The sequence below is a fragment of the Lathyrus oleraceus genome, chromosome 5 (assembly GCF_024323335.1).
Source record: "Lathyrus oleraceus cultivar Zhongwan6 chromosome 5, CAAS_Psat_ZW6_1.0, whole genome shotgun sequence".
In the NCBI taxonomy this organism is placed as follows: Eukaryota; Viridiplantae; Streptophyta; class Magnoliopsida; order Fabales; family Fabaceae; genus Lathyrus; species Lathyrus oleraceus.
This window is the reverse complement of record NC_066583.1, coordinates 210,350,607-210,422,695: the sequence shown is the minus strand read 5'-3', so window position 1 is coordinate 210,422,695 and position 72,089 is coordinate 210,350,607. Positions and strand designations below refer to the sequence as shown.

Here is a 72,089-nt window from a genome sequence, read left to right as displayed (position 1 = left end):
TATCTAGCAATCTCTGGTCGTAAGACCTTTTCCTTTCCAAGTTTACTTCGAGCGTTTCCTTTCCCTCCTTTGGGATAAATAACGCACGGTGGAGGCTCTGTGTCTTTTCCCGCCGGTTGTTTTTCGCGTATGCGACACCAAGTATGTTGAAACCTTCTCGGATGATCCTCGTTACCGGACAAAGGATAGTTTTCTAAATGAATTTGATATGGACCCCATTTTAGATAAGCTCTTCGTATTGCATCCACTTGATTTTTTGGATATTGCCAAATCGGAGGATGCTTTTCAGGATCGCGTTCCAAAGAATTTTCAAAACCATGATGCTCTTCAATTGTTGGATTCTCAAGAACTGTTTCAGATTCGGATGTCAGGATTATAATTTCTTCATCTCTCTCTTCTCTTTCAATTTCACATGCTTTCCTTTTGAAAAAAGAATCAATTTTCCTATTATTCATCTTTACTCTTCCTATAATATCATATCAGATCCAAAAATCAATTTAGAGAACATAAAAATTAAAAGAGAAAAAAATTAGTAAACTTAATTAATCAACTTTAATCTGTTTTCAAATACTGGTAACTTCACTATTAGAAATTAGCAGCAACAATGATTAAATAAACCTTATTACAGTGTATAACTATATTTGTAAATTACAGTGTTATGAATTGGCTTAATAAACCTCATATAGATTATTTTAACACATCAAGAAAGAAGAACCCTAAAAATCTCAAAAACACAAATCAAGCAATCACTTTAATTTGTTACTTTTTATAAAAGAAGAATGAATAAAGTTTTTTATCTGTTAGATGTCGATCACTTTAATTTGTTCCGATTCCGGTGTCGGTAGCAAACCTATATGAGAAAGAAAGGAAAGGTATGAGTTTTTTACCTTATCTGTATTTTAACCTAACTTTGAATGAAAAAGAAAAAATAAAAATTAATTTTAATTTAAAATAAGGATGTTTTAGTAATTTAATATATATGAATTAAAAAAAAGAGTTGAGGGGTGGTCGTGGCCTTCCCACGTCCCCCCTCAGTTCTGCCACTGGTTGTAGTTCATCCCTTTAACTGACCACGTAGATCGAAAAGATATGAAAAATATTATTTACAGTTAGTTGTAATATAAAGTCTAATAAATTATATGGTAAAATTTTAAACTTACTTTGTTGCAAAGGGGAATATGAATGACTTCTCGTTTACTGGGGCGAGTGACGGAATTCTTGACCAATCTCATGCTTGTAGCAAATAGGCGCATGAATAAAATGTACAAGTATTTTATTTTTCCATTTTTACACGACGAACTATATAGATGGGACAAAACAGTTGAACCACAACTATATATGCTTACCTTATTTATGTTTCGTAAGAACGACAAATACATAATATTTACTGTATTATCAGTACTTTCAGAAAAATAAAAAACTACCAAATAGAATCATAATATGACACCTAACTTTAATTATCTTTTCATACTCGGTAGATTCTTAGGTTAATGTTATACTTGGATAATATTGTTTAAGACATTTTAAATTAATACTTTGACCCCTAGCTTGACCAGAAGTGTCTCCCGTAGTTGTTTCTCCACACAAAGGGGCACCCAACAATTCATCGCATATAGAGTTATCTTGGTTAACTCTACCATTTACGGCCTTACCATCGATACGTAGACCTAACAACATGTAGACTTCCTAAAGTGTGACAGTACACTCACCGAAAGAAAGGTGAAATGTGTGGGTCCCATGTCTTCATCTCTCTAACAAAGTAAGAATAAATTTATAGTCAAACAAGTATGAGACTATGTTGAGTAGATTACCAAAACCGCATCATCGAATATATGGTTCTATCAAACACTATGTTGTAGATGTTGAGTGTTGTGACTTGTTGCAATATTTATAGATGAGATAGGTTGGCAAGTTGTAGCATGTGAAGCATGGGAGTATCCGCCAAAGCTAAGGGCGCATGCATGTGAAGCATGGGAGTAAGCGCCAAAGCTAAGGGTGCATGCATGTGTTTAAGCATGCATGGTAGCAGGCTCCAAAGTTAAGGGTGTGTGGCTTACTTTTAAGCATGCAAGGGAGTAGACGCCAAAGCTAAGGGCACATGGATTGCTTTATGCGTCATTGGTAAGGGCACTTGCTTTGGATTATTAGGGCAGAAGCACCTTTGTAGGCGCATGTCTTGTCTTATTAGGGCATAGAATCATGCAGACACATGATTTTCCTTGTCTTGTCTCTGCATGGAATCCTGCAGATTCTTTGTGTGATCAATACACTTGCCTTTGATGCCTTCACCGTCTACCCTATTTAACTGCATGCTAATATGTGATCAACGCATTCATAGTCAAACACTAAACTTACATTTAAAAAATATCTCCATCACCACATTACATGATCAGTGCTCATACCGGTGATGAAATATTTGAGCATCACTTATTCGGTTTTTGTTTTCGCAACACAAAAGTAACTCGGTTTACCATAAACCAACGATCAAATTTTTCACATTTAAAACAAAGAATAGAAAAGAAATTTCAGTGTAGTCATGTAGGACAAATCATCTATAAAAATCCGGTGTGGTTTGTAGACAACCAAGTAAAGTTTTATCAGTTGAACATTCGAGATGATAACGATGTTCATCATATGTTTGTCAGTCATGAACAATTTGGTACAGTGATATAGAGTTATATATATTAACACAACAACGTCAAGTATCTCAGTTCATTGATCCATCACAAGTGTTTTATGAAACTGATGACGACGAACAAGCTGAAGTCAATGTTGTTGACGAGGAAGAAGAAAAAGCCGAGTTATTGGTTGATTCAATGGTGAATGATGAAGAAGAAGAGGACCCATTACCAGCTAGTCATGTATATTATCCACCTCAACACATGACAAGCTTGAATTTGGATGCAGATGAACCTTCGTCAGATATATTTTACAATACTTATATGCAAATTCAAGGATAATTGAAAGAAGAAGACATATTTCGCATAAAAGAAGATTGTGTCAGAACCATTAAAAAGTATCACATGGAATTATCAGTTGATTATAGGGTTGATTCAACTAATGCGACGAGGTATAAGATTTATTATCGAAATTAGCTTTGCCTGTTCCAGTTGTCAGCTTCTTACCGGAAGAGGAGTGATTCTTGGAAGATTGGTTTCATGGGTCTAGTTCACACATGCTTAATCACGAACCCAATGCAAGACCATCGTAAACTCAACTCTCAGTTAATATGCGATGAAAATTTATCTGTCATTAGCAATAATCCGTCGTTAAAGGTGAGTACACTAATCTCGCATATTATAACACAATACAGCTATACTCCATCATAAATGAAAGCTTGGATAACTAGGACAAAGGAGGTTGAAAAAGTGTATGGCAATTGGGAGGAGTCTTACAAACAACTTCCAAAATACTTGGTGGCTCTTAAACATTATGCTCCAGGGAATATTGTCAATTTGGAAATGTTGTCGGCGTATACCCCAGACGGGACTTGTGCTATTGGTAATGAAATATTCAACCGACTCTTTTAGGCGTATCAACCATGCATCAAAGATTTTACTTTATGTAAACCTATTATACAAATTGATGGTACATGGTTGTACATGAAATATAAAGGCACGCTATTGATGGCAGTGCACAAGATGGCAACAATAACATTTTTCCAATCGCCTTTGCCATAATTGAAGGGGAGACTGCTGAGGGATGAAGTTTTTTCCTAAAAAATCTCTGATTGCACGTTGCTTCTCAACCTAACTTATGTTTGGTCTCAAACCGACACCCTTCAATAGTGAGTGTCTATAAAAACATTGATAATGGATGGCAGGATCCTCCGTTGATGCATGTCTACTACATTAGAAATATCGCTCAAAATTTTATGCGGGAGATCAACGACAAAACATTGCGGAAGAAGGTTGTCAATGCAGGGTATGCATTAACAAAACCTTCTTTCAAACACTACCGCAAAGACATCCGATTGTCAAACGCATATGTAGTACGGTGGATTGACAATATTCTATTGGAGAAATGGACTATGGCATACGACAACGGTCAACGTTGGGGCCACATGACAACAAATCTTGTGGAATAAATGAACTTTGTCTTCAAAGGCATCTGAAACCTACCTATAACCGCTTTAGTGCAAGCAGCCTATTTCAAGCTAGGGGTGCTGTTTGAGACCAGACATTCCAAATGGAGTTCAGTGTTACAATTTGGGCAGTTGTTCAGTGACGCTTCAATGAAATTCATTAGAGAGGAAGTTGTCAAAGCTAACACGCATGTGGTCACGGTGCTTGACCGTACTAAAGGTTGGTACAATGTTGAGGAGTTCATGGATCATAATAAAGGCATACCGAGGGGACACTATAGAGTGGAACTAGATAGAGGTTGGTGTGACCACGAAAAGTTCTAAGCCTTTCGTATGCCTTGCTCCCATGTCATAACGGCATCTTCAAAGGTTCGACGGGATTTATCCTACTTACTATCCGATGTTTACAAAGTTATAAGTGTCATACCCCGATTTTGTCCAAAGTTGTTTTGAAACTCTTGTTATTTGTTTACAACCATAAAGCATGATACACACACTTAAAGGCTTGAGAATTTCACTAAAAAGAAGAGAGTAGTCCTTCTTGATCATCATCTTAATAGCAAGGTTTCACTAGACGCCAAGACACAATTCTCATGTCTCTTTATATTGTGGATTTTGGCCATGTTACATTAAGGAGTCCATAGTGCCCCAAGGAGTGACACCAACGGTCTAGTTATGACTGTGTTTTCGTTTGTTTATTGGTGAGTTGTCGGTAATCCATTAGCAGGGATGCACGTCATCAAAATCCATGCTTTTGTTCATCTTGTAAAATACCTGGAAGGCTTATATATCACTTAGTGGCATATTAAACACCATGCAGTTTGAAAGAAGGGTTTGCGTATGTACTATTTAAAGTCTTTTGTCAAAATTCTAAGAATGATGTATAAAAAAACAATTGTATTGAATGTATATCCTTCACAATCACATTCGGCCAATGCTCCAAAGAACTAGCAGTAGATGACTTAGGTCATGTGTGTTTTGGTCCTGATGTAAAGATGTTCATAGGCACTGGTGTTTAAATGCTAACCCCTGAAAGAAGGAAAGTGCAGTCCTTTCCTATTTGGATTTCGTGACAAAATAATTACAATCCATTGGTTCGACAATACGAATCAATTTTCTTTCGTGTGAAAATTGTTGGATTCCATTGTTAAGGGGCATAAACTAAAAGTTACACTGACAAGATTCATGAATGACAGAGCCATGGCCTAAGATATAAACATTACAAACCGACAAAAATTCATGATTAAAACAACTTGGTTGATCGACCACGAGAGCCTCATGCTTTCTCTTGGTTCAGGACATTCCAAGGAATCACCTAAGGTCGAAACAGGATTGTACTAGTTGATGCAGAGTAGCAGGACACTCATTCTTGAGAAATTCCAAAAGATGCAGTTCTAGGCACAGACTGGCACGAACTGGAGCTCGGTCTCCTGGTATTAAAACAGGGATGACAACATTAGCATATCTAGGACAGTTCTGGCTACAAGAAATTGTATAGCACAATGCAGTTTTGATACTCAAAACAAGACAGTAGTTTAAGTCATTACAGGATGCCGCATCAAGATGAGTTTTTACACTTACCGTCATATGAACCGCCGTTTCATTGAAACAGAAGCCAAGACTTGAATATCATGTATCAATGTTTCATGTACCTGCATTCACTATCAAATGGTCACAAGATTACCAAGTACATCATGGGAAAGCAATCATGATAAGATCCATTAGACAAAGCAAAGTCGTTAAGTTGGAATCAAACTCATCATTCATAGCAGCTCAAACGGTCGCGGAACCAAATGTCATCATCACATCAGTTAAGTAAGACTTGCAGAAACACTAAATATGCAAGGTTTGGATCCACAACCAAAAGAGTTCAAACTTAAAATAGGTACATACATGTTGCAGCATCATGATGCGTAAAGAAAAGACTTTGGTCCACAATTATTCATGCCGCCATAAGTCAGTTTGTCTTGATAACCATGAACCTGCAATACATTTTTAATACCATAAGAGCCACACGGTGACGTAAAACAAATTCAGTATAACTACACCATGGTACGAAGATACACGACGCATAACATACCTGGCCTAACCTGTCCTGCATTATCAGGTAAACCTGCAATAGGCATAACAGACCAGCAATAAGGACTTAATTATTCAGTGAAAATTCGACACGGAGCACAAACCTACAACCATTGGCCAAACCGCATCGATACGTGAATATTGTAACAAAGACCTGCAGATTATCCCACCTATTCAAATTGCAAAATATCCATAAAACAGGTTATGCCAGATCAAGGAAAGCTAAATGTTGGTGAAGAATTGAAATCGCTTCAGGAGGAATAAAACCTGCCAAGACAGGAATTACCAGTTATCAGACTTTGGATGAAAATAGAAAGTTCCAGTTATATACAAGGATTAAAAATATAAAGATCAAGTTAAAGTTCTTACAGCAGTAAGGAAGAGTTTCACCGCACCCCGTCGCTTTCTCGTTCACTACAGACAAAACCTTCAAGCACCTGCATTTTAGGACCACGTCATCAGGAAGGACCACACCAAATCTGAAGGAAAATTCCCTCTAACGGATTGATCCTATCCAAGATTTGCCAGCTCATGAAGGATAAGGACGTATGAACATCGTACCACCTCTCTATAAGAAGGGAGTGAAATCCACTGAAAAAGGGACCTAATTTTTACACCGTTACTCTGCTGAAATCTCACTCGCACCCATCACCAAAGCTCAAAATATTCCCGTAGTTTACTCATAGTTCATCACTAGAACTTTGAGATACCTGAGCTAAGCCCCTGTCAAAATCGAGACAAACCAAATCGTTAAAGAAGAACGGAGGGGGAGAGGAAGCGTAGAAGAGGAGGATCCAAAGTTCATAAGGAAGAAAAGGAGAAGAAAGCAACATACCTCAAGGTTGGGTTACATCGCCGGTACCTTCGCCGGAAACTCCATTTTCCGGCGAGCTTTACATTGCTTCACTTTTCATTGATATTCATATTGTTTCTTCGTATAAGTGATGCATCATACCATTGGAAATCATTTATTATTTTGATAGATTATGAATCATTAGATTTCATTTGCATATGTTTGGATTTGAAGCGTGTGACTGTTAGCTCCGATTTAGAGTTTAGATTATAAAGCAATTTTTGATTAGCATGGTACAATGAGATTTTGTGGGTTTGCGGTTATGGGTTCAAGAGGGAGAAGGGTTACACAATTGAAATCAATAGGAGAGAAAGGTTAATGTTTAAAATTTTATTCCTCAAGAACATTAAAGACTTAATGACATTTTATTTCTCTTTGATTGTTAATAAAAATAGTTAAAGCTTTGTCGATTCATAATCACGAGATATCCACTTACATCCATAATGAATATCGGCTGTATTTATTTTTGGCATTTCCCTATAAAATGCAATTAGGCCACAAACTTTAAAGGGTCAGCGGCTGTACAACTGCTTTGATTGGGCCTCTTCATCTTCAAAAACCCGTTTGGTCAAAATGGATGGCAGATGTGCATATGGGCTTAAGGCCTGTTTCATTTTTTTTTGGTTGTATTATTGGGCGATTTGGCACAGAATGTCATGGGCCTTAGGGCCCATTTCGAGTCCCTCACAATCCAGGACCTCTGTTGGGCCATTGCAGTATGTTTTTTTAAGGGTTCACCCCTGTTTTTCGTTCATATACCCAGCCTGCATTTTTATTCATTTCCATTTTATCCAAAAATTTATTTAAGTATTTGAATAGCATAATGATTATGATTAATAACTGTAAAAATATTTTATCAACATAAATTCGATTATTATCGTTAATTCTTATTTTAGTTACTTATGGCGTTAGATTATTATAGTCAATCAAATGGATGACAATTGTTGCTAAAATAAATGATTTTGGTTCAATACCAAATAGTCTTTTTTTAAAGTATATTAATTCTAAATAAATTCAAATTCACCGTATTTAAATAATATTCTCTTAAAACTATTTAAATTAATTTTGAATGAAAAGGAGAATAGTAAGCCTCCGCTTCACTATCTCTCGACTATTCGGATAATTGGCGTATGCCATATTGCTCGGATTTTCGTCATTCATTTAAAACCCTAAAACTCCATAAAATTAAAATCACTCTCCAAATTATTTATAAATTCTAAAAACATTATTTTAAATTAATTTTGAATGAAAAGGAGATTAATAAGCTTCCGCTTTATTATCTCTCGATTATTCGAATAATTGGCGTACGCCATATTGCTCGAATTTTCGTCATTTAATTAAAACCCTAAAAAACTCTATAAAATTAATATTATTTTCTAAAATTAATTACAAATCCTAAAAGCGTTATTTAAATTAATGAAAAGGAGAATAGTAAGCTTCCGCTTTATTATCTCTCGATTATTCGAATAATTGGCGTACACCATATTGCTCGAATTTTCGTCATTTAATTAAAAACCCTAAAAAAAACTCTATAAAATTAAAATTATTTTCTAAAATTAATTACAAATCCTAAAAGCATTATTTAAATTAATTTTGAATGAAAAGGAGAATAGTAAGCTTCCGCTTTATTATCTCTCGATTATTCGAATAATTGGCGTACGCCATATTGCTCGAATTTTCGTCATTTAATTAAAAACCTTAAAAAAACTTTTAAAATTAAAGTCATTTCCCCAATTTAATTATTCTAAAAGTCCTTATTTTAAATAATTAATCTTTAAATGAAAAGAAGATTAATGAGCATCCGCTCCATTATCTCTCGATTATTCGAATAATTGGCGTACGCCACATTGCTCGAATCTTCGTCATCAAATTAAAATGTAATCGAATAAACTCGAATCACTTCTTATATCAAATCCAATTTTACAAAATAAACTATATAACTTAAACCTCAATTAGAGAATGGGAGGCATACGCCTCACCATTCCTTGATTATTTGAATAATTGGCGTACGCCACATTGCTCAAATCATCGACTCTTCAAAACATCTCAAAACAAATCAAACTAATTTCTCGCCCCCGCGCGGTCGAAACCAAACCAAAAACACTCAAACCCATCAATTCAACTTGTTACCCCCGCGTGACCAAAACCCTTTCAAAGAACACTGTCAATCCTTTCTAATGCGCATAACAAGCTAATGCTTAAGCCTCCGCCGAGAGTAGACAAGCCAGCGTTTAGCCTTTAGAACGCCGACCTACACAGTCGTTCGTCAAAACAAAACACACCCAAATATTCGTAGTAGCCCGAACTACGAATGCTCTGACTTCCTTATTGCACCATAAGGATACGTAGGCACGAGATTGCGAGATCTTGACGAGCACACTAATAAAAAACCTCTCTCTTCCCATTCTGAGGTCTTCATCCATATCTATCATCCATTCTAATCACTCGAAGCAAGCAAATAACATTTAACTAATATTCAAATAGCAAATTAGACTAAAAGGTTCCCGTTGAGTACAACGGACGTGAGGGGTACTAATACCTTCCCCTTACGTAATCGACTCCCGAACCCAAATATGGTTGCGACGACCATTATTCTATTTTTTCAAAGGTTTTATCGATATTTTCCTATTCCTTCATTGGGATAAATAAAGTTCGGTGGCGACTCTGTTCGAACATAAATTTTTCCGCGACCATCGCGAGAAATCGTATTTTTCGAGATGCGACAGATGGCGACTCTGCTGGGGATAAGCTCAAAGCAAGAGAGAGTCAAGCCTAACTTAGTCAATTTGCTATGAATGTTAAAATACCGCTTTTTATTTGCTTATGTATATCTTGATGTATTATTTATGCTATGTAATTTGTTATGCTTTGTGTTGGGTGATCTATGGTGTTTGACACATGTTGTGAGATAAGCTCTGTACCCGAGCTTTGAGAAGAACTTAGAACCCGGAGTTGTGTAGTATTGAACCGGGGGTGTACACCTCATTGGGACAATACGAGAACTCCACCTAGAGTAGATCTGTTCAGAATTTCCATCATAATATGGCTAGCCCATTATTGCGAGGAAACGTTGAACATGGTCCATGACTCTGGGGACTTCATCTTAAACTGAAGTCCGTCTTCATGATTGGCGATCGTGTAGTATTGAACCGAAGGGTGTACACCCTGTTCGAACAATACGAGGATCCCACTTAGAGTAGACTGATTCAGAACTTCCATTTCAATGTGGCTAGCCCATTATTGCGATGGCGGACTGAACTTGGTCCATGACTCTAAGCTCTTATCATGAAAATGGATAACCTTAGGAGCAATCCTTGATGTGTGGGGTAAAAAGACATAGAACCGCCGTTAAGTTGAACCCTATGATATATGTGAAACCTGGATCCCTGTCATTGCATCAACATCATGTTGCATTCATTTTGAGCATAGCAAAATCATTTACACATTTTTTATTTTCAGGGAATTTCAAAATTTTCAGTTAATTAAGCATTCAAGAACAAATGGAGTCAGGAAAGAAAAAAACATTCCAAATCAAAGCTAAGGTACCGTGTGTGAAGAAGTTCATTGCATTCAGAGATGGGTTGACTAATATTCGTCGAGACACATTCACACTCAAATATGGGAAGATTCTACACTTGTTGTCTGTACCAGTACAAAAGGATGCTATTACCGCGCTAGCCCAGTTTTATGATCCACCACTCAGAAGTTTCCTCTTTAGAGATTTCTAGTTGGCCCCGACTTTGGAAGAATTCGGAAGAATACTGGACTCTCCTAAGCAGAAGAAGGGACCATACAGGGGGCTAGGTCAAATCCCTAAACCCGAAGAGTTGGCAGAAGTACTAGACATCCCAGTCAAAGATCTAACCCCTAACATCAAAATTTGGGGGAAGGTGCAAGGAATTCCACAAGAGTACCTAGAGAAAACTGCTCAAAGCTTTGCTAAAGCCCAGAAGTGGGAAGCCCATGATACTATTATGGCTTTACTTATTTTTGGATTGGTGTTATTTCCTAACATGGAGAAGTTAATTGATGTAGCAGTTATTAGCGTGTTTTGGGCCGTCAAGGTTAAGAATGAAGATCCAGTACCCTCACTCCTAGCAGATGTTTATCACACCTTGCACTTACGCTTCGAGAAGGAGGGAGGACTGATGTTATGTTGCATACCACTCCTTTACCAATGGCTTGTCTCTCATGTGTTCAAAGAGGTTGATACAATTGAAAGTATGGATGGATATGAGTGGTCTCAAAAGCTAGCAGGACTCACTGAAAATACCATTATTTGGTATCCTCATGGTTTGAATGTGGGAGATACAATTACTAGTTGTGGAGAATTTCCGAATGTACCATTAATAGGGTCAAAAGGGTGCATTAACTACAGCCCTATTTTAGCAATGAGGCAGTTGGGTTATCCTATCACATATAAGCTGGACGACCAGTTGTTAGAAGGTTTTGTGTTCCATGATATGGAGGATACCGTTATGCTGAGAAGGGTTATCCGAGCCTGGGAAAAAGTTCGCTTCAGAGGACAAGACAAAGGAAAGGGTGTCATAGGGGATAGAGAACCCTATCATCAATGGGTCACCAGAAGAAGTCAAGAGATCAAGTTGCCATTCATCCTCGATCCTCCAACTCAACCTCCACCACCAGAACCCATCCCTGTCTCCATGGAAGAAGTGGAAGCATTGAGGGATACTATAGCAAGACTTGGACGAGAAAATGAAGAGCTACAGACCAGCTTCCAGCAAATTTCAAATGAAAGAAATGAAATAAAGTGGGAACTAGAGAGGAAGAAGGCCCAACTTAAAGCGACTAAGGAAAAGGTCGACAAGGAAGAACATAAGAGAAAGAAAGTGAAGGTAGGCATGGAACAAGCTGATCACTGCCTAGAAACCATTAAAGAGCAGTTGAGACAAGTTGAGAAAGAATGCCAGAAGAATAGGCGATGGTGGCTACGAGCTACAGAAGAGAAAAAAGAAGTTAGAGAGATATTGGAGGCTAAAATACAAGATCTCACTATCTCCCTCCATAATGCTGAGACCCAAGCCGAGCACGAGCGCCGACTTAAGGAAAGAGCCCTTGAAGCTTCTCGAGTCACACCTACAACTTGGGCCGAGAAATGTCAAGAAGCAAAAGATGATAGAGAAGTTGCTCAACATTGGAAAGATAGATTCGAGGCATTCCATCAAGACAGTGTGATATGGCTAAGGGAAAGAGAGCAAGTCATTGAGGATTACGATACCTTTAGGAGAACTATCAATTTCTTGCAAGCGGACAAAGATAGGTACCGTGCAAAGCTCAACGGTTTGGTACAATTCTGCAACTGGACGACCCAAGAAATGCCTTGGAGGTTGAGAGAGGCAGTGGAAGGATTGGACCAACATGGCACACATCCCGCTGTAATCCATTTTGTTATGATGTGTGAGGGGATGGTGAAGAGGTTCAAGCTAGAATTAGAAGAACTCATAACTCGAAAGACTGCTGTGTGATTCTTTTATTTTTCTTATATTCAGTTTAGTATTTGAGCTGTATCGATTTGGGTGGTTATGCCTTTGCACTCCGTACTTTAAACATTTGAATGGAGGAGGATGATCCTCATTTTTATTTCCTGACTTTATGTTTTCTTCGAATGCTTAATATAACTACAACCGTGATGAAAATTCCCTGAAAATAAAATATGCATAACATTCGCATCCTCATGCATCACGCTTCATAAAAACAAAAAACTTACCCAACCTTTTGCCCTCTATCCAGTAACGCTGACTAATCAACACCGGTACGAGACGCGAAGCAACTACAAGATGACATTAGAGCAAGTGGAGGCTAACCAAGCTACCATGAGGTCAGACATCAATACGGTCCAAGAGAAGATGGATCAACTGCTGGAACAATGCTCGCCATCGCCCAGAGAGAGAGGGTTGCGGATGCAGAAGCTGAGGCTAGAAGGAATGATAACCCATCAAGTTTGGTCCACCAAGATGAGAGCTTCGTCCATGCCAAGAAGAGTTTGGTTCATATACCAGTAGGAAGCAAAGTAGATGGGGAACATGCAGAGCCTTCTGAGGCGCCTGCTCATTATGGGTCCGAAATAGGAGATAACCCATACGAAGCTTTCTATGTGCCTGATCATCCGAAGCCAAAGATACTTCCAGACCCTGCTGCAGATAGGCTTCGTGCCTTGGAAAAGAAGATCAAAGCTATCGAAGGGAATAATATCTTCGGTGCCTCCGCCATGAACATGCGCTTGGTATCAAATTTGGTCATTCCGGCTAAATTTAAAACTCCTGATTTCGAGAAATACAAAGGCCAGACTTGCCCAAGAAGTCACCTAGTGATGTATTTCAGGAAAATGGCTGCTCATACCAAAAACGACAAACTACTCATACACTGTTTCCAAGATAGTTTGAGTGGAGCGTCTCTAAGATGGTACATGAGCTTAGAGCAAGGGCGGATTCAAAACTGGGAAGATTTGGCTTACGCATTTCTCCGTTAGTACAAATATAATTTGGATATGGCACCTGACCGAATGCAGTTGCAAGGGATGGCAATGAAAGAAAAGGAGTCCTTTAAAGAATACGCCCAGCGATGGAGAGAGTTGGCTGCTCAGGTAGAGCCACCATTGTCTGAGAAGGAAATGACTGGAATATTCGTGGACACGTTGAAGGACCCATTCTTTGATAGATTGGTGAGTAGTGCGGCATCCGATTGTGCGCATCTGGTCACAATCGGAGATCGCATAGAAAAGGGTCTGAGGGATGGAAAGATTTCAGGAGCCGTGGCAACCCCTAGCGCACCAAAAAAGTATTCTGGAGGCTTTCAGAAGAAAAGAGAGGGTGAAACGAACGCTGTATCTAAAGGCTATAAGGGGAAGCAACAAGCTTCATATGGCCAAGTCGCTGCCGTGGTACCCATACCCTATCAACAACCCATACAACAACAACCAATGTATCAACCACATCATCAACAACCTCGTCAACAACAGAATACAACACCACCAAGACAATTCAAGCCAAGGCCTCCAAGAAGGCAACTTGACCCTCTACCAGTACCTTATAGCCAAATATTCCCATATTTGCAAAAGGAGGGTCTTCTGACATTGAGGGAGCTGAAACCGACTGTTTTTCCATATCCACCAGGATATGATGCTAACGCCCATTGTGAATTTCACATGGGAGCGCCCGATCATACCCTGGAGAATTGTTTTGCATTCCAAAATAGGGTGCAAGACCTGATTGAAGCAAAAGTTGTTACCTTCACTCCGAGACGCCCGAACGTGAACACTAATCCCATGCCAACATATGGAGATGCTTCCGTCAGTGCCATTGAGGAGAGTGATCAGAGAGAACTGATTCTTAAGGTTGAAGAGATTCAAACCCCTATCACCAGGATAGGGGCACAACTGCTAAAAAGTGGTCTAGTCCCAGAGGAGCTAGTCAATGATGAGAATGATAAAGGGTTGAGGATTTTTATACGACAAATGCTGGATCAAGGAGAGTTACAAATAAATCATCGTGTCAAGAACAAGGGAGAAGAGGAGATAGTTGTCGTGGTGGACATCCTCTATGATGAGGTTAACGTGGACACCCCTTTTGATGAGGTTAACGTGGACATCCCTTTTGATGAGGTTAATGTGGCCATCCCTTATGATGAGGTTAATGTGGAAATCCCCATAAACCCATTGGTGATAGAGTTTCCAGCACCGTTCGCGTATAAGGATGAGAAGGCGGTACCATGGATATATCAGCCCAGAGCTTTTAAGCAAGGGCAGGAAGACCGACCCGTGGTAATCAACGAACCAAACGTTACCTCAATTGTGGGGCCAGCCGGAATGACGCGTAGTGGCCGAGTGTTCGCGCCAAGGGCTGTTGATGCTTCTACAAAAGCCAAAGGGAAAGAAGTTGCTACTCCTGTCCAAATCCCTGTCCCTAATCAAGCAATGCAAGACATGCACCTATCTCCTAAAGCCGCAATCACTCGTGAGGAGGCCGAGGAGTTTCTAAGGATAATCAAGAAAAGTGATTATAAAGTGGTAGACCAGTTGAATCAAACACCTTCAAAAATTTCCATGTTATCTCTGTTGCTCAACTCAGAAGCACACAGGAATTCATTATTGAAAGTGTTAAGCGCAGCACATATCACGAAAGACATAACGATAGAACAGTTTGACGATGTGATAGCTTGCGTAACCACTGTAAATTTTTTGGGATTTAACGATGATGAACTGCCAGTTGAGGGAAAGAACCATAACAAGGCCCTACATATCTCCTTGAAATGCATAGACACTATACTATCAAGGGTATTAGTAGACACAGGTTCCTCACTGAATGTCATGCCAAAAACCACTTTGATAAAGCTGCCGATGGAGGGGATGAATATGAAGCCCAGTACCCTAATTGTAAAAGCATTCGATGGCTCAAGACGAGCAGTAATAGGAGAGGTTGACCTACCAATTAAAATAGGCCCAACCTTTTTCAATATCACATTCCAGGTTATGGACATACATCCCGGCTATAGTTGCCTACTTGGGAGACCATGGATCCACTCTGCAGGTGCCGTCACCTCCACTTTACACCAAAAGATAAAGTTCATTACCAATGACAAGATGATTGTGATTGGAGGGGAGGAGGATATCTTGGTTAGCCACTTAACATCTTTCTGATATATCGAAGTGGATGGCGAGATAACCGACACACCATTCCAGTCTTTGGAAGTGGTGAATATGATGGCTGTCCAACAGACATTGGAGACTCCGAAGTCAGGACCGTCCATGGCCTCGTGGCAAGGAGCTAAGGCTGTGATGGAAAGTGAAAATGCTCAAAACTGGGGCAAAGTGGTGGAAGTGAACCAGAAGCGAGACAAGTTTGGGTTAGGGTATGACCCGTCGTCAATTGAAGCTGGTAACCAACACGATAAAGAGCAGATTCCTCCAGTAGAAGAAACGTTCACCAGCGCTGGCCACATTTTTGGCAACCAGGTGGCAATGATCAACGTGGACGATCACAAGGAAGGGGTGTCTAGCTGGATACGACAAGCCGCGCCTAATGAAGAACTGACAAACTGGAAGGCTGTGGAAGTCCCTCAATTTTTTCAAAAGTAATTTTATTATTTTAGACAAAACCCTGTGCTCTGCCCAAGGCACAATGGCGTGTTGTAGGGCCTCCTTTATCTTTTAAGAGTTTTTATATCAATAATAAATGGAGATTTGCATTCAAATTTTTGTTCCTTTCCTTTCGTTTTTTCTATTACAAAAAATGGCATCAATTTTTAATGCACGCACTTTCTAAATAAACTGCATAAATCATAACATGCAGAGACACCACCGAGACCATTGATAACGACACTGCTAGGGTCTGGCATGACTTTGATTATCCGATCTACCAAGCTAAAGATGAAGTGGGGGAAGAGTGCGAACTCCCTGAAGAATTGGCCAGATTACTCATACAAGAAGAGAAGGTCATTCAACCACACCAGGAGGACGTTGAAGTTATCAACCTGGGGTCAGAAGAAGACAAAAGAGAAGTAAGGGTAGGCGTTGCACTTCAAGATGCAGTGAAGACTAGATTGATAGAACTCCTCCATGAATATAACGATGTGTTTGCATGGTCATACCAAGATATGCCCGGATTAGACACTGATATTGTGACTCACAAGCTTCCCCTTAAAGAAGAATGCTCTGCCGTCAAGCAAAAGCTAAGAAGAACTCGATCGGATATGGCTCTCAAGATCAGAGAAGAGGTGAGAAAGCAGTTTGACGCTGGTTTCCTGGAAGTCGCTAAGTACCCACAATGGGTTGCCAACATTGTACCGGTACCAAAGAAAGATGGGAAAGTCCGCATGTGCGTAGATTATCGAGACTTAAATCGAGCTAGTCCCAAAGACGATTTCCCATTACCTCACATCGATGTATTGGTAGATAACACAGCCCAGTTCTCTGTATTTTCCTTCATGGATGGCTTCTCTGGATACAACCAAATTAAAATGGATCCCGAGGACATGGAGAAGACCACGTTCGTTACCCCTTGGGGCACCTTTTGTTACAAGGTAATATCGTTTGGGTTAAAGAACGCTGGGGCAACATATCAACGTGCTATGGTGACTCTCTTTCATGACATGATTCATAAAGAGATCGAAGTGTATGTTGACGACATGATTGCCAAATCCCAGACATAAGAGGAACATATCACTAATCTGGAGAAACTGTTTGCTCGTTTGAGGAAGTTTAGGTTGAGACTCAATCCTAACAAATGCACATTTGGGGTTCGATCTGGGAAGCTTTTAGGCTTTATTGTAAGCCAAAAGGGAATCGAGGTAGATCCTGACAAGGTTCGAGCCATTCAGAACATGCATGCACCAAGGACTGAGAAGGAAGTTCGTGGGTTCTTGGGAAGAATGAATTACATCGCTCGGTTTATCTCTCATCTTACTGCCACATGTAAACCAATATTCAAACTTTTGAGGAAGAATCAAGGTGTGGAGTGGAATGATGACTGCCAGATAGCCTTCGACAAAATCAAAGAATACTTACAAGAGCCGCCGATTCTGTGCCCCCTGCAGAAGGGAGACCCCTCATCATGTACTTAACAGTGCTCGACGAGTCCATGGGTTGTGTATTGGGACAATAAGATAAGACCGGTAGAAAAGAGCATGCCATATATTATCTGAGCAAGAAGTTTAATGATTGCGAAACCAGATATTCCTTACTTGAGAAGACTTGTTGTGCACTCGCATGGGCCGATAAGCGTCTCAGGCAGTACATGCTGACTCACACGACTTGGTTGGTATCTAAAATGGATCCCATCAAGTACATATTCGAGAAACCAGCTCTTACCGGTAGGATTTCTCGATGGCAGATGTTGTTATCAGAGTACGATATTCAATATGTTGCACAAAAGGCAATCAAAGGAAGCGTACTGGCAGACCATCTTGCCCACCAACCGTTAGAGGATTACTAACCTTTGAAGTTTGACTTCCCAGATGAGGACATCATGGTTGTCAAGGATGATGAAGACTCCGAGCAAACGGAGGATCTTGAGCCAAAAGCAGGTTGGACTCTCATGTTCGACGGCGCTTCAAATGCAATAGGCTATGGAATTGGGGCAGTGTTGATGTCTCCCAAGAATTTCCATCTACCATTCACTGCAAAGCTCTGTTTTACCTGCACAAATAACATGGCTGAGTATGAAGCTTGCATACTAAGGTTGGAAGAGGCTATTGAGTTGAAGATCAAGGTGCTCGAGGTATTCGGGGATTCCGCCCTAGTGATACATCAGATCAAAGGTGATTAGGAAACAAGACATGCCAACCTAATTCCATATCGGGATTACGTGTTGAAGTTACTCCCAAAATTCGACAAAATCACTTTTTCTCATATTCCTCGAGAAGAGAATCAAATGGCAGATGCTTTAGCAACCTTGGCTTCAATGTACAAGTTGATATGGCCCAACCATCAGCCTCACATTGAAATCAGGCGTTTTGATGAACCCGCGCATTGCCTAACGACATCAGAAGAGCCAGATGGTAAACCCTGGTTCTTTGATATCAAACGGTATCTAGAGAAACAGGAATACCCGGCAGAGGCCTCTAGCCTTGACAAAAGGACCCTCCGGAGGCTGACATCGAAGTTCCTCTTGAATGGAGAAGTATTGTACAAGCAGAATTATGACATGGTTTTATTGAGGTGTGTGGATGAACACGAAGCTAATCAACTTATGAAGGACATACATGAAGGGTTTTTCGGCACACATGCAAATGGGCACTCCATGGCGAAGAAAATCCTTAGGGCAGGTTACTACTGGTTAACGATGGAAGCTGACTGTTATCATTACACCAGAGCATACCATAAATGCCAGATCTATGCTGACAAAATACATGTACCGCCTACCCCGCTGAATGTTATAGCATCACCATGGCCTTTCTCTATGTGGGGCATCGACATGATTGGGATGATAGAACCCAAAGCATCTAATGGGCATAGATTTATCTTGGTGGCCATAGACTACTTTACTAAATGGGTGGAAGCCGCATCTTATGCGAATGTCACAAAGCACGTAGTCGCCCGTTTCTTAAAGAACAACATCATATGCCGATATGGGGTTCCCAACAAAATCATCACTGATAATGGGTCCAATCTCAACAACAAGACCATGGAGGAGTTATGCACAACGTTCAAAATCGAGCATCATAACTCGTCACCATATCGACCTAAGATGAATGGGGTTGTTGAAGCTGCGAACAAAAATATCAAGAAGATCATCCAGAAGATGGTAGTCACGTATAAGGATTGGCATGAGATGCTACCTTTTGCGTTACATGGTTATCGTACGTCAGTACGAACTTCAACAGGGGCAACCCCGTACTCCTTAGTATACGGCATGGAAGCAGTTCTCCCCATAGAAGTGGAGATTCCCTCGATGAGAGTCTTAATGGAGGCTAAGTTAGACGAGGCAGAATGGGTTCAATCAAGGTACGACGAGCTCAACCTTATTGAGGAGAAACGCTTGAAAGCGTTGGGTCACGGTCAACTATATCAGAGGCGCCTTAAGAAGGCATTCGACAAGAAAGTTCGTCCCAGGGTGTTTCAAGAGGATGATTTGGTGCTGAAGAAAATCTTGCCCATTCACAAAGACTCTAGGGGGAAGTGGACTCCAAATTATGAAGGTCCATTTGTGGTGGTTAGAGCCTTTTCCGGAGGCGCTCTAATCTTGGCAACTATGGATGGTGATGAATTGCCACTTCCCACCAATGCTGATGCTGTTAAAAAGTACTTTGCCTAGAAAAGTGGAATGATAAAAAGCCGCTAAATCGAAAACCTGAAAAGGCGATTTAGGAAAAAATGGCTATCCCGGTGGATCGAAAACCCGAAAGGGCGATCCAGGCAAAAATTAGGGATAAAAATAAAAAAATTGACCCGCTGAGTTGAAAACCCGAAAGGGTGGCTCAGGCAAAAATGGGTATCCCGGTGGATCGAAAACCCGAAAGGGCGATCCAGGCAAAAGTTAGGGATTAATTCCAAGGCAAAGAACTGTACTTTCAGGCATCTAGCATATCCCTCGAAGACAAAAGAATCAATCTACCTGACTTTTCCAAAGGCGAGGTGCTAGGATTATCAAAGACATAAGGATCATAGCAGTGTGGAGACTCAATAGGAACTCAGTTTTATTGCCACTTTGTTTCTATACACAACAATTACCTCATTAAGGAATTGCATCTTTATGTACAATCGCCCATTCAAGGGTCAAATCAATAAAAGAGAAATTTTCTCGACAAAAGTTGTGCCCAAATTATTTTGCATTTTATCTGTTTGTTTGCAAAGCACCTTTATTTTTGATCAACATCACTCTTAAAGATTTTGGAGAAAATAAAAACACGTAATTGAATGAAGGAATAAAATTGCTTTTGAAATAGTAAAAGGATAAACCTCTGGGTCTCCAAGTTTGCTCTTGTTTTTCATAGAGGTGTAGGACTGTGTGCAGGCACCTGTATCCATTCCAATTGCTAATCATCACCTCTCAAAGATATACTCATGGTATAGCCAAACCGGGGCAAGTCTCTAATGTATTTCCAGCAGAAACATTAAATCATAGTAGGAGTATCGTGTGTTGAGAAGTCTGAACCCTTCAGTGGCTTGGGGCACCCCGAATATATTCCCAAAATCACCCAGTGGGGCATCAAATTTTGATCTCCATCATAACAAAAGTCCACACCGTTGGCATCATCACCCAAAGCAGAAACGCCCTAACCAGGGCAAATCCCAATTACCCATTCGCATACCCGCATGCATCACATGCGCCATGTGCATAAATTACATACATAATTTTCCTACAAAATAGGAAGATTCATCAAGAAGTAATCATACCAATCATTGGCATACATATGCATAGCCTTACACGGTCCGCATTCCTATATGCACAGTTAAATATCCCAGCAAATGCATAATGCATACACTTCATGGATCCTCCCATGCATGGCATTTCCACCCAAAGTGGAACATCATACAAAAATCAAACATAATATGATAAGGATCTAAGGTCATTCATGTCTATCTTAGACATTTCTCATTTCCCAAATAAAGTTATTACCCTATGTACGCTCATGGAATCATTTCCTGGCCAGTCATTTCTCTCAACTTCGTGGTTGATAGTGATATTCCCAGCATTTTCTTTGCTACTATTTCTCCCCAAGCAGAGGTTACCATAAAAGTCTCTTGTGAGCTTCTTTCTTGCAGGGCTTCTTCATCAGATTTCCTCCAAAAGGAATCTTTTCTAAAAATATCCCCCCAACAGACATTCATTCTTTGAGATATTACTTCATTTATATGGAGAATCTCATTTTCGTTACTGTTTGAGATGCTGTCTCATCAATATGAGGCGTCTCATTCCAGTTTTTCTTTTGAGATATTGCTATAGTATCCTCGAAGAGTCTTAGATTCAATTAAGATATCATTCCCTTGTTCGGAATATCTTAATTCTATCATATGAGATGCTGCTTCGACTCGATACAGAGAATCTCATCTTTTGCTGTCTGAGATGCTGTCTCATCAATATGAGGAGTCTCGTTCCAGTTTTTCTTTTGAGATATTTCTCTAGTATCCTCGAAGAGTCTTAGATTCAATTAAGATATCATTCCCTTGTTCGGAATATCTTAATTCTATCATATGAGATGTTGCTTCGACTCGATACAGAGAATCTCATCTTTTGTTGTCTGAGATGCTGTCTCATCAATATGAGGAGTCTCATTCCAGTTTTTCTTTTGAGATACTGCTCTAGTATCCTCGGAGAATCTCAGATTCAATTAAGGTATCATTCCCTTGTTCGGAATATCTTAATTCTATCATATGAGATGCTGCTTCGACTCGATATAGAGAATCTCATCTTTTGCTGTTTGAGATGCTGCTTCATCAATATGAAGAGTCTCATTCTAGTTTTCCTTTTGAGATACTGCTCTAGTATCCTCGAAGAGTCTTAGATTCAATTAAGATATCATTCCCTTGTTCAGAATATCTTAATTCTATCAGATAAGATGCTGCTTCGACTCGATACAGAGAATCTCATTTTCTTTACTGTTTGAGATGCTGCTTCATCAATATGAAGAGTCTCATTCTAGTTTTTCTTTTGAGATACTGCTCTAGTATTCTCGAAGAGTCTTAGATTCAATTAAGGTATCATTCCCTTATTCGGAATATCTTAATTCTATCATATGAGATGCTGCTTCGACTCGATACAGAGAATCTCATCTTTTGCTGTTTGAGATGCTGTCTCATCGATATGAGGAGTCTCATTCCAGTTTTTCTTTTGAGATACTGCTCTAGTATCCTCGAAGAGTCTTAGATTCAATTAAGGTATCATTCCCTTATTCGGAATATCTTAATTCTATCATATGAGATGATGCTTCGACTCGATACAGAGAATCTCATCTTTTGCTGTTTGAGATGCTATCTCATCAATATGAGGAGTTTCATTCTAGTTTTTCTTTTGAGATACTGCTCTAGTATCCTTGAAGAGTCTTAGATTCAATTAAGGTATCATTCCCTTGTTCGGAATATCTTAATTCTATCAAATAAGATGCTGCTTCGACTCGATACAGAGAATCTCATTTTCTTTATTGGTTGAGATGCTGCTTCATCAACGTGAAGAGTCTCATTCAGTTTTTGAAACATTGTTCTGCTTATTATCAGACAGTCTTGGATATAGTTGGGATATTATTCCTTTAATGGGATACCTTAATTGTAATTATCCAAGATGATGTGCTGGCGATTCCTCCTTGTACTGTATTTCTCTCTACATTTTCTATTTATGGTTTTATTCTTTCCATTTCAAAGGACAAAACTCGGGTCTTCTTGTATTTAATTACCTTTCACTACGAACGCATGAAGACTACTGTCATTCTTACTTTCCAGTTCATGGTAATTAAATAGGGGCAGCTGTCATACCCCGATTTTGTCCAAAGTTGTTTTGAAACTCTTGTTATTTGTTTACAACCATAAAGCATGATACACACACTTAAAGGCTTGAGAATTTCACTAAAAAGAAGAGAGTAGTCCTTCTTGATCATCATCTTAATAGCAAGGTTTCACTAGACGCCAAGACACAATTCTCATGTCTCTTTATATTGTGGATTTTGGCCATGTTACATTAAGGAGTCCATAGTGCCCCAAGGAGTGACACCAACGGTCTAGTTATGACTGTGTTTTCGTTTGTTTATTGGTGAGTTGTCGGTAATCCATTAGCAGGGATGCACGTCATCAAAATCCATGCTTTTGTTCATCTTGTAAAATACCTGGAAGGCTTATATATCACTTAGTGGCATATTAAACACCATGCAGTTTGAAAGAAGGGTTTGCGTATGTACTATTTAAAGTCTTTTGTCAAAATTCTAAGAATGATGTATAAAAAAACAATTGTATTGAATGTATATCCTTCACAATCACATTCGGCCAATGCCCCAAAGAACTAGCAGTAGATGACTTAGGTCATGTGTGTTTTGGTCCTGATGTAAAGATGTTCATAGGCATTGGTGTTTAAATGCTAACCCCTGAAAGAAGGAAAGTGCAGTCCTTTCCTATTTGGATTTCGTGACAAAATAATTACAATCCATTGGTTCGACAATACGAATCAATTTTCTTTCGTGTGAAAATTGTTGGATTCCATTGTTAAGGGGCATAAACTAAAAGTTACACTGACAAGATTCATGAATGACAGAGCCATGGCCTAAGATATAAACATTACAAACTGACAAAAATTCATGATTAAAACAACTTGGTTGATCGACCACGAGAGCCTCATGCTTTCTCTTGGTTCAGGACATTCCAAGGAATCACCTAAGGTCGAAACAGGATTGTACTAGTTGATGCAGAGTAGCAGAACACTCGTTCTTGAGAAATTCCAAAAGATGCAGTTCTAGGCACAGACTGGCACGAACTGGAGCTCGGTCTCCTGGTATTAAAACAGGGATGACAACATTAGCATATCTAGGACAGTTCTGGCTACAAGAAATTGTATAGCACAATGCAGTTTTGATACTCAAAACAAGACAGTAGTTTAAGTCATTACAGGATGCCGCATCAAGATGAGTTTTTACACTTACCGTCAAATGAACCGTCGCTTCATTGAAACAGAAGCCAAGACTTGAATATCATGTATCAATGTTTCATGTACCTGCATTCACTATCAAATGGTCACAAGATTACCAAGTACATCATGGGAAAGCAATCATGATAAGATCCATTAGACAAAGCAAAGCCGTTAAGTTGGAATCAAACTCATCATTCATAGCAGCTCAAACGGCCGCGGAACCAAATGTCATCATCACATCAGTTAAGTAAGACTTGCAGAAACACTAAATATGCAAGGTTTGGATCCACAACCAAAAGAGTTCAAACTTAAAATAGGTACATACATGTTGCAGCATCATGATGCGTAAAGAAAAGACTTTGGTCCACAATTATTCATGCCGCCATAAGTCAGTTTGTCTTGATAACTGTCATACCCCAAAAATTACCCATCATTTTTCCTAAAAAAAAAAAAAAAAAAAAAAAAAAAAAAAAAAAAAAAAAAAAAAAAAACGAAAAAAAAAGAAAAAAAAAAGAATTTTTTTTTTAATTAATTAATTAATTAATTAATTAATTAAATAATTAAAATAAATAAATAAATAAAATATAACAAATTATTTTGGACTTGGGTCTCCCTCATTCCAAGCCCATTACCCACGAAATTAGTCTATAAATACTGAAGTTTCAGTAGGGGAGTTACACTTGGAGTTACACTTGGAGTTTACACTGGGAGTTACACTTGGAGTTACACTTGGAGTTTACACTGGGAGTTACACTTGGAGTTACACTTGGAGTTTACACTGGGAGTTACACTTGGAGTTTACACTGGGAGATTCACTGGAGAAAGAAGGAAGAGAAGCAAAACACTCTGAGGTTTCCTTGGAACAAAACCTTGAGGAAAAAGAAAGAGAGAGAACAGAGAAGGACGGATAGAAACTTTGGCATAGGAACCCTGCCTACCCGGAGAATTCAGAGTAAAGAAACCCTGAAGGCAGCCCATCTGCACCGAAGCCATCGCCGTCCAATTCCCGCTGCCTAACTTATTCCGATACTACAAGTGGTCAATCCCTTCAACCTTGAATTGGCAAACAGGTTTGCGTATCTCTATTGTTTATACTTTCAATTGGCCATATCTACATATATAATGCATCATGATTAAATGTTGATATATAATTTGCTTTCGTATGGGAATTTAAATATGCCTGAATACCCTGAATGTTTGACCATGTTATTCCTGTGATAAAATGCCATAAAATTCAAAGTTCCTAACATGGGGTTGTTTTCAAATTCAAAATCCGTGGCCTTCGATAGGCGAGGCAGAGGCGAACGAGACAGTACCTGATTCTTCTAGTCTGTTTTTTTATGTTTTTATCATAGCCATGCATTATTTATCCTATCCTATTTATTGTTACGATATTTCTCCGGTGTAATCTTCGATTGCACCCTGATTTGGTGTTCTGACATGTTTCTTTTTTTTTTGAGTTTCGTAAAGGTTCACATATCCCAGGAAAAGGTTATTGGCTAGGTATTCCACTTTATTTGTGGGATACCCTTGTGGAGTTTCACCCTAAATTAATTTTTAATGTATTAATTTCTAATGTATTAATTTTTTAATATATTATTTTTAATAATTTTAATGTGGAGTTTCATCCTAATTATATAATTAATTGTAAAACTTTGCCTTTGAATAAGTGATCTTGGACCTCTCTTTGTTGCCTTACGATTACGATATTACGGTCACGTCCCGCGAACGTGGGGATACCCTTAGCAAAGACCCTTCGGTTAAATCATCATAAAATAAATTATAGTCCCTCGGATGTTGCCTTCGAATATACAACTTTGTCCCTCGATGACCCTCCGATGTTGCCTACGGTTAAAAGATGATAGTCCCTTCGAATGCTAAGGTATCCTCGTAACTGTTGCCTTCAATGACCAATCGATGACCCTACGATGACCCTTTTACATCCAAAGGATAAAACTACTTATTTCTCAATAATAAGGACAGTTTTACCCTCATAAGGATAGGAAATGCCCGTAAAGACCTTGGGTCGGTATAACTCTTAATTGCTGGCTCACAACTTAAAACATTTTTTTTGCACCTCACACCTTTCAAAATGCCTTTAGAAAATCACCACTTGGTATACATTCATACTAGAATCATTACCGAGTTATATTTTTCTAAACAATTTTCAAAACTAAAACGGGATAACCACTTTGTATACATTCATACAATAATCATTACAAAGTTAAATTCTCTTTTCAAAATAATTTTCCAAACAATTCACAAACACTTTTTTTCAGACAAAAATAATATAAGTGATCGAGCAATTAAGAGCCCATGGATAACCATGGATACAAAGGGTGCTAACACCTTCCCTTTGTATAATGTACCTCCCGAACCCAAAATCTAAATTAAGGTCTTTCCTGTTCTTTTCCACCTTTCCTTATTGGATAAAAGAAAAGTCGGTGGCGACTCTTGCTAACCGCGACATTGCGATAAAAAACACAAAAAGTCCAGTTCACCGTATGACAATAACCATGAACCTGCAATACATTTTTAATACCATAAGAGCCACACGGTGACGTAAAACAAATTCAGTATAACTACACCATGGTACCAAGATACACGACGCATAACATACCTGGCCTAACCTATCCTGCATTATCAGGTAAACCTGCAATAGGCATAACAGACCAGCAATAAGGACTTAATTATTCAGTGAAAATTCGACACGGAGCACAAACCTACAACCATTGGCCAAACCGCATCGATACGTGAATATTGTAACAAAGACCTGCAGATTATCCCACCTATTCAAATTGCAAAATATCCATAAAACAGGTTATGCCAGATCAAGGAAAGCTAAATGTTGGTGAAGAATTGAAATCGCTTCAGGAGGAATAAAACCTGCCAAGACAGGAATTACCAGTTATCAGACTTTGGATGAAAATAGAAAGTTCCAGTTATATACAAGGATTAAAAATATAAAGATCAAGTTAAAGTTCTTACAGCAGTAAGGAAGAGTTTCACCGCACCCCGTCGCTTTCTCGTTCACTACAGACAAAACCTTCAAGCACCTGCATTTTAGGACCACGTCATCAGGAAGGACCACACCAAATCTGAAGGAAAATTCCCTCTAACGGATTGATCCTATCCAAGATTTGCCAGCTCATGAAGGATAAGGACGTATGAACATCGTACCACCCCTCTATAAGAAGGGAGTGAAATCCACTGAAAAAGGGACCTAATTTTTACACCGTTACTCTGCTGAAATCTCACTCGCACCCATCACCAAAGCTCAAAATATTCCCGTAGTTTACTCAGAGTTCATCACTAGAACTTTGAGATACCTGAGCTAAGCCCCTGTCAAAATCGAGACAAACCCAAATCGTTAAAGAAGAACAGAGGGGGAGAGGAAGCGTAGAAGAGGAGGATCCAAAGTTCATAAGGAAGAAAAGGAGAAGAAAGCAACATACCTCAAGGTTGGGTTACATCGCCGGTACCTTCGCCGGAAACTCCATTTTTCGGCGAGCTTTACATTGCTTCACTTTTCATTGATATTCATATTGTTTCTTCGTATAAGTGATGCATCATACCATTGGAAATCATTTATTGTTTTGATAGATTATGAATCATTAGATTTCATTTGCATATGTTTGGATTTGAAGCGTGTGACTGTTAGCTCCGATTTAGAGTTTAGATTATAAAGCAATTTTTGATTAGCATGGTACAATGAGATTTTGTGGGTTTGCGGTTATGGGTTCAAGAGGGAGAAGGGTTACACGATTGAAATCAATAGGAGAGAAAGGTTAATGTTTAAAATTTTATTCCTCAAGAACATTAAAGACTTAATGACATTTTATTTCTCTTTGATTGTTAATAAAAATAGTTAAAGCTTTGTCGATTCATAATCACGAGATATCCACTTACATCCATAATGAATATCGGCTGTATTTATTTTTGGCATTTCCCTATAAAATGCAATTAAGCCACAAACTTTAAAGGGTCAGCGGCTGTACAACTGCTTTGATTGGGCCTCTTCATCTTCAAAAACCCGTTTGGTCAAAATGGATGGCAGATGTGCATATGGGCTTAAGGCCTGTTTCATTTTTTTTTTGGTTGTATTATTGGGCGATTTGGCACAGAATGTCATGGGCCTTAGGGCCCATTTCGAGTCCCTCACAATCCAGGACCTCTGTTGGGCCATTGCAGTATGTTTTTTTAAGGGTTCACCCCTGTTTTTCGTTCATATACCCGGCCTGCATTTTTATTCATTTCCATTTTATCCAAAAATTTATTTAAGTATTTGAATAGCATAATGATTATGATTAATAACTGTAAAAATATTTTATCAACATAAATTTGATTATTATCGTTAATTCTTATTTTAGTTACTTATGGCGTTAGATTATTATAGTCAATCAAATGGATGACAATTGTTGCTAAAATAAATGATTTTGGTTCAATACCAAATAGTCTTTTCTTAAAGTATATTAATTCTAAATAAATTCAAATTCACCGTATTTAAATAATATTCTCTTAAAACTATTTAAATTAATTTTGAATGAAAAGGAGAATAGTAAGCCTCCGCTTGACTATCTCTCGACTATTCGGATAATTGGCGTATGCCATATTGCTCGGATTTTCGTCATTCATTTAAAACCCTAAAACTCCATAAAATTAAAATCACTCTCCAAATTATTTATAAATTCTAAAAACATTATTTTAAATTAATTTTGAATGAAAAGGAGATTAATAAGCTTCCGCTTTATTATCTCTCGATTATTCGAATAATTGGCGTACGCCATATTGCTCGAATTTTCGTCATTTAATTAAAACCCTAAAAAACTCTATAAAATTAATATTATTTTCTCAAATTAATTACAAATCCTAAAAGCATTATTTAAATTAATGAAAAGGAGAATAGTAAGGTTCCACTTTATTATCTTTCGATTATTCGAATAATTGACGTACACCATATTGCTCGAATTTTCGTCATTTAATTAAAAACCCTAAAAAAAACTCTATAAAATTAAAATTATTTTCTGAAATTAATTACAAATCCTAAAAGCATTATTTAAATTAATTTTGAATGAAAAGGAGAATAGTAAGCTTCCGCTTTATTATCTCTCGATTATTCGAATAATTGGCGTACGCCATATTGCTCGAATTTTCGTCATTTAATTAAAAACCTTAAAAAAACTTTTAAAATTAAAGTCATTTCCCCAATTTAATTATTCTAAAAGTCCTTATTTTAAATAATTAATCTTTAAATGAAAAGGAGATTAATGAGCATCCGCTCCATTATCTCTCGATTATTCGAATAATTGGCGTACGCCACATTGCTCGAATCTTCGTCATCAAATTAAAATGTAATCGAATAAACTCGAATCACTTCTTATATCAAATCCAATTTTACAAAATAAACTATATAACTTAAACCTCAATTAGAGAATGGGAGGCATACGCCTCACCATTCCTTGATTATTTGAATAATTGGCGTACGCCACATTGCTCAAATCATCGACTCTTCAAAACATCTCAAAACAAATCAAACTAATTTCTCGCCCCCGCGCGGTCGAAACCAAACCAAAAACACTCAAACCCATCAATTCAACTTGTTACCCCCGCGTGACCAAAACCCTTTCAAAGAACACTGTCAATCCTTTCTAATGCGCATAACAAACTAATGCTTAAGCCTCCGCCGAGAGTAGACAAGCCAACGTTTAGCCTTTAGAACGCCGACCTACACAGTCGTTCGTCAAAACAAAACACACCCAAATATTCGTAGTAGCCCGAATTACGAATGCTCTGACTTCCTTATTGCACCATAAGGATACGTAGGCACGAGATTGCGAGATCTTGGCGAGCACACTAATAAAAAACCTCTCTCTTCCCATTCTGAGGTCTTCATCCATATCTATCATCCATTCTAATCACTCGAAGCAAGCAAATAACATTTAACTAATATTCAAATAGCAAATTAGACTAAAAGGTTCCCGTTGAGTACAACGGACGTGAGGGGTGCTAATACCTTCCCCTTACGTAATCGACTCCCGAACCCAAATATGGTTGCGACGACCATTATTCTGTTTTTTCAAAGGTTTTATCGATATTTTCCTATTCCTTCATTGGGATAAATAAAGTTCGGTGGCGACTCTGTTCGAACATAAATTTTTCCGCGACCATCGCGAGAAATCGTATTTTTCGAGATGCGACAATAAGTTTATCCAATATTTACAAAATTAGTTTTTCAGTGGTAGCAAAAGAGGATTACTAACCTGCATATCAAGGGGACATTCTCTGGCATAATGAAGTAATGCAAAGAAAGAAAAAGGGCCGCCCAAACAACACCCGTATTCAAACCGAAGTGGATACGTCGAACAAAATGGTTAGATTATGTAGTTCATGTCGCCAGTCCGATCATAATCGTACTAACTGTCCCAGTGTTGGAACAAACACAACAAGATAACTTTAATTGTAAGTCTTTTGCTTTATATTAAAAACAACATTTATTTCATATGATAACTTTGTGAGGAAATACCATCACAAATAAATACAACACATACAACACATAAACAACAACACAACCAACTACAACAAATAAAATACCATTACTAACAAATACAACACATAAGCAACATAACTATGCGATTACAACAACATAACTATGCGATTACAACCATCAAAATTTTCTTGGACATAGTATACATCATCCTGTGAGAGTGTCTGTCAGTATTAATATCCACTCATACACGAACTTCTCCATTTTGGTTGAACATGGACTCAAGCTATTTAATTCTTCTAATCATTTCACCCTTTGCGATTTCTCCATGTAACCAACGGTTCAACGTCCAATTAAGACGTCTAAAACGTTTATATATTACAAAGTCGAATCTTTATCGGAGGATGAACTGCTGAAAAGATTAAATCGACATTTCTCTTGTGAATATATGAGTGTTCAGACATGGTTAAAGAAAATAAAATTGAAGGAGATTGAAGGAAAATGAAGAAAAATGGAAGGAGGATAAGAAGTTATGTGAAAAATTATGGGAGATACGCAATGTATTTATAGGTGAACACACACATGCATGCACCAATGCCCTAGACGCCACACACACATGGCACATGCATGCGCCAATGCATGTGGCGCAGACTCACAAGCACACATGCATGCGCCAAATGCATGTGCGCCTAAGGGCAATGACATTGCAAGCATGGACCATCTTCATTTACGTCTCCTTTGAATGACAATTGGATGCGCCAAGTGGTTATTTTAGTAATTAATTTGAAAAATTAGTTATTTTAATATTTAAATTGAAAAAAATAATTATTTAAAAAAATCACATATATAAAATAGAAAATTTAGATCGAAGTGGTACTTAGTTTAATTAAATAAAATGAAACATATAAATCACCAAAGTTAGAATTCTTAAATATTACTTAGTTTTATTAATCAAGGCTTGTCATCTAAAAAAAAGGAGAAATGAAAAAATGACTATAAAAAAGTTTCTTTAAATGATTTAAAGTTTTACTAGGTACATTATGAAATATTTTAATAACAGTGTTATTTTATCAAACATTAAAAAAATGCTAACTAATGTAGAAACATTAAGAAATTAAAAAGATAAGTTAATCATTATTTTAAAAACTAAAAAGATAAGTTAATCATTATTTTAAAAACTAAAAAGATAAAAATTTTAAAATTATTTGTATTCAATTCACTAAAACTATAAATAATTAAATTTTTTATAAAATATTATATATATTTAATACATTGAACATAAATATTTTTTTATTTAAATTTTTTAACCAACACCAACATAAAAAAAAAATCAAACTTTTCTTAAAGATAAATCTTTTAAGTTCATCCTATGGTTGAACATTGGGCCCCTCCACCATACGAGTAAATTACTATCACATGAGATATGAAGAGATTATAATTGCCATTTTTTTCTTTCCTTTATGCAATTGTTTTTTTGTTGCAATTCATTTATCTTTTAAAATCAGAAAATGGATCATTATTCCTCCCGACGATCATGTAACCACAAATAACTGCAAAATATGTAACAACAAATATATCCATAACAAATTCTGGGGTGAACTTATTGTTGTTTTTCTCTAATTTTTCTTCGATTAAGAACCAAGTGTGAAAATAAATTTGATTGCATAGCACAATTTAAATATGAGCACCTGTGGCCTAATGGATAAGGCGTTTGACTTCTAATCAAGCGATTGTGGGTTCGAGTCCCACCAGGTGTGTTAATTTATTTTTAATTTCTTTTACTATATCACAATTATTATTTCTCTTTTTTAAGTCTCCTAAGCAAACCCTTTTTAGCCGCCGGAGTTTTTCATTCTCGCAACAAAAAGCAATTTACCGGCGATTTTTCTTTTACTATATCACAATTATTATTTCTCTCTTTTTTAAGTCTCCTAAGCAAACCCTTTTTAGCCGCCGGAGTTTTTCATTGTCGCAACAAAAAGCAATTTACCGGCGATTAAGTTCCGTCACACTACGATTCCCGATTTCGCGTTAAAGCCAGTCAATTGATAGCTCAGGTATTCTGTTAATTTCAATTTACCTTTTTAGGTTTCAAGCTTTCATTCAATTCTCAACATTCGTTTCTTAACCCCACTCCAGTAGAAATCTCACACAACAAGACTCAACAATGCTGGGATTTTCATATGGAGAAATATTCTTATTGCTGGGAGCCACTGCGGCTCTGCTTGGTTTGGTTCATTACTTATCTTTATCATATCGAAATTTTAGTACTAATAGATCTCAATTGTTTAACCGGAAAATCAATGTGCAATAGGTCCAAAGGATTTGCCAATCATAACCAGAACAGCTGGGAGGATGGCTGGCCGGGCTATTGCATATGTACAATTGGCCCGGGGACAGCTTGGATCTGTTATACAGCAATCTCAAGCTCGCCAGGTACTATCTCTGTCCATACTAAAACTAGGTAAACTCATCATTGCATTGTAAGAAAATATAGTTAATCACATATTCTGCCTTTTAGCTTCATAACGAACTTCGGGATATGATGGCACAAGTAGATGCTATTCAACATGAAGTTCGAAGTCTATCATTCATAAATCCTGGCCCTTTAACTCGGAGGCTTGATAATCTCGACCAACCATCCATCTTAAATGGTATTGTTTACATTGATGCACGATTTAATCGAAATGTATTGATGCCGATATTTTGTATAACCGTGTTATCGGCTGTAGGTGGATATGCAAACAACAGGATACCGGAAGGTGCTGGGGTGAATCTCTCAATATCGTCTCTTACCAAGGTTTATTGACCACATACAGAAACTAATAATTCTATAGAATGGACTCCTCTAGGGAGCGTGTTTTCTTACACGTCTAATTATTTATAGGATTCAACTCCATTGCCATCCAATTCATTCAATATGCAAAGCAAAGCAACTACTTATGCCAGGTTGGCCGAGGCCCCTTCCATCAAGAATGGTTCATTGGCAAGTAGTGCTGAAGTTGAGAAGATTAAAGATGGTCTGCAGCTTATTGTCATGCCAGTTTCCGCTGAAAGTACTGGACTCTTACCAAATCGTGGTGGTAATAATAACTTAATCATGATTGTCTGTTATCTGCATCGCATACTATGTTATAGTGATTTTTATGCAGCGTTTTTTATTTGCTCTAGAATGATATCTGAATTGAAACAAGCTTTGGTTGTATTAGGAGCTGATGTGAAAGGATCTGACATAGTTCAAGAAGCAATTTTGGAAGCAGAGGTAGCTCATAAAGCAAAGGAGTTCTTTTCACAGCCCGAAAATCAGATATGATTGATATAGTATTCCTATATAATACCTTAATTTTGTAGATGTTAGCATTTGTAGATTCACAATGATACATATTTAGTCTATATTTTATCTTGAAGGTATTGGTTGATGCATTGTCATTTCTTTAAGTTTCTAGTTCTTGTTCCTCAGGACAGAAAATCTAAAGGATTGTTTGTGCTCTAACAATTTTAAGATATTATATCTCATATTGATGCCATTTCTTGATAACCTCAACCACCATCGTCATTGAGATTTAAAATCTTGAATATAAAGAAACATTTTTCAAATTGTGAAGTGAATCTTATCATGAACCATAAAGATATATAATCAATAAAAATGTGATACTTTTAAATGAGAAATAGTGTCGCTCCATGTCATTTTTTTAATTTGGTCGTAAAGAATTTGTTGATCGTGTCCTTCATCCTACTATTTGATTATCATTCCCTTGCTTGTATCGTGTCTCTTGGCTGTTTCCAACTTGCTCTGGGCAGAGAAGATGTTGTCCTTGCTGCCATGATGCCCAATGCTAGTAACATATTTTGCAGATTTGGTAATGAAGGTGATAAGCAAAGATCTGATTGTCTCAAAGTGCAATTTTGCCATTCTGATGGTGACCTTTTTACACTTCTCTCTGTGTACAAAGAATGGGAGGCTCTGCCTCAAGAGAGGAGGAATAAGTGGTGTTGGGAAAATAGCATCAATGCTAAATCTATGAGGAGATGCCAAGACACAGTTTTCGAGTTAGAATCTTTTCTAGAGCGTGAACATGGCTTTGTTGTTCCAAGTTACTGGCGTTGGGATCCTCATACACCTTCTGTTCATGATAAGAATATGAAAAAGGTTATACTGGCCTCACTTTCTGAAAATGTAGCCATGTTTTCTGGACGCAATCAACTTGGTTATGAAGTAGCGCAAACTGGACAACATGTTCAACTGCATCCATCTTCTTCCTTGCTCGTGTTTGCTCAGAAGCCTAGTTGGGTGGTTTTCGGTGACCTTCTCTCAGTGTCTAATGAATATCTGGTCTGTGTTAGTGCTGTTGAGTTTCAATCATTATACGACCTTCAACCCCCTCCCTCGTTTGATGTATCCAAGATGGAAGAACGGAAGTTGCAAACTAAGACATTGACTGGTTTTGGCACTATTCTTCTCAAAAGATTTTGTGGGAAATCCAACAGTAATTTGCTTGGTCATGTTTCACGTATTAGGAAAGCTTGTTTGGATGAAAGAATCTTTGTTGAAGTGAAAGTTGACGAGAATCTCATCCAGTTATATGCCGCTTCACACGATATGAATACAGCTACTATGTTGGTGAGTGATGTTTTAGAATACGAGAAAAAGAGGTTACGCACAGAATGTATGGAAAAATGTTTGTATCACGGGTCTGGTTCTGCATCACCTATGGCTTTGTTTGGGTCTGGTGCTGAGATAAAGCATCTGGAACTCGAGAAGCATTCCCTGAGTGTTGATGTGTATCACTCAAACATAAATGCAATTGATGACAAGGAGCTCCTGATGTTTTTTGAAAAGAATACCTCAGGTTCTATATGTGCTGTGTACAAGTTCCAAGGAATGGGGAAGGATCCTCCAGATAGAGAAAAGTGGGGCAAGATAACATTTTTGTCCCCTGATGCTGCCAAAAGAGCCGTTGAGCTGGATGGAGACGAGTTTTGCGGCTCGAACTTGAAAATACTTCCTTCACAATCAGCTATGGGAGGGGATAAAACATTTTTATTTCCTGAAGTTAAAGCAAGAATTTTCTGGCCTCGCAGACTTAGCAGAGGATTTGGCATAGTTATATGTGATAAAAATGATGTCAATTTCATGTTGAGAGATTTTTATAACCTTGCAATTGGAGGGAGGTATGTTCGTTGTGCACCTAGTAATAAGTCAATGGACAGTATTATGATAAGTGGGCTTGACAAAGAGCTTCAAGAAACAGAAATTTTGGATGTACTAAGAAATGCTACAAGTAGAAGGATTCTGGACTTTTTTGTGGTGAGGGGAGAGGCTGTTGGAAATCCACCCTGCAGTGCCTGCGAAGAGGCACTCTTTAAAGTAATTTCCCCCTTAATGCCCAAGGTAGACCCTCATATTAGTTCTTGCCGTGTTCAGGTATTTCCACCTGAGCCAAAGGATTCTTACATGAGAGCTTTAATTAATTTTGATGGAAGATTACATTTAGAAGCAGCTAAAGCTTTGGAAGAAATTGAAGGAAAGGTATTACCCGGATGTCTTTCATGGCAAAAGATAATGTGTGAACAGTTGTTTCATAGCTCCTTGATATTTCCTGCACCAGTGTATCACGTGATTGCGGAACAATTGGAAAAAATACTTGCAAACTTCAACAATTTAAATGGTATTTCATCATTATGCTCATTTTCTTTTATAGATGCTTGTAATTCTTCTGTTGATGTTTTTTCAAAAGCCGAGCCTTTTATTTACATGGCTGCAACTTAATATTCCCCCTAAAAAATGTTGACATTCACCATGTATTTTGTTCAATTGTGTTGTTTCTTCTTTATAAAATAATAACTTATATCCAGTTAAGCTTCAGCAGTATTTTTTTGCACCCCTTCCCTCCCAAAGAAAACAGGTTGGAAAAACGAGAGAAGTGAGCAGTAGTTTTTCTTTTTTTGTTTTTGGTCCCTTATTTTACTTGTTTCTTAGCAGTTGGTGTATTATATGTAAGGATGTGGATTTAAGGCACTAGTTGTTTAAGATGTACACAATTTAAGGGCGTGTACATAGTTACTTTCATTTTGGAATTTCTTGTAAAATGGAAACTAATAATTTTGGTAGCAATTATAAAAAAGGGCCCTGTATTTTGAAGTTGTGTTTTAAGAATATTTCTGTCCAAAATAAATCGCCCTATTTTTGGTTGTTAGTTTCTGTCATGTCATCTATTGCATCTTTTTTGACTGCTGACAATGAATCGTTTTTGGTTAGGTCTTGAGTGGAACCTAAACAGAACTGCTAATGGTTCCCACCGACTGAAGATAACAGCCAATGCCACCAAGACAGTGGCAGAAGTTAGGAGACCTCTGGAAGAACTGTTGAGAGGAAAACTCATTGACCATGGAAGCCTTCCTCCCGCAGCTCTACAACTCATTTTGTCCAGAGAGGGCATTAGTCTTAAATGCTCCATACAGCAAGAGACCAAAACATACATAGTTTTTGACAGGCCCAGCCTGAACTTAAGAATTTTTGGTTCACCAGAAAAGATTGCTTTGGCTCAGCAGAAGTTAATTCAATCCCTACTCTCCCTCCATGAAGAAAAGCAGTTAGTAATCCCTCTGAGAGGGAGGGACCTACCTCCCGACTTGATGAAACAAGTGGTTAAGACTTTTGGGCCAGATCTTCAAGGGCTAAAAGAGAAGGTACCTGGGGCTGATCTCAAACTTAACACACGCCAACAGGCAATTTTTCTCAATGGTAACAAGGAGTTGAAACCAAGAGTAGAGGAAATAACTTTGGAGGTTGCGTGTTCAAGCATTCATTTAGTTGAGAGACTCGACACAGGACCTAGTTGCCCAGTTTGCTTGTGTGAGGTTGAGGATGGATATCAACTTGAAGGCTGTCGTCATTTCTTCTGCCGGTTGTGTCTGGTTGAGCAGTGTGAATCTGCTATAAGAAACCAAGGCAGTTTCCCAATATGTTGTGCTCACACGGGCTGTGGAGATCCTATTCTGCTTACAGATTTCAGAACTCTCCTGTCAAATGACAAGTTAGATGAACTTTTCAGGGCTTCTTTGCGAGCTTTTGTAGCTTCGAGTTCAGGAACTTATAGGTTTTGCCCGTCTCCCGACTGCCCCTCAATTTATCGAGTTGCAGATCCCGACACAGGTAGTGAGCCATTTACTTGCGGAGCATGTTATTCAGACACTTGTACCAAGTGCCACTTAGAGTATCATCCATTCGTTTCATGCGAGAGATACCGGGAGCTTAAAGATGACCCAGAGATCACATCTCTGAGGGAGTGGTGTAAAGGGAAAGAACAAGTCAAGAGCTGCTCTGCTTGTGGGCAAATAATTGAAAAGGTTGATGGGTGCAATCACATTGAGTGCAAGTGCGGAAAACATGTCTGCTGGGTTTGCTTGGAAATATTTTTAGAAAGTGATGAATGTTATGATCATATGAGAACTATACACTTATCCATATAAATTGCTATTTGTGTGGTGATTGTAAGTTTAGTATAGTGGTATATAATATTATGTGCATAGGCGTTGGAAAATGCAAAGATGTGAACTAATGTATATATAATAGCAGTTCTGCACTACTCTGTACCCATCTTGTACACGAGATTTCTTTAATATAAGTTTGCATCATTTGGGTCCTTTTCGACTGTTCATATCATTAAATTTATTAAGACACTTCAAGTTATACTACTAAAATGGCATTACTGTTGCACAGATTAGCAATCATGTTGCAGTAAATAAACAAAAACAGATAATGATACAAAAATTTGTATATGCAGATTGTCTTTCTTTCATGTATCAACTACATATCTGCAATATCAGCAGGACTAGTAACCCCAAGCAAGGGCAGTGGCAACCCCAATTCCCAATTAAAAAAATCAAAGCCAGAACCCATGAGACACTAACTGTTTCTTCATGGGGTAATCCTACAGCCTCCTCCTCTGCAGGCATCAACATTGCTGGCTTTTGCTGCAGGTTCAAAACTTGAAGCTCAAGCAATCTCACCCTTTGGCGACAAGCAAACAACTGCATGGCCTCTTCCAACAAAGCAACAGAGAGACCATCCTTTTCTTTGTTTAGGATAGCCGCCATCTTTTCTGCCTCTCTAGCGCGTATTTGAGATGCTATTTTCCCAACACCACTTATTCCTCCTCTCTTGAGGCAGAGCCTCCCATTCTTTGTACACAGAGAGAAGTGTAAAAAGGTCACCATCAGAATGGCAAAATTGCACTTTGAGACAATCAGATCTTTTCTTATCACCTCATCAATGTAGTTTCTTAGAGCCTTGAGATGAAAACCCCATACTGCAGAATTTATAAATTCTCATTTATCATAGACTCCATCCCACTACAGCACAAAAAACAATAAAAAAACATGAGTATTACATATCAAAACAGGGGAATAGAACACCATACTATAACAGGTCTCATTTATTCTTCTCAATTCTTACTCTTTTTATCCCTATGTTTCTTAAATTACATTAAGATATCTCACTATACTGCTGCAAATCATCCTTTGTCCCGTTCATAAAGAGCATTAGAATTTATAAACCACCTTAAGCTCTTAATAAGAGTTTGGTATAAAACATCAAAATGATACAATTGTCACTCCTATGATTCTATGAACCTAATAATAACAACAAAACAAAAAAAGTTATAACCATGAAATAGAAACTATAAACTTAGAAATAATCAATTGATCTTTTTGTTCATATGCTTCACAAGCTGACCCATCTGAAACCTCCAATACACAAAATACACCATGCCAAATCCAATCATCACATAAAGCCAAACATTCTCTCCCTCACTCTCCTTTGGTGACATAATCTCCTCAATTCTAAAACCCTCCCTCTCTGAATTCCCCAAAAGACCCTCCAAAAAATACCCATACAACACATACATCTTATCCCTCCCTCTCGAAACAACCGAAGTAGGGTACCCTTCACTCTCAAGGTCAATTTTGTCATAAACCACACCCTCCCCCCATCCATTATTACTCTTCAGAAGCCACAACTTATTCGCTTGCGGTGAAACCACCAAAACGACACCGTCACTTCTAAAAACGACGCCATCAGGACGCGTGAGATCCTCGTTAAGAAGTACGTGCCTGGCTGTACCGTCGTCCGCATCAACCTTGAAAACCTTACCTGTATTGGATTGCACCACCAAGAGATAATCCCCGCTGCTGACGTAAGCAATACCGTTGAGCCCGATGTAACTATACGGTGTGTCGCGGTCCACCGAATGTTCGGTGAACCTCGGCGATTTTGAGAAGATTGAAGCTTCTCCTTTCACGTTGACTTTCCAGATGTAGTTGCCGATGGAGTTCGTGACGTAAGCGTTGCCGTTGTAATCAACAGCGACGTCGTTTGCGAGGGCTTCTTCATCGGTGGGGAGAGGGGAGAGGAAGAGGCGGTTGCCGGATTTTAGGTCGTAGGCGGCGAGAGCGTTGAAAGGAGGAAGAGGTTTGACGGCGTGGATTACAGCGAGGACGCGGTTGTTGCGTGAATCGACTGTTATACCTACAACGGTGACGTTTTCGGGGAGAGAGGTATCGGAGATTAGGGTTTCGATTATGCCAGCGTCGGAGATTGATGAGATGGTGCGGTGACGGAGGGATCCGACGAGGAAGTGTTGTTTTAAAGGGTCCCACGCTAGGGATTCTGGATAGAGGTTTGGTGATTGGAAATTGATGACGTGGGAGTTTTCGGCGAGGGCTTTGATTATCGGAGTTGAAGTTTGGAGGAAGAGGAGGACGACGACGGTGGTGTATGAAGTAAGGGAGTGATTGGATGAGTGAATTGGCATGGCGAGGGCTTTGCTAAATGAATAAGCAAGACCGGCATACTATATATATATATATATATATATATATATATATATATATATATATATATATATATATATATATATATATATATATATATATATATTAAGAACATATGTATATATAATGCAAAAATAATTAATATATTTTAAATTTTAAAAGACGTCTTATTGAAAATGATACTGAAAAATTCAACAATTCTATGTTTAAAAATGATAATATTAATAATTAACTAACTAACTAAATAAATAATTTTTTTTTGTTTATAACCAATATTTTAAAAATCGGATCGAACCGACCGATCCAACCGGTTGGACCGGGAACTGGAGATGAATCCGATTAAATCAATATTGTAAAACCGTTAGTGGGTCAAAACCGGAGTACGGATAAATCAGATTGAACCGTCCAAAACCATTCGAACCAAAAAATCGGAGTTGCTTTTGTAAAATCGACCCGTTCAAAAAAATGTATCAAATTAACCATTTTTTATTTATTTTTTAAATTTTAATATGCCAATATCAAAACTTAAATACATTCCTCAATCACAAAAAGAATTCCATATATTTTTACAATCATACAAACTTCTAAATTTTGTCACTCTATTATAGTTTTTCTTTCAATCACACTCTAGCATAATCATGTCGTCTCTTTTAAACATAATGATATCCAACACAATATTGATTGTCGTTCAAGTCAATATTATTTATTGTTGTCAATTAAAACTTGTTTGCCGTAGTTCAACTCAAATTGGTTTTTTTTGTTTAATGAAGTATAATGTATTATTCATTTTTAGTATTTTATCTTATTTAATTTAGGTATTCTTAATTATTTGAATTTTATTTTAATTGTTATATTCTATTATTTTAATATTGATTTGAATTAGTTTAAATTGTTTGATTGTAATTCTTTAATTTGGTCAAGTTATTCTTAAATGAAGGTTGAAATGAAGTATAGAACTACGTTATGTTATTATATATATTATTGATATTGTTGTATTAACTTTGTAATAAATTTTTGAAATATTTATTTTATTAAATTGTGAACGTATGATTATGTGTAACATATCTATAAAATTTAGTTTCATATTTATTAGTTTATTTAATAAACGGTTCGACCGTATGTTTAATCGGTTGAATCAATTAAACTTTAACCGCAAGTTTCACCGGTTCGATCTCCGATTCATTTTTAAAACATTATTTATAACATAATCAAGTCAAACAAAAATAAAAAATGCTAGATGACTAATAAAGTAAATATAACTTTCATCTAAGTTTGTTAATGTCTTTCGGGTTACAAATCCAAATTTGCCTCTAAGAATATATTAGACTCAATTCGGTCTAATTTGTATAGTAAAATAAATAAATTTGACTTTTTAAATACGTTGTTTGCTTAAACAATTTGGTTAAGGTTTTCTAGAAAGTCTATTGTATTAATATGTATACACAATGATAATAATAAAATAAATATAGTTTCCAAAAAATAAAAGTCTTATAACAAAAGGATATCTATTGGTGTTTTGGCCATTTGAAAAGTCTACTAGAAAGTGGAAGTAATAGAAACGAGTATAATAAGTATAATTTCTCTTCTTTAGAAGTCGACGATTTCACCTAAGAGAGTTTTATTGACAACGGAGATCAATCTGACGGCTGATCCTGATTCTGATCCATATTACACTTCATATAGTTTTTAGTTATCCAAATCCTGAGAGGAGAAGAGCGGCATTTTTTAGTTATCTAAATCCATCTTCATTCACGCATAATTTTTCACTCTTTTACTTACTTATGTGTGGAGTGCTAACCTTGCTGGTCATCACCATCTCCTTCACATCGAAAAAAGCTCGAGTTAATTGTAACAAACACCACTTCATCAATTCACCGATCAATTATGGTTCCACTAGGAACATTAGTGCCACATGTGGGAATTAAAATTTGACTACACTCATTTTCTCACTTAGATCTCCTCCATTAGAAGTTTAGCTCTCATCCTTCAGAAGTTCAAATCTCCAATATTAAAAGTGCAAATATCCATTTCTCCATCAAATCCTTTCTTAGATCCATTGACTACGGTGGCACCGCCGTTCAATGGTAAGTTGTTGTCGTCGCTGCTTAAGCTGCCAAAGACCAGCATCCTCTTCGTTAAAGAGTTGATGATCTAGTCTTGGTAACATCTCTATCCGATCCTTCGTGGCAAAACCTCGTTCCATCTATGACAAACCAGGGAATGTTATAGCTTCTTCCGTACCCCGGATCTGCCCAACAATTTGACAAAGTTGAGCCTTCCCACAAACTTCCACCGATTCTTGTGATGCATGAATAGGAAAAACTTTTTTGCTTCCCACTATTATAGGCTATCCTCAGCATGTAGGGAGAAAATGATATGTTGAACATTATTTACAACATGGTGTAACAACATAGTTCACAAGCTCTGAAAAAAAAGGCTATTCATAATTGAAGAAAGCCAACAACATGTTTACCCAAAAAGCAACACGGTGCAAGAATCCACCTCCCCAAGAAACTTTTATTAAAGCGGGGACGTCATAGAGAGAAGTTCCAAGATCACCAGGTCGTCATCACAATCAAAGACACCTTACTCCTTATCCCGACCATGAAGGGGAAAACGACAACCATACTCCCTAAGAGCTTCGTCTTCCTCACACAAGAGAGAGATACGAAGAAGATGCTTCATCCCTAGAGCAAAAAATAAATCCCATGTTTTCCCGCATCCTCGAGAGAAAAATTTATAGGTGGTTAGAGAAACATCTCAAGCTTCAAAGCTATGATGGGACTGGGAATCCAAAAGAACATGTTGAACACGTGGACTATCAATTGGACCACTGCCACACCGACGAGGTTGTAAAGTGAAAGGTCTTTGCACTAACTCTTACTAGATCAACAACAACCTGGTATAAAAGTTGTTGGTGTAAGCCCTAGAGGCCAATACTTTTGGTACTTGTATCGAATTATTTATTAATAATAAAAGGCTTTTTCTTTATTACGTTTGTTTAATAAAGTCCCTAGAATAGCTAGTCCGTTTAATGTATTAAGTGTGACTTAATCATGAGAACACATTAAACATAAGGACACTATTCTTAAAATATCCGTAGTCGAGCTTTAGTGTGAAGTGGGATAACATTAAAGCATTAAGACTATTATGTTTGTAGACTGATGATCACATCTCATGGATCATGGATAAAGAGTTATCAAGTCTTAAACATAGGTATGAATATTAGGAGTAATATTTATATCGGATTGACCCGCTATGAGAATACTATATAGAAAGTTATGCAAAGTGTCATAAGTTATTCTCATGGTGATAATGGTGTATACCACTCTTCGACCTGAAACCACTATGGACCCTAGATGTAGAGTCGAGTGCTTTATTACTGATCCAACATTGTCCATAACTGGATAACCATAAAGACAGTTGATGGGTACTCCACGAAGCATGCTGAGGGACATGAGTGACCTAGATGGAATTTGCCCATCCCGCATAACAGGATAAATGTCTATGGGCCCAATATTGAACTGGACAAGGATGACACGGTCTATGCCTTGTGTTCAATATAGACATAAGGGCAAAAGGGTAATTATACACATAATTATTATCACAGAAGGTTTTGTCAGATCACATGACATTTTTGTGTCTTGGGTAGCAGTGATGTGTTGCTAGATACCGCTCACTGTTTATTATGTTAAATGCGTGATTTAATATAATTGTCAACGTCACGAAAACCTACAGGGCCACACACAAAGGACAGATTGATGAGAGATAGAGTAACTAAGGAATACCGTAAGGTACAGTGCCCTTAAGTGAATTATAGAACATCGTAAGGTACGGTGTACTTGAGTAGAATACGAAATATGGTAAGGTACCATGGGCTTAAGTGATTTTGGGCATATTATAAGATATGGGCCAAAATACACTTAAGTGGGCCTTTTAGCTTGAAGCCCACACAAGTGGTTCTATAAATAGAACCCTTGTGCAGAAGCATTCATGGAGGTTGCATTATTTTCGTTTTTTTTTCTCTCTCTCTCTCTCTCTCTCTCTCTCTCTCTCTCACTCAAAGCCTTCATTCGTACCAGCTAGCACTGAGATTGAAGGAATCCGTTCGTGTGGACTGAGTAGAGACGTTGTCATCGTTCAACATTCGTGATCGCTTCGTGGATCTACATCAAAGGTTTTGATCGTCATAAGAGATATGCACCAAAGGTTTCAATCGTCACAAGAGGTAAATATTCTATCACTGATCATAACCATTCGTAAGGATCTCTAAAGGAGAAAATTTTAATTTCCGCTGCGTTTTGGACCGCAATTCTCCTTCAAAAGTCTCATGGACAAAAGCATAGATTTGTAGAGCGACCTCTACGAAGCCTTTACTACCCACTTCACTGCTCGTAAGCACCAACCCACTAGGATGGTCATCCTCAGCGTGATTACTCAGAGAAATAAAGAAACCATGTGCGGTTACATTCACAGCTTTATTAAAGTGGCAGTGACCATGGGGGGCAAGAAGACATATTGAAGTGCTCGATTTTTGAAAGATAATTGAGGTCGGAGACTCAAAGAAGCCCATAGTTTGAAAGATTTACTAAGCAGGGCACAACCTTATTAATATAATGAGGAAAAACTCTTGGACATAGGAATCAACCAAGGATCGAGGAACATCGGGCTTAGTTAGCCACTAGAGAGTGATTTCGATCGACATAAATAAGAAGGAGAACACAGACCCTGGTCAAGATTTGACTACTACACTCTCTTGAATACTTTAATGAATTTTTTTTGGAAGGAATGTGCAAACACAGAGTTCAATGAAGTCTGGAAGGAATGTGCAAACACGGAGTTCATTGAAAATTTGGAAGGAATGTGAAAAATTTGGAAGGGAAAAATACCCAAATATTTATCAACTACAAGTCAATACTCAATTTTAGGATATGTATTCACAAACCAAACCCAAATCCATAACACCTTAGCAGAGTTTTGGCTAAATAAGTTTATGTTTGTATTTTTAGTTCTTTTAAATTTTGCAACTAACTTATTCTCTTTCTTATTTTTTTATTAACCTTTTTGTTTGATGACCAATAGGTGAGAAAATTATTTGAATAAGGGGAAAAATTATTTTTGAAAGAAATAATTTGAGTTATCGGGAAATATTTTTAAAGAGATTGCATCTTTAAGGGAAAAAACTCACATACTTTGGCATATAAGAGAACAACTTTCTTCTTTTATTTTGTATTTCATGCTAGAAAATTGTTTTAAATAGTGAAAGAAAACAAATCTATATTAGAGGAATGTAGAAGGAAACTCTGGGGTTGTCTCTAGCACCATTTCTTCTAACTGAAGCAACAAGGTCAACTTCATTTGGCACCAGTTCCTATGACCAGAGGAAAATACTCCCCATAAACATTTAAGATCAAGTGAAACTTATTTCAAATACTTCCTTTCAAAATTTAAGCATGTCTATTGAACTTATTTCATACCCTCACTTTTAAAAGTTATTTTGTAAGCATTCAAACACTTTAATTCTAAAGATGTAATTTAAGTCATACTTTTTGTGATGTAAATCTAAGGTATCGTTGATTGGATACACCTTAATGGTTGTAATCAATTTACAAAGGGAAGTGCTTAGTTGTGACAAATACATCAAGCATGGTTATGAACATATTAAAATACATGCAAATGTATCTCAATTCAAAAATAAATAAACATTGTCTAGGCAACCACCTTTTTCATCTTGATTTATGACTTAAATTGTGAATTATTTAACATTCTATCAACTTAGGTTTTTTTCCTTATGTACTATCTTTTCCTGTTTTAAGGAGTAAATCAGCATGTTTCATTAATAAGGAGTAAATCAGCACGTTTCATTAATAACCAGAGACACGATACAAGCAAGGGAATGATAATCAAATAGTAGGATGAAGGACACGATCAACAAATTCTTTACGACCAAATTAAAGAAATGACATGGAGCGACACTATTTCTCATTTAAAAGTATCACATTTTTATTGATTATATATCTTTATGGTTCATGATAAGATTCACTTCACAATTTGAAAAATGTTTCTTTATATTCAAGATTTTAAATCTCAATGACGATGGTGGTTGAGGTTATCAAGAAATGGCATCAATATGAGATATAATATCTTAAAATTCTTAGAGCACAAACAATCCTTTAGATTTTCTGTCCTGAGGAACAAGAACTAGAAACTTAAAGAAATGACAATGCATCAACCAATACCTTCAAGATAAAATATAGACTAAATATGTATCATTGTGAATCTACAAATGCTAACATCTACAAAATTAAGGTATTATATAGGAATACTATATCAATCATATCTGATTTTCGGGCTGTGAAAAGAACTCTTTTGTTTTATGAGCTACCTCTGCTTCCAAAATTGCTTCTTGAACTATGTCAGATCCTTTCACATCAGCTCCTAATACAACCAAAGCTTGTTTCAATTCAGATATCATTCTAGAGCAAATAAAAAACGCTGCATAAAAATCACTATAACATAGTATGCGATGCAGATAACAGACAATCATGATTAAGTTATTATTACCACCACGATTTGGTAAGAGTCCAGTACTTTCAGCGGAAACTGGCATGACAATAAGCTGCCGACCATCTTTAATCTTCTCAACTTCAGCACTACTTGCCAATGAACCATTCTTGATGGAAGGGGCCTCGGCCAACCTGGCAGAAGTAGTTGCTTTGCTTTGCATATTGAATGAATTGGATGGCAATGGAGTTGAATCCTATAAATAATTAGACGTGTAAGAAAACACGCTCCCTAGAGGAGTCCATTCTATAGAATTATTAGTTTCTGTATGTGGTCAATAAACCTTGGTAAGAGACGATATTGAGAGATTCACCCTAGCACCTTCCGGTATCCTGTTGTTTGCATATCCACCTACAGCCGATAACACGGTTATACAAAATATCGGCATCAATACATTTCGATTAAATCGTGCATCAATGTAAACAATACCATTTAAGATGGATGGCTGGTCGAGATTATCAAGCCTCCGAGTTAAAGGGCCAGGATTTATGAATGATAGACTTCGAACTTCATGTTGAATAACATCTACTTGTGCCATCATATCCCGAAGTTCGTTGTGAAGCTAAAAAGCAGAATAGAATATGTGATTAACTAGATTGCAATTTTCAATTTTCTTACAATGCAACGATGAGTTTACCGAGTTTTAGTATGGACAGAGATATCCATATGAATTATAAGTTTGATAAAAGAAAGGGAGAGTACCTGGCGAGCTTGAGATTGCTGTATAACAGATCCAAGCTGTCCCCGGGCCAATTGTACATATGCAATAGCCCGACCAGCCATCCTCTCAGCTGTTCTGGTTATGATTGGCAAATCCTTTGGACCTATTGCACATTGATTTTCCGGTTAAACAATTTAGATCTATTAGTACTAAAATTTCGATATGATAAAGATAAGTAAGAATAGCATGAACCAAACCAAGCAGAGCCGCAGTGGCTCCCAGCAATAAGAATATTTCTCCATATGAAAATCCCAGCATTGTTGAGTCTTGTTGTGTGAGATTTCTACTGGAGTGTGTTAAGAAACGAATGTTGAGAATTGAATGAAAGCTTGAAACCTAAAAAGGTAAATTGAAATGAACAGAATACCTGTGCTGTCAATTGAATGGCTTTAACGCGCAATCGGGAATCGTGGTGCGACGGAACTTAAAAATAAACGAACACACCTGGTGGGACTCGAACCCACAATCGCTTGATTAGAAGTCAAACGCCTTATCCATTAGGCCACAGGTGCTCGTGTGTAAATCGTACTATACATGAAAATGCATTTCAAACTTGGTTCTCAATCAAAGAAAAATTAGAGAAAAGCAACAATGAGTTCACCCCAAAATTTGTTATGGATATATTTGTTGTTACATATTCTGCAGTTATTCGTGGTTACATGAACGTCGGGAGGAATAATGATCCATTTCCTGATTTTAAAAGATAAATGAATTGCAACAAAAAACAATTGCATAAAGGAAAGAGAAAAATGGCAATTATAATCTCTTCATGTCTCATGTGATAGTAATTTACTCGTATGGTGGAGGGGCCCAATGTTCAACCTTAGGATGAACTTAAAAGATTTATCTTTAAGAAAAGTTTGATTTTTCTTTTTATATGTTGGTATTGGTTAAATTTTTTAAATAAAAACATTTATGTTCAATGTATTAAATATATATAATATTTTATAAAAAAATTTAATTATTTATACTTTTAGTGAATTGAATATAAATAATTTTAAAAAATTTATCTTTTTAGTTTTTAAAATAATGATTGATTTATCTTTTTAATTTTTTAAAAAGTATTCCTACATTAGTTAGCATTTATTTTTAATGTTTGATAAAATAACAGTATTATTAAAATATGGGTAATACTAACTTGTGTCCCAAGGGCACATGTTAAGAAACCCACCTATAGAAATTTTGTTTTGAAAAAATAAATAAAATTATTAATTGTAAGTTTCTAATAAATTCAATACACAATTTCCAAAAGTTTATTTCTATATTTATCTCTTAACTTGTGGTCTTGGGGCACAAGTTAGCATTACCCTTCAAATATTTCATAATGCACCTAGTAGAACCTTTAAATCATTTAAAGAAACTTTTATAGTCATTTTTTCATTTCTCCTTTTTTTAGATGACAAGCCTTGATTAATAAAACTAAGTAATATTTAAGAATTCTAATTTTGGTGATTTATATGTTTCCTTTTATTTAATTAAACTAAGTACCACTTCGATCTAAATTTTCTATTTTATATGTGTGATTTTTTTAAATAATTATTTTTTTCAATTTAAATATTAAAATAACCAAATTTTCAAATTAATTACTAAAATAACCACTTAGTGCATCCAATTGTCATTCAAAGGAGGCGCACATGAAGCTGGTCCATGCTTGCAATGCCATTGCCCTTAGGCGCCCATGCATCTGACACATGTATGTGCGCTTGTGAGTCTGTGCCACATGCATTGGCGCATGCATGTGCCACGTGTGTGGCGCCTAGGGCATTGGTGCATGCATGTGTGTGTTCACTATAAATACACTGCACATCTCCCATAAATTTTCACATAACTTCTTATCCTCCTTCCATTTTTCTTCATTTCCCTTCAATCTCCTTCAATTTTGTTTTCTTTAACCATGTATGAACACTCATATATTCACAAGAGAAATGTCGATTTAATCTTTTCAGCAGTTCATCCTCCGATAAAGATTTGACTTTGGAATATATAAACATTTAGACGTCTTAATTGGACGTTGAACCGTTGGTTACATGGAGAAATCGCAGAGGGTGAAATGATTAGAAGAATTAAATAGCTTGAATCCATGTTCAACCGAAATGGAGAAGTTCGTGTATGAGTGGATATTAAGACTGACAGACACGCTCACAGGATGATGTATACTATGTCCAAAAAAAATTTGATGGTTGTAATCGCATAGTTATGTTGCTTATGTGTTGTATTTGTTAGTAATGGTATTTTATTTGTTGTTGTTTGTTGTGTTGTTGTTTATGTGTTGCTTGTGTGTTATATGTGTTGTATTTATTTGTGATGGTATTTCCTCACAAAGTTATCATATGAAATAAATGTTATTTTTAATATAAAGCAAAAGAGTTACAATTAAAATTATCGTGTTGTGCTTGTTCCAACACTGGGACAGTTAGTACGATTATGACCGGGATGACGACATGAACTACATAATCTAACCATTTTGTTCGACGTATCCATTTCGGTTCGAATACGGGTGCTGTTTGGGCGATCCTTTTTCTTTCTTCGCATTACTCCATTGTGCCAGAGAATGTCCCCTTGGTATGCAGACCAGTAATCCTCTTTTGCTACCACTGAAAAGCTAATTTTGTAAACATTGGATAGACTTATAACTTAAACATCAGATAGTAAGTAAGATGGATCCCGTCGAACCTTTGAAGATGTCGTTATTACATGGGAGCCAGGCATACGAAAGGCTTGGATCTTTTCGCGATCACACCAACCTCTATCTAGTTCCACTCTATAATGTCCCCTCGGCATGCCTTCATTATGATCCATGGACTCAACAACCTTGTACCAACCTTTAGTACGGTCAAACACTGTGACCACATGTGTGTTAGCTTTGATAGCTTCCTCTCTAATGAATTTCATTGAAGCATCACTGAACAACTGCCAAAATTGTAACACTGAACTCCATTTGGAACGTCTGGTCTCAAACAACGCCCCTAGCCTAAAATAGGTTGCTTGTACTAAAGCGGTTATAGGTAGGTTTCAGATGCCTTTGAAGATAGAGTTCATTGATTCCACAAGATTTGTTGTCATGTGGCCCCAACGTTGACCGTTGTCGTATGCCCTAGTCCACTTCTCCAATGGAATATTGTCGATCCACCATATTGCATCTACGTTTGACAATCGGATGTCTTCACGGTAGTGTTTGAAAGAAGGTTTTGTTAATGCATACCCTGCATTGACAACCTTCTTCCGCAATGTTTTGTCGTTGATCTCCCGCATAAAATTTTGAGCGATATCTCTAATGCAGTAGACATGCATCGACGAAGGATCTTGCCAGCCATTATCAATGTTTTTCTAGACACTCACTATTGAAGGGTGTCGGTCTGAGATCAAACATAAGTTAGGTTGAGGAGCAACGTGCAATCAGAGATTTTTTAGGAAAAAACTCCATCCCTTAGCAGTCTCCCCTTCAACTAGGACAAAGGCGACTGGAAAAATGTTGTTGTTGTCATCTTGTGCCACTGCCATCAATAGTGTGCCTTTATATTTCACGTACAACCATGTACCATCAATTTGTAGAATAGGTTTACATAAAGTAAAATCTTTGATGCATGGTTGATACACCCAGAAAAGTCGGTTGAATATTTCATTACCAATAACACAAGTCCTGTCTGGGGTATACGCCGATAACATTTCCAAATTGACAATATTCTCTGGAGCATAATGTTTAAGAGCCACCAAGTATTTTGGAAGTTGTTTGTAAGACTCGTCCCAATTGCCATACACTTTTTCAACCGCCTTTGTCCTAGTTATCCAAGCCTTCATTTATGATGGAGTATAGTTGTATTGCGTTACAATATGCGAGATTAGTGTACTCACCTTTAACGACGGATTATCGCTAATGAAAGACAAAATTTCATTGCATATTAATTGAGAGTTGAGTTTACGATGGGCTTGCATTGGGTTCGTGATTAAGCATGTGTGAACTGGACCCATGGAACCAATCTCCCGAGAATCACTCCTCTTCCGGTCAGAAGCTGACAACCGGAATAGGCAAAGCTCATTTCGACAATAAATCTTATACCTCGTTACATTAGTTCAATCAACCCTATAATCAACTGATAATTCCATGTGATACTTTTTAATGGCTATGACACAATCTTCTTTTGTGTGAAATGTGTCTTCTTCTTTCAATGGTCCTTGAATTTGCACATAAGGATTGTAAAATATATCTGACGAAGGTTCATCTGCACCCAAATTCAAGCTTGTCATGTGTTGAGGTGGATAATATACATGACTAGCTGGTAATGGGTCATCTTCTTCTTCATCATTCACCATTGAATCAACCAATAACTCAGCTTCTTCTTCTTCCTTGTCAACAACATTGACTTCAGCTTATTCGTCGTCATCAGATTCACAAAACACTTGTGATGGATCAACAAACTGAGACACTTGATGATGTTGTGTTAATATATATAACTCTATATCACTGTACGAAATTGTTCATGACTGACAAACATATGCTGAACATCGTCATCATCTCGAATGTTCAACTGATAAAACTTTACTTGGTTGTCTGCAAACCACACCGGATTTTTATAGATGATTTATCCCACATGACTACACTGTAATTTCTTTTCTATTCTTTATTTTAAATGTGGAAATTTTGATCGTTGATTTATGGTAAAACTGAGTTACTTTTGTGTTGCGAAAACAAAAACCGAATAAGTGATGCTCAAATATTTCATCACCGGTATGGGCACTGATCATGTAATATGGCGATGAAGATATTTTTTAAATATAAGTTTAGTGTTTGATTGTGAATGCGTTGATCACATATTAGCATGCAGTTAAATAGGGTAGACGGTGAAGGCATCAAAGGCAAGTGTATTGATCACACAAAGAATCTGCAGGATTCCATGCAGAGACAAGACAAGGAAAATCATGTGTCTGCATGATTCTATGCCCTAATAAGACAAGACATACGCCTGCCAAGATGCTTCTGCCCTAATAATCCAAAGCAAGTTCCCTTATCAATGACGCATAAAGCAAGCCATGCGCCTTTAGCTTTGGTGTCTACTCCCTTGCATGCTTAAAAGTAAGCCATACGCCCTTAACTTTGGCGCCTACTACCATGCATGCACCCTTAGCTTTGGCGCCTACTCCCATGATTCACATGCATGCGCCCTTAGCTTTGGCGCTTACTCCCATGCTTCACATGCTACAACTTGTCAACCTATCTTATCTATAAATATTGCAGAAACTCACAACACTCAACATCTACAACATAGTGTTTCATAGAACCATATATTCGAGGATGCGATTTCGGTAATCTACTCAACATAGTCTCATACTTGTTTGACTATAAATTTATTCTTACTTTGTTAGAGAGATGGAGACATGAGACGCACACATTTCACATTCCTTTCGGTGAGTGTACTGTCACACTTGAGGAAGTCTACATGTTGTTAAGTCTACGTATCGATGGTAAGACCGTAAATGGTAAAGTTAACCAAGATAACTCTATATGTGATGAATTGTTGGGTGCCCCTTTGTAAGGAGAAACAACTACGGGAGAGACTTATGGTCAAGCTAGGGGTTAAAGTATTAATTTAAAATATCTTAAACAATATTATGCAAGTATAACATTAGCCGAAGAATCTACCGAGTATGAAAAGATAATTAAAGTTAAGTGTCATATTATGATTCTGCTTGGTAGTTTTTTATTTTCTGAAAGTACTGGTAATACAATAAATATTATGTATTTGTCGTTGTTACGAAACATAAATAAGGTAAGCATATATAGTTATGGTTCAACTGTTTTGTCCTATCTATATAGTTCGTCGTGTAAAAATGGCAAAATAAAATACTTGTACGTTTTATTCATGCGCCTATTTTGCTACAAGCATGGGATTGATCAAGAATTCTGTCACTCGCCCCGGTAAACGAGAAGTCATTCATATTCTCCTTTACAATAAAGTTTAAAATTTTACCATCTAATTTATTAGACTTTATATTATAACTAACTGTAAATAATATTTTTCATATCTTTTCGATCTATGTGGTTAGTTAAAGGGATGAACTACAACAGGTGTCTGAGACACGTTGTAGTAGTCTATCACAATCTATTAGACCATATTGGACCAGAAGATGTAATACTACTACACAACTCTACATTTGATTTAAAAAAAATTATCCAATTACATATCATCTAATCATGTCATATTCTTGTGCAGTTTATCTGGAGGCCATATTTGGGTCTTCATCATCAGGTTAACCATGATGATGCTGCAGTTTGAATTGCAAGCATGCGCCAACTTCTTTGGCGCATCTTTTGAATGACAATTGGATGCGCCAGTTCAATTGGCACATCATTAGTGAAAGGTGGTTATTTTTGTAATTAATTTGAAAAATTGGTTATTTTATTATTTAAATTGAAAAAAGTGGCTATTTAAAAAAAAATCTATATATGTTAATTATATATTAAGTATGACTTAAGAATTTTAAGTTTGATGATTGAGATGTTCAATCTTATTTAATTAAACTAATTACGAAAATTTTAATTTTTATTGTAGAAATGTCAATTATTACCTTATTATACTAAGTAAGACCTAAGAATTCTAAATTTGATTATCTATTTGTTCAATCTTACTTAATTAGACTAAGTGTGATTTTCGAACTCTAATTTTGATGATCTAGATGTCCAATCTCACATAGTTATACCTAGTAAAACTTAAGAGTATTGATTTGTGATGATAAAGATTTCATATATTGTTTAATTAGATTAAGAACTCTTTATGAATTTTAATTTTGATAAATTAGGTATTCAATCTTATCTAATTAAATTAAATATGATACAGTATACGCACTATCTCCTATTCTTCTTTTCTCTACCCAAGTACCCAACTCTAAAAAAATGCATCAATTACATACAGTATACGCACTATCTCCTCTTCTTCTTTTCTCAATTCGTTGTCTCCTCCATTTCTCATATCCTTTGATCTCATCATCATCATCAGCATCATAACAATCAATCTCTTTTGTTCATTGTGCTTATGGTAATTACTCTTCAACTTCACTATACTTCAATTAATAACCTATTTTTCATTCAATTAGTAAATTAGTGGTTATGTTTTCATAACTGCAAGTGTTTTTTTTTTGTGATTGATACAATATATGTTTTTATTTATAAAAAAGAAAGATGCAAAATATATCTTTTTTTTAAATAAGAAAAAACAACTAAATAGTGTCATAGTTTTATCGAAAAATATAGAAAAAAAATTAAAGCTCGATCTCCGTGGATCTCTGATTCTCTGTGGGGATGAGGAATAATATTCCCCTGTGGTGGGGAACAGGATGGGGATGGGAAAAACATTGGGGGGCGGATAGTGGAGAAACATCCTCTGCACATTCTCTACCCCATTGACATCCCTAGTATCCGTTAATAAATTATAAAAATTAATTAAATATCATTAGTTTATTGTACCTTGTCTTTTCATCTTGTAAAAAAATTAGTCTTCGTGTGTGTATATATATATATATATATATATATATATATATATATATATATATATATATATATATATATATATATATATATATATATATATATATATATATATATATATATATATATATATATATATATATATATATATATATATATATATATATATATATATATATATATATATATATATATATATATAACCTTTCACATTCCATACAAATTCTATTAGTCATTTCATATTTAAGTTTTTCAATATTCCATACCTCATTTCAACAATTCCACCGTCCATCCAACCAGTGTCGTCCTTCCTCTGTCGAACCAATACCTCCTTTCCTACTTCTCTGTCGTTCGCTCTTCCATCATAACTCACAATCACAATATTTATTATTTGGTTGGTTGAAAATAAAATGTATGGATATTATGTTTGGATCTTATTATGTTTTGGTGAAAAAGAAGAAAATTAATGTGATAAAATTTTATTGTTAAATTAAGAGTGAATTGTATGAATGTTGTGTGATAATAACTTTTTGTGTCTTTAAAAGAATCTAAAATTTTATATTTTTTTTAAAAAATAATTTTAGAAAAAAATACTATTCATTAATATCTGTAAATATTTGCCGGTAACGTAAAACCCGTGAATTACCCTCTTAACGGGTATCCGCATGGATATGAGGCAGATATCGATATCATATATATCCAATAGGGAGGATACATCTATCATAATATTCGTCCCTATGGATATCCATTTACATTCCTACACACACATAGCGAGTGTCGGCCTTTCCAAACCAAGAATATAGTAAATTATGAAAATATGTTTTCTACTTTTCTCTTTTGTCCATGTCAAATCAATAATAAATGTAAAACTCAATAATTTTCGACAATAATTGTTATCCCCTTTAAGTGCTCGCACGTATGAAAATATAAACAATTTTATGTTTAATTTTGATTTTACTTAAAGTATTTGTGTAAAAAACATGTGATATGTAATCATTCATATTGAGTTTTTAAAGATAAGTAGGAATTGTGGTACAAATTGAAATAGACACCTAAAATAAATATCTATAAGAATAATTAAAATTCGAGCATTTAACTTGACACTCCTCCATTTAAACCTGGCACCCCCCGTTTGGAGCGAAATGACCATGATACCCTTGTAAAAATTTCAGAAATTTTGAAATTTCCAACTTCGTATTGGAAATTTTAAGCAGATACCGGAAATTTTGTAAATTTATATGTTTTTACCGTTGTTGTAAGACAGGTACGGAAAATTTCAAATTTCTGGAAGGCATGTATTGGAAAGTTCAAAAGTTTCGAAAGAGTTATATCGAAAATCATGATTTTTGCATAAAATGGTTAAAAGCTCCGGAAATTTTGAATTTCCAATATACCAGAAATTTCAAATTATGCCAAAATTTTGGTATACTCCCAGAATTCTCAAAAACATGAAATTTCAATTTGTTTTGTGCAACGACCTGCATAAATGGTTCGATTAAAAAATCATCATATAATAGATACATATTTACCACAAAAGTTGTTCTACGTACAAGATTATAACATTATTTAGGATAATTTCCTAACTTCATCTTCCCAGTGTCTAATTCGTCATGCATATGCTGATTCTTATGCTTTTGCATCTTCAGTACAATTATGTCTCCAACGGTCAGTGATGGATGGAAATGGACTATCAGATTTCAATTTTACCTGAACCCCATGATTGTCATTGACAAATCCAACAACAATGATTTTATACCTGCTTGTATATATAGGTGGAGTCAATGTAAGAGGGGAAAAATAATGTTAAGTCTCTTTGACAAGGAGACAAATATGACAATGTACCTACTAGCAATAGGATAACCCATATCAGGAATCATCATCCATTTTTCTCGACCCTGCACACCCAAGTGTTCTACTTTTAATCGCATTGTATGTAGATCTAGCTTTATACATTTAGGTAATACTTGTGATGTTTCCTGAATCTTTGTCTTTCAAGGTAGAAATAATATACTGTGGAGTCATGTTGTACTTCGTCGTGTCATTCACAAACCGTCTCTCATGAACTTTTAGACGATCCAATATTTCATGGCCATATAAATCATCAAATAGTTTATGATTGTGAAACCCACACCTAACCATCATCTTCCAATCAATAACATTCGACGCAGATCTCAGTCTAAAATGGCATTTCACTTTCATACTATAAGTGCCATATGAGAATTTATTGCTTTCAGGTATATTCTTCCTTTTATAATCACCTTCTCTCTCACAACCCAAAATCAATTTATCTTTCCTACCTCGCTGGCCATTTGCAGTATCAGAATGACTAGTCACAACTATAATACCATGTTGTTTGCCAATATTTTGTGCCCAGACTAATACTTTAGATCGGGACTCAAATATATGTCATTTACATCACGGAAATAGTATACTATCAATATCATATAAGGACGAGAAAATATTTAATTTAAACTTATTACATAACAAAACATATTTTATATGTGGTGAAGAATTGCGTACAATAGCTACACGAATCTGTAGATGACCATAATGACTTCGGACCATACAAATAGAGTATTTTTTGAAATTTATGCTCTCTTACCGGAAATTTCAAATATACTCAAAATTTCCGATATACCGAAAATTTGGAAATTTTCGGTACTTGTTGTTTATCCACGGAAAATTTGAGATTTTTCAGTATTGTATACCAGATTTTTTGAAATTTCCGATATTTTTTACCGGTTTTTTCCAAAATTTTGGTATGAATGCGAAAAATGAGTAACAAATATTTCAAATTAACTATCTAGTAAGTTTGAAAATGTAAAAATTATGAAAGAAAGATAAAATTTGATGTGTATTAGTAAGGATATTTTGGAAATATTAAAAAATTGGGAGGGAGTGTGAGGTTTAATTGGGGGATGACAGAAAGAATTCTCTTAAAATCCAAACCCTACACATACATAATTTCTCACATGTAAATTATAAATAATAATTTATTGAACAACTTTGATTTTCATATAATAGAAAAATCGATTTCATAGTAAGAATTACCGCTGTTTCTATTTTTTATCTCTCTTAATTTATACAATTTAGCATGCATAAGGAAATCTCTCTAAATTAGTTGCAAGTGAAGGATAAAATAGAATATACTAATAAACCTTGCAAAATCTCGGTTGAATAACAATAATTTTTTAGAAAGGAAAGCTTTTAAATTTATTGAGAGTTTAAGAGTTTAAGTGTTCAATCAAAGAGATTTAAGAAGAAGAAAAAATAATAAAACCTTTCAATTTCTCTTGACCCACGACCACTTATTTTTATTGACCGCCTTCCTTCTCTATTTTAATAGGAATCCTTATTTTTTCCTTCTTTATATTGTGTTACAATTCATAATATAGATAAAAAAAGATATGTATATGTACTCCAAAAGTAATTTAATTATAATAAAACATCAAAGAACACAAATTAGGATTAAAAAATTGACAATGACAAAGTATCGTCAATTGGAACGTAGAGCTTAATTCATATTTTATTCTCTTAACTTAATTTAATGTTTCTCTTTAGTCCTTTATCTAAAAAACTTACAAGTTAGTTTTTTAAAACACTTTCGTTAGTCGATTTAGTTGTTTATGTCAAAAAAAATTAAAAATCGTTAATTTTTACCTACGTGGCAATCTAGTTGGATTTATTTTTATCTACGTGACTTTTTGTTTTTTCTAAAACTATTATATATGTGGCTTTATTTGCCTTCCCTATTACCTAAATATTCCTCTATTTATGTCCTCTCTTTCCCAAATCCACCTTTTTCTCCTTAGGTTTTTTTCTTTCTCTGTTTTTATTCTGTCTCTGTTTCTCAAAAGTCAATCATGCTTCTTTTACCGTCGATAAAGTTTCGTTTGATTCCTATTTGAGTAGGTTTTCACTCTTTTCAATTTTTTTGGGTTGAAACTTTGTTCTATGTAATGGGTCTAGATTTGTTTTGGATCTCGAAGTCAATGGTAGAACTTGAAGGTCCTTCAGAAGAAGACATGCTCATGACAAACCCTTCTTCAAGAGACTAAGGAAGAGGGGAAAACGCTGCGTGGCTTCTGGAAGAACAGACGCCGAAACTGACACATAGAGTAGTGGTGTTTTTTGGATCTTGAACAGACGCATGAACCCTTTGTTTAGATTGTTTTTGGATCTGGTTTAAGAAAACCAAACTTGTTCAAAAAGATGGTGGTGTTTTAGATCTTTAATTTGGAGAAAAGAGTTTATTTCCTATGGTATTTGTTCAGAACCCCGTGTGAAATGAGAAAGAGGTAAATAACAATTATTAAATTTTTTACAGTAATATTATTTGTATGCTAAATTTGTTGTTTCTTGTTATTGTTGATGTAATGTAACTAATGATGTTTTTGTTCTTGTTGATCTAAATTTGTACTGACACGTGTGATTAGAGATGTGTACAAGGATGGTAATCTAAAATCTACAATGAATTATAGTTATGTGAAGGATTATGAATTTGGTACAAGGCTGGTAATCCTAAAATGGAGATGTAATTCCTCTCCAGCATTGTGGTAATATTACCAGTGACTCTACCATAGTGGTATAAAGTTCTATTTAATATTTTTCAGCTTTATTCTAACTATTGAAAAGAGATGAGGTCATTGAATAGCAGAAAGAGAATGTTTATTACTTAACACGACATTTTAGTGCATGTAAGAGGTAATTTTAGTGTTCATGTAATTAGTCTATGAATTAATGTGATGCGAAACTTGTAAATTTAATGTTTGGTAATCAATTTTATAGTTATTGGGACGCAATTGAGACTAATACTAAAAGAATAGTGTTGAAATAACCAAATTTATTTGCAATGATCAAAGAACAAAGTTCATCTAGATTTGATGTAGATTGACATATGTACTTTTTAGAAAGTAATAAAGTTAGATTTGAGATATTAGTTCACTATTTATAATAAAAACATAGAATCATGTTTATTTATGTATTGGATCATGATTTTGGTTTGAAGTATTATTCCAAAATGCTATGAAATTGTTACAAATGCACTTCAATCGGAGTTTGATTAACTTTTCTGATTTAGTTTCTTAAATAATTATAAGGTTTCAATTTAATTTTTAAGAGCCCCACATCGGACAATATATGGCCTGAACATGTGTTTATAAGTGGAGGCAGACCTCACTCTACCAACCGGTTATGTAGAGTTGAGTTAGGCCAAACCACACATTCTTAACATGATACCAGAGCCTAGTTTAAGATCCGGTGGACTCACTATATTAGCTTTTGTCACACTGTCATATCACATATGCACAATTTAACATTTTTTTATATAAAAATTAACAGAAAAAACCAACTTTTTAGATAAAAGATTAAAGTGAAACATTCAATTAAGTTAAATGATTTCATGATTAATTATGCTACTTAATATAAAATGCAACGTATCCGTAAGACATATTTAGTAGAAACCAAATTATATATATTACATATGCTATTAAAGTTTCAATAATAATAATTATGTATGTATTAGTATTACTATTTTTTATTCTGTTCCACTCTAAATATTATTAGTAATATTATTATTACAGTTAGTTTTGAATTTAGTATATTTAAAATTTATCAATTACTAAAGTGTTAAATTTATTAAAGTTTATGTTCTAACAGAAAAAACCAACTTTTTAGATAAAAGATTAAAGTGAAACATTCAATTAAGTTAAATGATTTCATGATTAATTATGCTACTTAATATAAAATGCAACGTATCCGTAAGACATATTTAGTAGAAACCAAATTATATATATTACATATGCTATTAAAGTTTCAATAATAATAATTATGTATGTATTAGTATTACTATTTTTTATTCTGTTCCACTCTAAATATTATTAGTAATATTATTATTACAGTTAGTTTTGAATTTAGTATATTTAAAATTTATCAATTACTAAAGTGTTAAATTTATTAAAGTTTATGTTCTAAATTATACAATTGAATTTAGATTTGGATTCTATGTGAATAACTTATTTGTGTTGAATGAGACTTATTATTACAAAATATATATAGAACATTTAAAGATGGATCATGACTTATGTAGACTTTTAAATTTGAAGTCTAATGAAGTTATTGAGTCCCGAAATGAGAATTTCGTTGAGAACCTAATCATGAAAGATAAGGAATATGAGATTCCTCTTAAGAATAATAAGTCAAGTGTGAGTTGGAGTACCATATTTGTTATAAATGTGGAGACTTAAGCATTTATAAGTGGGAGAATCCACACACCTATGACCTTAAGGTTTTTGGTGATTATGTGGTGTCTTTCTCACTTGTGTGTTGCTCTTAGTTCAGTATTACTCTTAGCCTAAAAGAAGAAGTCTCACAATGTCCAATGCTCCATAGTGAAAAACTCCCCCAATAATGATATCATGAGCCTTTGTTTGAATAAAGGAACCATCTTACTTGTATCGAAATGTCCAGGAAGAGGTGTCATGTTCACTACTAAAAACTTCACGTTTAGTGACTGAATTAGAGACCGAAAAAACTTAAAAATTGGTCACGGTAACATTTAGCGACCAATAAAGCAACTATAATTTTTCGGTGGGAAAAGTGTTAGTCGCTAACCTTTAGCGACGTATTCAGTGACTGAAATGTAGTAACCGAAATGAAAATAATTGCCTCATACAACATGACTTATGTAGACTTTTAAATTTGAAGTCTAATGAAGTTATTGAGTCCCGAAATGAGAATTTCTTTGAGAACGTAATCATGAAAGATAAGGAATATGAGATTCCTCTTAAGAATAATAAGTCAAGTGTGAGTTGGAGTACCACATTTGTTATAAATGTGGAGACTTAAGCATTTATAAGTGGGAGAATCCATACACCTATGACCTTAAGGTTTTTGGTGATTATGTGGTGTTTTTCTCACTTGTGTGTTGCTCTTAGCTCAGTATTACTCTTAACCTAAAAGAAGAAGTCTCACAATGTTCAATGCTCCATAGTGAAAAACTCCCCCAATAATGATATCATGAGCCTTTGTTTGAATAAAGGAACCATCTTACTTGTATCGAAATGTCCAGGAAGAGGTGTCATGTTCACTACTAAAAACTTCACGTTTAGTGACTGAATTAGAGACCGAAAAGAGACCGAAAAAACTTAAAAATCGGTCACGGTAACATTTAGCGACCAATAAAGCGACTACAATTTTTTGATGGAAAAAGTGTTAGTCGCTAACCTTTAGCGACGTATTCAGTGACTGAAATGTAATAACCGAAATGAAATTAATTGCCTCATACAAGTATCAAACTCACGCCCTTGGGTTGTAGAGTACCCGCATTACCACTGGGCACATCATAACAATTGTCAAATTCATATTTAAACTTGTATATATTATTAGAATATATTTAAATTATTATAATGTCATTTAAATTACATTTTTTTTATTAAATTAATAAATTTATGTTTATCAATTTTTTCATATATAAATATATGTTATAAAAACAAAAATGTGAAACTTTGACAAAAACCTAAAAATTAGAATGAACATAAAATATTTAAAAATAGAGAAAATTAGGAGGAAAATAGTAACTTAAAAAAGAAAACCATCAAAATCATCAGTGGCCAAAATTTTCGTCACTAAATTTTTTTAATAAATTAAGTTTGTATAAAAATATATTTTCCAACTGAATATTTACGGTCACAAAATTTCAGTCACTAATTCGGTGGCTAATTTTATTTGGTGACCGATTTAGCGACTTTAAAATTTTTATTAACATGATGTCAAAGTTTGGTGGCTAATTCGGTGGCTAAAGTGACCGAAATTTTTTAGTCACTAAAAGTGAATTTTCTAGTAGTGGTTGGAATCAAAATTCCCAGAAGGAGGTGTATCGAAATTCCACTTGAGGGAGAGCATTATGGACTCACACTTGAGGGAGAGTGTTAAGAATGATAAGTCAAGTGTGAGTTCAAGTCTCACATTGGTTATAAATGTGGAGACTTGAGCATTTATAAGTGGGAGAATCCACAAACCTATCACTTTAAGATTTTGAGTGAATATGTGATGTCTCTCTCACTTGTGTATTGCTCTTATCCAACATTGATGCTCCTCCCCATGACCTAACAATTCCCACAATTAAAGAACCTCGTGAGGAAGGTTCTCCATGGATTGTTGAAACACAACCCGAACTTAGGATAAGCAAAAGTTTGTAAGGGTAAGGATCTAGAACCGAACAAAATTGATTATCGGCTTATTTCCTTTTATTTGGTAGAAGAAAATAATGATAATTGTGTTCGTAAGATTCTTATTATTCTTCAAGTGGAAGATTATCCTAAGAGGAAGCAATATCTTCAAGAGACTCCTCTTGTTTAGAAGGAAGTATCATAATGTGATGGTACACTAAACACCTACAAGTCTATATTAATGGCCAAAAGTTTTTTTAACAAAAAGAAGACGTTTATCATTTTAACACATCTGCACTAGTAGCATGCATAACGAAAATTAGAGTATCATTTGTATTAGATTTTTTGCATGACCTTATAGTTCCACAAATGGATGTCAAAATAATATTCCTAAATGGAGGTCTCGATGAGGAGATTTATATGGAGCAATAGAAGGTTATGTGGTGATGAACAAAAGGTGTGAAAGGTTTCCAAATCCTTGTATGGATTAAAACAAGCACTGAAACAATGACATCAAAAGTTTGACTCTGTCATTGTAAGATTCACCAATTAAGGGGAGACACACAACTTAGGGGAGACTTTTAAATCATTATCAAAACGTGAATTCAAAGAGGTTGCCATCATCAAAAATGGGGAGATTATGAGGAATACATCTTATATATAGTTCAATTTTGATGAAGACAGAGATTATCAAAGAAGAAAAGGATCAAAATTGTCATACACATCAATGATGAAGTCGATCAAGAAGGTTTAACATATAAATTCAAGATTTGAGACAAGTGGACATAACTAAGGTGTTAATTGCAATTTATACTATACTACTTTAAATTGCTCATAATTTCATCTCTCAATTCATATAAAACCTTTTTGCATCATCATATATGATTATCTAAAAACCTTATACATCTAATTCTCGTTACAAGTGTGTGTACACAAAGTTGTGGAAAATATTGTGATATTCATTTGCCTCCATATTGGTTATATGATTGATCATTAACAACAAGATGAATGGAATTTTAGAAAGAAAGAGGTTTCTAACTTCCACATATCAAGTTGAAAGATCTTATACTAGTTGACACAATTTTGGGGTCAAAGTAAAGAGAAATAGTGGGGGTTATGAACTTAGTCAAACATACTATACTGAGGAAATGCTTGATAAATTCAAACGCTTACGCTTTAAGGAAGTGACCACCCCATTTGATCCTAGTGTCAAACTTCAAAAGAATTATGGAAGAGTTATGGCTCAATTGGAATATACAAGTGCATGCAATGTAATAGAATCGACATAGCATTTGCAATTAGTAAAATGAGTATATTTTACTAGCAATCCAAATGGTGAGCACTAGAAGGCCATCATTATGATTTTTGGCTATCTTATGAAAATAAAAAACATTGGTCTCCATTATGATAGATTTCCTGTCATATTAGAAGGATATACCGATCCGAGTTGGATATCGAGTGTTGAATATCATAAATCTGCATTTGGATAGATATTTAGACTAGCTGGAGGTGCAATTTCTTGGAAGATCAAGAAAAAAAATACATATCACTCTCTCAATCATAGAATTAGAGTTCGAGACTCTTGCTTCGGCTGGTGAAGAAGCTGAATGGTTAAGGGATCTTCTATCGAAAGTATCATTGACTAAAGACAATGTTTCAAAAATGTTGATACATCGCGGTAGTTAAGCCACTTTACCTAGAGCATACAAAAAGTGTATAATAGAAAGTATAGGCAAGTAGGACTTAGAAATTCTTTCGTGGGAAAATTGATTAAGGATGTAATCATTACATTCAGATATATACAATCGAGCTATAATTTGCTTGATCCATTTACTAAACCACTGACCAGAGATTTAGTGAAGACTACCTTGAGAGGTATGGGATTGAAACTCCTTGAATAAGAGTTTCGACAACGGTAGCAACCCAATATGAAGTTAACAAACGTTAACCTAAGATTCAATGGGTTATAACAATTCATTGATTTGGATATTGGTATAATATTTTGTGACAATGTTGACTATTACATATTGAGGGGTGAGTTTTTTCAAACACTTAATGAAGTTCTATATCGAGGATATGTATCTCAAGAAATAGATACAAAATGAACTTCAACAATATGAATTTCTAGATGGTGCCACCTCAAAGTGAGAGTTTAAGTTTTTCTCATGAAAAATTCACAAAAGCAGAAAAACCACAAGGCCATAAATAATGCTAGGCGAGAGAGGAAGGCGAAGAACCATTAAAGAATATGTGTAAGACAACTACGGTATAATCACAAGGAATAACGGTTCAAAGCATAACGACCTAATATTCCGATTAAACTTTGTGTTATCCTTACTAATGTTAAATTCAAATCGAGAGATACTTAACTGTATTAATATTTTTTTCCTTTTTTTCTTCTTCTAGAATTGGTCTTGTCAAGTGTGGATTGTTGTAAATTATTAACAATTAATAATCTTGAGTGTGTTACAAAATGATAAGAAATTATGCAAGTAAAGGTTAATTTTTTAATTCAGATTTGAATTCAAAAATAAGCAACACTTCATGAAGTGTTGCAGAATGCAAAATAATATAGCATTTGAAAATTTTTGCTGGGAAACAGTGCAACATTTGAAAAATGTTGTTGTAGGCGAAACAGTGCAATATTTAGCAAAATGTTGTTGATAGTGTGTGTTTCATCAAGGGTCACAACCTTATGAAACAACATCCGCTTGACTTATAAATTGAGCATTCTGGATTCAGAAAAATGATATTAGAAAAGTCTATCATCTTCACACAAAATTTCATATTTCATCTTCCCTACATTCAAATTTCCATCGATCTTGTGCAAACTCGAGTATAAACTGAATTATCCTGAGTATTACTACGTAAAAACTCTAAAACAATATGAGAGTACTTAAAATATTATAAGTGGTGATAATTTTCACCTTAAAATACAGTTTTGTAGAATTGAGTTAGGTTAATGAGAAGATATGAATACTAAGACTATTTATGTGACCTTTTTCAAGAATACTCTTCTTAAGTTCTGACACATCAGGTACACAGCCTCTGTCACGGAAACGCATAACACCATTCTCATGTATTCTAAAATCTCCTCCTTTACCTTGATTGATTAACATTAGCCAGTCAATTAGTCCCAAATATGATCACTAACCTTTTCTAATTTCTTTGAGAATTCCACTAGCCAGCTTCAACATACCTAACTTCATACTATTACGATTCATTTCACATACCAAACTAAGATCTCAGAACTGATCAGTCATCTCCAATTCTCGAACCATAAGCATCGACATATGCAACGACTTTCTATTCAAAGTATCAACTACGACATTGACTTTACCAGAATGGTAACTCAAACCAAAATCATAATCCTTCTGAAATTCGAACCACCTAATTTTCCTCATATTCAACTATTTATAATCAAACAAGCACTTGAAACTTTTGTGGTCACTGAACACTTCAAATCAGGAACTAAATAGATAATGCCTCCAAAGTTTTAATACAAACACCATGGCTGCTAACTCTAGATCATGCGTAGGATAATTCCTCTCAGGAACTTTCAAATGTCTATAAGTATAAGCCACAATTTGACCATTCTTCATCAACACGCCACCTAGACCCATCTTCGAAGCATCACAATACACAACAAAGGATTCACTTGGACTTGTAAAAATCGAAACTGGAGTTGATGTCAACTTCTTCTTAAGTTCTTGAAAACTCTATTCACATTGAACACTCCACACAAAATCTTGACCTTTTCGAGCCAACTGATTCAAAGGCATTGCTAATTTTGAAAAGCCTTTTGAAATTCTAGTTATCAGACTTTAGATGTCACACGGGTTGTTATGACATCCAATTCTGCACAGACAGGAATTATGCAGAACTTAACGTAAGTGCAGTAAATAACACAAGTGATTGTTTACCCAATTCAGTCCAACATGACCTACATCTGGGGGCTACCAAGCCAGGGAGGAAATCCACTATTAGTAGTATCAATTCAAAGCTAAACTCACCCGTTTACAACTTATCACTTAATCCCTACCCAATGCAATTTCAATCTTACACTAAGATCAGAGTTCCTACTCACTCCCCCTCAATCACCTCAGTGATTACTACCTTTAATCAATATTAAAGACAATTTGAAGTCACACTTCAAACAACTCTTGATTGTGCTTCACATCTTTAATCAAGATACACAGCACTCACGCTTAACAGCTTTGAGTGACACAACACTTACAACTCAATGAACACCCTATACCAAAACAATCATCAACGTGACAATGGCTTGGCTTACAAGATATGTCTAATACAAGACTCACAAAAATACAGCAGTGAAGTATGATGGACACACTTAATCTTCACGCCTCAAAATCCCCGAAACTGAATGAAGGAACGCCTTCCTTTTTATATTGCAGTACCTGGGCTTTTGCACCTGTATTCTCCTGAATTTAAGGTCACACGAGTTCCCATAAATTCAACATTTAGGTTACTAACAAATAGGCTATTTGTTAGGTTCATTAAATGTAACTTGGTTGTTGGTTTCCTGGTTTTTCTCTAAGCTGTTGACTTCCTGAAGAATAGCCCAAGAAAAGCTGAAACAGAAAACTGAACAACCTACAATGTAGCATATGCTGTCAGGAATGAATGTCACGACATTCAGCTTGACATCAAGGTCCATATGCTGAGTCTGTTTTTCTAGAAAACAGACTGTACAATTTTGCTGACCTGTACATGATCAAAATGACCATACTACAGTAACAGCTTACATTAATAAATGTTAAAGTGTCCAACTTAACATTTACACATTTGGCCTTAAGTTAGTTCTGTTATTCTCTTGAAGAACAAACTAAGTTACATGCTGAAGTATAGCAGAACACCACTCTGTCTAATGTTCAGTAGCTGCTGTCAATGATGAATGTCATAACATCCAATTTGACATTCAGTCAGTAGGCCTTATGTCAGGTCTGGTCTTTCCTTGATAACCAGACTGGAAATAAATACTAAGTTCTAACAGAACACCAGCTGTTCTATTCCTTAGTATCTGTTTACAGGTATGAATGTCACAGCATCCAGTTTGACATTCAATAAATCATGTGTTAGCTAATCCTGCAGTAACTACTCAAGTGTGTCATGACATCAGTCAAGACATCAGAGTACAGTTAGATATTCTAACCTACAATGTAGTCACACATACATACCATGTCATGACATCAGTCAAGACATTTGTAACCAGCTAGTGTTTTACCATATAATGCAGCCAATTAAACACCTACACCTTTGATAGACCTCTGTAGTCTCCCACTAAGACATTACATATATCTTTGTTGGATCCACTTTTATACCACCACTAGATATCACATGACCAAGGAAACTCACTTCTTTCAACCAGAACTCATGCTTAGATAGCTTCACATATAACATATTTTTTCAAGGTATGCTACATAACTTTCAGATGCTCTGCATGCTCTTCATCAGACTTAGAATATATCAAAATATCGTCAAAGAACACAACCACTAACTGATCTAGATAAGGATGGAAAATCCTATTCATATATTCCATAAACATACCTGGCGCATTAGACAAACCAAGCGGAATCATAGAATACTCATAGTGACCATATCTCGTTCTGAAAGTAGTCTTCAGAATATCTTATGGTTTCACTCGAATATGATGACAACCCGACCCTAAATCAATCTTACTAAATATGGAAGCACCAACCAACTGATCCATCGAATCGTCAATTCTCGGAAGAGGATACTTATTCTTGATAGTAACATTTTTCAATTGTTGATAGTGAACACACAACCTCATGCTACCATCTTTCTTTTTAACTAACAACACCAAACTTCTTCTCAAGTAGATTCTCTAACTGTTTCTTCAGCTTACTCAAGTCTGAAGCAAACATCCTATACGAAACCATTGACACGGGACTAGTACCAGGTATTAAGTCTATATCAAGCTCAACTTCGCGTTCCAATGACAAATCACTAATGTCATCTGGGAACACTTCAGGAAACTCACACACAACAGGTAGATCATCAATCATTTTGCCGCTTCCCCTCTCAAGGACGCGAACACCGTGAACACATGAGCATCCTATATTAAGGACATCCCTACTTGTCTCGCGGTCACGAAACTCGACTTTGTACTCTCCTCGGATTCAAGAAACTTCATTTATTTATCAAAGAAATTGATATACACGTGATTAAACTTCAACTAATTCATTCCCAGAATAACATCGAGTTGACTAAGAGGCAAACATATTAAGTCAATCCCAAAATCTCTACCATAAATGGTCAAAGGATAATTCAAACACACCAATGAAGTAGTCACTGAATCATTAGTTGGGGTATCAATGACCATGCTACCATTCACTGCAGACACTTCCAGATTCAATCTTTTCACACACTAAACAAATATGAACTTCAAATCTTCCTCTTCAACAAACACAGGAAATAACACTGACTCGTCCAACACCCTGCACTCTTGCAATCAGCAGCATGCTGAACTAATCCTCCACACCTGAAATCTATCAGAGAAGCAGAAGTTTCTCCCCCACTTGTTTCAATCTCGCTCCTGCTGAAAAGCGGTTAGAAAAACAAACAAGTATCGATAGTGTTTCACACATATGTCGCATATCAGGGAACCGACAAAATTACAAAAACCTTGATGAAGAGGTCTATATGAAAATTCCCCTCGGATTAAAAGTTTCTAACACGAACATAATTTGTAAATTAAATTGTTCTATATATAACTTACAACAAGCAAGACGAAAATGGAATCATAAACTCGCCTCCACCCTCATGAACTTAGGTTATACTCAATGTCATGTTGATTAGTCTCTCTTTACAAAGCATTATCAAAATAATTATATTAATGTACTTGTTTAAGTAGATGGTCATTTAATTGCTGGTAACATTATGAGTGAAACTAATTTTCTTAAGCGGGTTCTTAATACAAAATTCAGCATAAAGGACCTTCGCAACTTAAAAGTATCTTTTTTCTTCAAAGCGGCACGATCTAAACATGGCATATTCATATGTCAAAGAAAATATGACATGGATTTACTCAGGCCTTCTTGGTGCCAAACCTGCTCCAACACCAATGGACCATAGTCATAAAATTGGCACTGATTTTGAACCTTTGATATCTAATCCTACTTCATTTCGTAGTCTTATAGGCAAATTGTTGTGTTTTACACATACAATACTTGATATTAATTTTGTTGTTTGCAAGTTGAGTTAGTTTTTATCCAAACCAACTGCTACTCACTTTCAAGTCATTTTACGTATATTGAAATATATCAAACTTACAATTGTCATAGGTCTGCTCTTCAAATCCAACTCATCAACAACCATCACTGGATTCACAGATTCTGATTGGGGTTGTTCTTGCACTGAAACACATCGATCAACTACTGGTTTTTGCTTCTACATTGAATCTTCTCTCTTTCTTTTTTTTAAGAGCAAAAAACATCACATTGTCTCTAGATCATCTTCAGAGGTAGAATATCGAGCTTTCATCAACGCTACTTGCGAAGCACGATGGCTTCTTTTTCTTCTCAATGATCTCAGTATTCAACAAACCAACTCTATTATCATCTTTTTCAACAATCGATCAATTATACACATAGGGAATGATCTTTTATTTCACGTGACAAGATTCAAGATATGATTATTCATTTACTTCCTATTCACTCGTCCAAACAGGTTACATTTAATCTTTACTAAAGCCATTCACCATGGTCCCCTTACAGTTTTATCTGTCATACTGAAAATATATGACATACATTCTAGTATGAGAGGGTGTTAATCATAATTATATTACGTAATTTTTTTCCCGGTTTTATTATTATTATTGGTAGGATAGATATTTTTTTTATCTCTAGCCACTTTTGCCTATTCTTGGAGTATATATTTGGTTTGGTCTATCATTAAAACTGAGCAACTAATACAATTCAATATTCTTTTTCTTTTTCTTTTTTATCTTTGTGGGGGTAATGCATTTCTTTGTGAAAATTATGATCCGACAATAACTCATTGAATGTAATTTTTTTTAAATAACCATTTTAAAAAAAAAATCAAAAATAACAATATTTCAAAACAAAACAAAATAACCCCTTTTAGAAGAGGATGTATCAAATGAACTGGTGCATCCCCTAAGCTAGCAAAGGAGGCGTCCAAGGCATTGGCGCATGCATTGGACTCCTCATGAGGAGGCGCCAATAGCATTGGCGCATGCATTGGCCCTCATGAGGAGGCGCCAATGCCCCTGTCGCCTTAGTGGTGTCTTAAGTGCAGGCGTTAATTCATCTGGCGCCTGCATGTTGTGTCATCTTGGGCGCCAGCTCTCTTGGCGCATGTATTTTATATCCATTCTGTATAAATACCACGCCTTGGATGCAATATTTTTCACACAAAATCATCCCCTACTACCATATTTTCTCTAATTCAAACCCACTCACCTTCAAGTTTCTGTGTTTTAACCATGTCTGCATACATTCAGAAGCGAAATGCCGATGTAATATTTTCTGTCGTTGCGACTCCGGTACAGATTCGGCTCTGGAACACAGATACGTTTGAACGTCTTAATCGGACGTTGTACAGTTGGTTAGAGGGAGAAATTGGAGATGGTGAACGGATTAGAAGAATACAATGGCTTGTGTCCACGTTCAACCAAAATGCTCTAAAATAATATGCTCCCGGGACTATTGGCAAGTTGGAAACATTGTCCGCGTGTACACCAGACAGGACGT

General features: G+C 36.0%; 4 protein-coding genes and 2 non-coding genes across 10 annotated transcripts; 3 read left to right on the top strand and 3 right to left on the bottom strand.

The window, feature by feature from the left end:
- The first annotated feature begins 32,250 nt into the window (after nt 1-32,250).
- Nucleotides 32,251-32,323, top strand: TRNAR-UCU (transfer RNA arginine (anticodon UCU)). The gene has a single exon. It is a non-coding gene; the product is annotated as a tRNA-Arg (tRNA).
- A 68-nt stretch (nt 32,324-32,391) lies between these two features.
- Nucleotides 32,392-34,093, top strand: LOC127082962 (uncharacterized). 5 transcript variants are annotated; one of them, XM_051023195.1, is made up of 7 exons: nt 32,392-32,623; nt 32,706-32,794; nt 32,881-33,002; nt 33,088-33,220; nt 33,299-33,366; nt 33,454-33,649; nt 33,738-34,093. In XM_051023195.1, the coding sequence occupies exons 2-7, from the start codon at nt 32,734-32,736 to the stop codon at nt 33,740-33,742; spliced, it is 585 nt and encodes a 194-aa protein (XP_050879152.1). In that variant the 5' UTR covers nt 32,392-32,623; nt 32,706-32,733; the 3' UTR covers nt 33,743-34,093. The 5 variants fall into 5 exon arrangements, with proteins under 5 accessions (XP_050879152.1, XP_050879151.1, XP_050879150.1 ...); XM_051023194.1 differs by having other exon boundaries at nt 32,394-32,623; nt 32,709-32,794; nt 33,776-34,093; XM_051023193.1 differs by having other exon boundaries at nt 32,394-32,623; nt 33,776-34,093.
- Nucleotides 34,094-34,227: 134 nt separating this feature from the next.
- Nucleotides 34,228-38,213, top strand: LOC127082960 (ATP-dependent RNA helicase DEAH12, chloroplastic). Its single transcript, XM_051023191.1, has 2 exons — nt 34,228-36,235; nt 36,826-38,213. The coding sequence occupies exons 1-2, from the start codon at nt 34,228-34,230 to the stop codon at nt 38,037-38,039; spliced, it is 3,222 nt and encodes a 1,073-aa protein (XP_050879148.1). The 3' UTR covers nt 38,040-38,213.
- A 763-nt stretch (nt 38,214-38,976) lies between these two features.
- On the bottom strand, nt 38,977-40,415 carry LOC127082961 (uncharacterized). The gene has a single exon (XM_051023192.1). It carries the CDS (start codon nt 40,379-40,381, stop codon nt 39,266-39,268), a length of 1,116 nt encoding a protein of 371 aa, XP_050879149.1. The 5' UTR covers nt 40,382-40,415; the 3' UTR covers nt 38,977-39,265.
- Nucleotides 40,416-46,609: 6,194 nt separating this feature from the next.
- On the bottom strand, nt 46,610-47,974 carry LOC127082959 (uncharacterized). The gene is made up of 6 exons (XM_051023190.1): nt 47,883-47,974; nt 47,667-47,788; nt 47,394-47,526; nt 47,248-47,315; nt 46,965-47,160; nt 46,610-46,838 (listed from the first exon to the last, which is right to left on the bottom strand). Exons 1-6 carry the CDS (start codon nt 47,941-47,943, stop codon nt 46,735-46,737), a joined length of 684 nt encoding a protein of 227 aa, XP_050879147.1. The 5' UTR covers nt 47,944-47,974; the 3' UTR covers nt 46,610-46,734.
- A 150-nt stretch (nt 47,975-48,124) lies between these two features.
- On the bottom strand, nt 48,125-48,197 carry TRNAR-UCU (transfer RNA arginine (anticodon UCU)). Its single transcript has one exon. It is a non-coding gene; the product is annotated as a tRNA-Arg (tRNA).
- Nucleotides 48,198-72,089: the final 23,892 nt, after the last annotated feature.

Excerpts from the sequence above, each read along its gene's own strand:
- LOC127082959 (XM_051023190.1), bottom strand. The coding sequence starts at position 47,943 with ATGCTGGGATTTTCATATGGAGAAATATTCTTATTGCTGGGAGCCACT. Across the intron at positions 47,789-47,882 it reads AGCCACTGCGGCTCTGCTTG|GTCCAAAGGATTTGCCAATC; the intron begins GTTTGGTTCATG and ends AATGTGCAATAG. Across the intron at positions 47,527-47,666 it reads AGCAATCTCAAGCTCGCCAG|CTTCACAACGAACTTCGGGA; the intron begins GTACTCTCCCTT and ends TCTGCTTTTTAG.
- LOC127082962 (XM_051023194.1), top strand. The coding sequence starts at position 32,734 with ATGCTGGGATTTTCATATGGAGAAATATTCTTATTGCTGGGAGCCACT. Across the intron at positions 33,003-33,087 it reads AGCAATCTCAAGCTCGCCAG|CTTCATAACGAACTTCGGGA; the intron begins GTACTATCTCTG and ends TCTGCCTTTTAG. Across the intron at positions 33,650-33,775 it reads ACTCTTACCAAATCGTGGTG|GAGCTGATGTGAAAGGATCT; the intron begins GTAATAATAACT and ends TGGTTGTATTAG.
- LOC127082960 (XM_051023191.1), top strand. The coding sequence starts at position 34,228 with ATGAGAAATAGTGTCGCTCCATGTCATTTTTTTAATTTGGTCGTAAAG. Across the intron at positions 36,236-36,825 it reads AAACTTCAACAATTTAAATG|GTCTTGAGTGGAACCTAAAC; the intron begins GTATTTCATCAT and ends GTTTTTGGTTAG.
- LOC127082961 (XM_051023192.1), bottom strand. The coding sequence starts at position 40,381 with ATGCCAATTCACTCATCCAATCACTCCCTTACTTCATACACCACCGTC.